The sequence below is a fragment of the Nicotiana attenuata genome, unplaced genomic scaffold (assembly GCF_001879085.1).
Source record: "Nicotiana attenuata strain UT unplaced genomic scaffold, NIATTr2, whole genome shotgun sequence".
NCBI classification, from domain to species: domain Eukaryota; kingdom Viridiplantae; phylum Streptophyta; class Magnoliopsida; order Solanales; family Solanaceae; genus Nicotiana; species Nicotiana attenuata.
The window spans coordinates 275,431-347,519 of NW_017670926.1; the positions used below are offsets into that span (position 1 = coordinate 275,431).

The window sequence follows — 72,089 nt, forward strand, 5'->3', positions numbered from 1 at the left end:
AGGCATGCCGTACCTCCCTCCCCCACTCTATCCCGAGGCACATGCAACAAATCATATCGAACCATGTGTTTTCAATGCGGAACATAAAAGTATATATCTAAAAAATCATTAAAGTTTCAAATATTTCTTGGAAAATGGGCTTATAATAATTAAAATATTTTATTTAGATTTTAATTATTTCAGACCGTAGAATAGTCCATAAACATGAGCCCAATTATAAATGTGATAATTAGATAGGTTGTGCACATTATGTGCTTGCTACATTTAGTGAGACATTGAGTGGAAGCTTAGCCCAATGAGCTCTATAATGTAAAAATGGCGTGTGGTAGCCACTAAATAAGGTGGTGTTTATTTTTTATCCACCAATTCTAATGGTGAGCAAAAATAGCTACTACTCTATTAAAATTATTTTGAAAAGATATTTTTACCCTTTCTTCCATTTCTTTTCTTCCTAAACCCTCGCTTCTCTCTGTACAGAAGTGGTTGGCTATGTGTGTTTCTCTCTCAATCTCTTCTGTGCATTTTTTCTCTCAATAACCATCGCTCCTAATTTCTCTTCTCTCAAACACCAATTTTACTACAGATTCAGTTAAGCATTCACTCAAACATATAATCTGCATACCAGTTTCGTCTTCTCCATTGTAAACACAGAATTAGTTTCTCAAAACAAAAGTTATTCTCTATTTCCAAAAACCAAAACACTGAAACAAGTATCAGGAATTTGTTCAATTTCCTTTCCATGAGAGAGAAGGAATCTTAAAGGAAACTTACAACTTCGATTTCACTGGAGAAGAGTACGCATACAAGTTTGATGGCGGAGGGGGAGAAGTGGCATCCTGAACTTGGAGTTCCAAGTTCAAAAGTTAAGGACATGTAGTCCTGAAGTCCTGAAGTTAATTTCAAAAGTTAAGGACAATAGGTCCTGAAGTCCTGAACTTCGAATAACAAGCTCAAAAGTTAAGGACAATAGGTCCTGAACTTAGGCTAAGAAGCCCAAAAGTTAAGGACAATAGGTCCTAAACTTACAGTTACAAGTTCAAAAGTTAAGGACAATAGGTCCCGAAGTCCTGAACTTAGACTAACAAGCTCAAAAGTTAAGGACAATAGGTCCTGAACTTAGGCTAAGAAGCCCAAAAGTTAAGGACAATAGGTTCTGAACTTAGACTAACAAGCTCAAAAGTTAAGGACACTTGGTCCTGAACTTACAGTTACAAGTTCAAAAGTTAAGGACATGTAGTTCTGAAGTTAAGTTCAAAAGTTAAGGACATGTAGTCCTGAAGTCCTGAAGTTAAATTCAAAAGCTAAGGGCATGAGCAGAAAGGTATTTTCGTCCGGGCAGTTAAAGTTTATTAAAGCAGTGGCTAAAGACTAAAGACATTTTAAACAGTGGCTTAAAAGTAAATACATGTGTTATTAGTGGCTAACCGTGCACTTCCCCCTCTATAACGGGAGACTCGTTAGGGTTTCAATATTTGCAGCTAGGTCCTCCTCTAATCTTTATATAGGGCATGTATGTGGCTGATTTGGATTATCTATCAAGAGAGTGACTAATGGAAAGGAAAACCTAGTCTGTTTGGAGTCTGATATGGCTCAAACAGATACCCCGTTCAATTCTACTAATCTTATTTTGTATCTTATTATCATGTGCAGTCTAGGAATTTTATTATTATGTTAACTATCTAACAGTACTAAGTTCTAAACCCATATTTTTTATAGTACATTGTTTAGTGCCAAGAACGTTAAATCTGCAGCCAAAAAGGTTTAAATCAGGAATCCGCATATGCTTCCTTCGATTCTTTTCTTTCATTACACGCATCTTTCTTAATCATTTCATGTATTTTAAGCACATAATGGAGTAGCATTATTGTGCTTTTTTTATTTATAAGTCTGACCATAGAATTCTTCAGGGAAATAGATCGTTATTGTTTCAAATATCATGGTAGCAGTGAAGTCAATCTTAAAATTTTGTCTCTCTCGCTTTCGCTGGTTTAAAATACTGCCATAACTAAAGCTGACGATATTTTTTTTTAATTTGGCATATATGATTTTGTTAGTCAACAAGAAAAAACGCAAGAGTTGATATTAGCACGATAGAAATTAAGAGTTGGAATTAAATTTATTGCATAGGACAGCAGCAAAAAGTAAGCAAGAGGACGATCTGAGGCAGAGTTAGCCCATGAGGTGTGGGTTTGGCCGAACATTGTATTTATATTATGAAATTCATTAAATATGTATAAATATTTAATTGCTAAAGTAACTAAGATGAGCTATGAGTTTTCATATTTAGAACTCATAAACTTTAAATCCTGATTTCGCTCTCACAGAGGAGGACGATATCACGAAGGAAAAAGTATAACAACTAAGTACCAAGCATTCTTTTTAATTTCATTTTATATGACATTAATCTTTTCGTTTTAGTTTTTTTTTTTTAAGGAATGATATCATATTTGAGAATAACTTTTTTAACACTTCTTATTTTACTGAGGAAATGTAATTAAGTAATCAAAAGTGTACTTTTTAGCAACTTAAACTTTTAAATAAGTTAATCACAACTTAAATAAGATATCACGGGCATAAGTTTTGTCCGTCAAAACCGGCTTGTGCGGCAGTCAAGCCCAACACTTGACTTTAGCCTTCTCACAACACTCAGCCACAATTACAGCAACTTTGGACTTAGAATATTTTTTGGCAGCTTTCAACGTAGTAAGTTTAGGAACGATTTAGGCAACGAAATTTTGTAAAGGCAACAGAAAATTAACAAGAACACAAAGCACAATATACAGGAAACTCTTTTCCCAACTTTTTATTTAACTCGAGCATAGAAAGAAACTCAAACTCGAAGTACAGCCGAGGTACAAAAGAAGATCACTCTTGACCCTCAGATTTTCTCAAAAGACTACTCTTCACCTTAGATGTTTTCACTCTTGAAAACAGACTTAGGAACTCTTTCCTAACTCAAACATGCACTCATACACGTTTTTCTCTTCTTATGTGCTCCCACACGTTTTACAAGCATAAGGGTACTGCCCATTTATAACACATAAGATAGCCCTTTGTCTTTACACTTGTCACTCTTAGGCTTAGACATTTGTGCCACACACCCTACAATTTTAGCCTAGTGTAGTTGACATCCCTCAACTATTAGAATCAAGTAGATCATGCTAATAATAATGAAAACATGGACCCAAAAGCGTGCTAACATAATCTGCCAGCTTTGAGCAAAAGCCAACTGCTGCCCATGTGCACAGCATGTGCCGTGTAACTGCCTTTGACTTGGTCAATCTAAAGCTTGCTGCCCTTGTGCATGCCTTGACTTGAATCAGGTGCCAATGCCTTGTTATCAGGTGCATTGCAGTCACATTTAGCCCATGCCATCGCCCACGCACATGGCCCTTTGTCGCGCCCTAATGTCATGACAAGTTTGCCTCGCGCTCATGTCTTCGTTGCACTTAGTCTGCCTTTGCCCACTTCGTTTTTGCCTTGCCTTGGCATCACTGCCTCATGCCTTGATGCCTTTGCCATGATCAAGTGTCACCCTCAGCCCGCATCTCATTGTCAAGTCTTTGCTAAGCTGCCTTGTTTCCCTCAAAGCCTTGGCCATCACTTGCCCGTTTCCCTTTTATTCTTGGCGCTACTCATACACCTTAGCTTGGCAACACTCATACTGCCCTATGACGACACTCTCGTTGTCAAGTCAAGATCAAAGAGGCGGAGCCCTAATAAACCACTCGCACCCTTTAAAACTCGACGTCCTTGTCGTTTGCCTAATTTATGAGTCCTAAGGAGTTGACAAGCAACACCTCTTGGCCTCGTCTCTCATCAGCCACAATTGCATTGACACCAGCCGTTTGTTTGTCACCGGTCATTGCTTCCAATACAGCCCTCTTGTTCGCGGCAGTTATTACATTCAACACCGCCTTCTTTGGGCAGTCTCTTGCTCGATATGGCCCATCATAAATGAAACGGCCACTGAATTTGATGCCCTTCTCCTTGCTCTTTGAAGTTCCAACCTCTTGCTTTCCCTTCCCCATGTCTTCACTAGCATTGTTATTTTCACATTTCTTCTACTCATTTGCCTTGTCCTTTTTTCCATTGTTGGACTTTGAAGTAGAAGTGTCTTCACCCAAGTGAAAATCACCCAATGCATTAGCCGCAGCCATAACACTTGCGAGGTTTTGAATATTCTGCCTACGCAACTCCAATTATGCCCACTATTGCAGCCCGCTCATGAAGTTGTGCAATTTGTCTTCTTCTAACAAATTTCTTATGCTCATCATCAAAGAAGTGAATTCTTTGACGTATTCTCTCACTGATCCGGTGTGTTTCAACTTTTTCAGTTTGTCCCCTAGCAATCCAAGACGTATTGCTAGGAAAGAACAGATCCTTCAATTCCTTTTTAAGCCGCTCCCACGACTCAATATTTGTCCTGCCCAGACTTTCATCTTCAGCCACACGAGTGCGCAACCACAACTTAGCATCTTCACTCAAATGCATTCTAGTCAATGTTACTTTCTCTTTCTCGTCTTGCACACGAATAGCATGAAAGTACTGCTCCATATTCCAAATAAAATTCTCCAATTCACGGGCACTCCTTGCACCACCAAATGCCTTAGGTTCAGGAATTTTTACCTTGAGACGACCAGCACCACGTTGAGGAGCGTCCTTGCCCACAGTACATCGTAGCACCACTGTCTCGCCTTTCAGATCCACATTTTCTTGACTTAGCGTTGCCAATTTTGCCTCAAGGTAGGCAAGCCTTGTCATAAGAGTCTGAAATTTGTCTCCTTCAGGGATATTTCTGACCAATGCCTCCAGTTTCGTTGGCCTTTCCCACAGTTTATTGTAACCATCGGCCATGTTCTCGGACAAAAGCACGAATTCTGCCACTGTCCGTCGTGTCTCCGTCACGAACCTGCTCCACTGTGATACCAGTTGTCGCGGGCGTAATTTTTGTCCGTCAAAACTAGCCTGTGCAGCAGCCAAGACCAACACTTGACTTCAGCCTTCTCACAACACTCAGCCAAAATTGCACAAACTTTGGACTTAGAATATTTTTAGGCGGCTTTAAACGTAGTAAGTTTAGGAACGATTTAAGCAACGGAATTTTGTAAAGGCAATAGAAAATTAACAAAAACGCAAGGCACAATATACATAAAACACTTTTCCCAACTTTTTATTTAACTCGAGCATATAAAAAACTCAAACTCGAAGTACAGTCGAGGTACAAAAGAAGATCACTCTTGACCCTCAGATTTTCTCACAAGACTACTCTTAACCTTAGATGTTTTCACTCTTGAAAACAGACTTAAGAACTCTTTCCTAACTCAAACATGCAGTCATATACGTTTTTCTCTTCTTATGTGCTCCCACAAGTTTTACAATCATAAGGGTACTGCCCGTTTATAACACATAAGATAGCCCTTTGCCTTTACACTTGTCACTCTTAGGCTTAGACACTTGTCACACACAACCCACTATTTTAGCCTAGTGTAGTTGACATCTCGCAACTACTAGGATCATGTAGATCATGCTAGTAATAATGGAAACATGGCCCCAAAAATGTGCTAACATAATCTTCCAGCTTTGAGCAAAAGCCACCTACTGCCCATGTACACAACATATGCCGTGTTACCGCCTTTGACTTGGTCAATATGAAGCTTGCTACCCTTGTGCATGCCTTGACTTGAATCAGGCGCCAATGCCTTGTTATCAGGTGCATTGCAGTCACAGTTGATCCATGCCATTGCCCACGCACATGGCCCTTTGTCGCGCCCCAATGTCATGACAAGTCTGCCTCGCGCTCATGTCTTCGTTGCACTTAGCCTTCCTTTGTGCACTTCATTTTTGACTTGCCTTGGCATCACTGCCTCATGCCTTGATGCCTTTGCCATGATCAAGTATCACCCTAATCCTGCATCTCATTGTCAAGTCTTTACCAAGTTGCCTTGCTTCCCTCAAAGCCTTGGCCATCACTTGCCCGTTCCCCTTTTTTTTTGGTGCCACTCGTATACCTTAGCTAGGGAACACTCATGCTGCCCCATGACAACACTCTCATTGTCAAGTCAAGCTCAAAGAGGCGGAGCCCTAACACTAAGAGCTCGTTTGGCCATGAATTTTTTATCACTTTTTACGGAAAAAATTCACTTGTTTTCGAAATAAGTGTTTGGCCATAAAATTTTTAATTTTCACTTGAAGATAAATTTTGAAAATTTTCAGAAACAAACTCCAAAAAGTTGATTTTCAAAATTTTCACTCAGATCACTCAAAAAAATTCAAAAACAACAAAATTATATTCATGTTCAAACACAACTCTAATTTTCTGTCACGACCCAAATTCCACTAAGGGTCGTGATGGCGCCGGACACCTCTGTCAGGCAAGCCAGCCAAAATACTTAATTAAATTCTCGTTTTAATAATTTTTGGAAGCTATGATTTTCCTTCAATTCTACTAGTAAACGATAATCTGTACCAGGTAAATAAAAGAATGTTTAGAAATAAATATGAGATACCCAATAATCATCCGAGAACCCGGTGTCACAAGTGCATGAGCATTTACTAGGAATGAAAAAAATACAGTAACTGTCCGGAATACAAAGTGGACAGAATTAAATACAGTAATCTGAAAGAGACTCTGCTGGCTGCGGGTCATCTCGAGAAGTGCATCTCACCTCAAGTATAGTATGAGTACGAAAACAATGTGTACCCAGTGAGTATCCCGTCTAATCTCGAAGAAATAAAGACGAGAGGTCGACTTCGACACTTACTAGTGGTCCAATAATAATATTTGTAAAAATGGGAGGAGATCATGGATTTTATAAAGCAACTATAAACTCATAAAGTCGGATAGTAGGTAAACAACTTCTCAAATAATAATGGATTCCAAAGATTTACTTTTCATCATCTTTTATCAATTTATCTCCGGCCAGGAGAGGCAAATATCAACATTTATAAATCTCAGGCAAACAATACAAGCATGTGCATATCATGCCGAGGTCGTACGGCCCGATCCAACATAAATGTAAAATGTGCATTGCCGAGGGTCGAACAGCACGAACCGTAGATGCATCTATTACCCCGCTCGCGAATCATACATGCGACGCGGTCAACATAAATAAACGAACACCCCGCTCGCGAATCATACCTGCAACGCGGGCACACCTAGATGCACACATTCAAACAGCCGATTAAGAATTTATCGGGGAACGTTTATCCAAATAAAAGTCAATTCTCGTTTTAATGATTTAAGAAAAAAATGAAGTTTAATCCTTTTAGAAATTCATTTACCAATTCAATAGGATTTAAGCAATTCAACTGTCAATAAGATTACAAATATTCCAAGTATAGCATGCTTTTGGGTCCTTGGCTACCCGAACTTAAACATAATAGTAGCTACGCACGGACTCTCATCACCTCGTGCGTACGTAGCCCCCACAAATAGGAGCACATAACCAATTAATTCACCTATGGGGACAATTCCCTCTTACAAGGTTAGAAAGGAGACTCACCTCGCTCCGAAGATCCATAACCGGCATTCCACGCCCTTCCGAAGACTCGAGTCGATGCAAAGTGCTCCAAAACTAGCCAATAATTATGCAAATCCATTAATATGTGTTCAATTACTCATTACAATCCAATTTAAAATAATTCCTAACCCCGATCAAAAAGTTGACAAAATTGTCCTCGGGCCCACGTGCCCGGATTTCGAATTTTTTTGAAGATAACGTTTACCCATAACCTCACGAACTCAAATATATAATTTACTCTCAATTTCATGCCCAAAATCGTGGTCAAAATTCAAGAATATCAAATTTCTAGGTCTTCCTCAAAACCCCAAATTTCTACAAATTTCCTTGACCAAATCCACATACAAACCTTGGATTTAGCTTGTAATGAGTAGGAACAACTTACCTTGACATAGATGACGAAAATCCCCACTTGAAGCTCTCCAAAAATTGAGCCCCATGAAAGATTTGAGATAAAAATGAGCCAAAACCCGTTTTAAAATACTTCACTGCCCAGGCGACCCTTCTATGCGATCGCATTCCTCTGACCGCGATCGCATAAGCCAAATCCCAGCGGCCTCCAAAATGCACTATGCGATCGCACACTCTTCCCCGCGATCACATATGCCAAAAATCTAGCAGCCCCTAAAAATGCACTATGCGATCGCACTTCTCTCCATGCGTTCGCATAAGCCAAAACAGCAGCCTCCAAGTTTTGCACTATGCGATCGCACTCCTCTCCATGCGATCGCATAGAGTAAAAATCTGCTGCACTAACACCAGGAAACCAGCAATCACCCACAAGGCTAAAAATGCCCGTTGAGCATCCGAAACACACCCGAGGCCCCCGGGACCTCAACCAAACCTACCAACCAGTCCCATAACACAACACGGACCTGCTCGAGGCCTCAAATCACATCAAAAAATATCAAAATCATGAATCACCCTCCAATTCAAGATTAATGAACTTTAAAATTTCAAACTTCTACAATCGATGTCGAAACCTATCAAATCACGTCCGATTGACCTCAAATTTTGCGCACAAGTCATATTTAACATTATGGACCTACCCCAACTTCCGGAATCGGATTTCGACCCCGATATCAAAAAGTCCACTTCCGGTCAAACTTCTAAAAAACCTTCAAATTTCTATCTTTAGCCAAATGACTCCAAAATGACCCATAGACCTCCGAATTTACTTCCGATCGCGCTCCCAACACCAGAATTACCATACGGAGCTATTCACAGACTCAGAATCCCAAACAGACATTGATAACACTGAAATGCACTTCAACCCAAATTTCTGAAATTCTTTCAAAAATGCTAACTTCCATATTAGGCGCGGAAACGCTCCCGGGTCTTCCAAAACCAGATCCGGACGTACGCCTAAGTCCGAAATCATCATACGAACCTGCTGGAACCTTTGAATCCCGAATTTGAGGTCGTTTACTCAAAAATTCAATCTTAGTCAATTCTTCCAACTTAAAGCTTCCGAAATGAGAATTCTCTTTTCAAATCAACTCCAAACTTCCCGGAATTCAGTTCCTACCATGCGTACAAGTCATACTACCTGAAGTGAAGCTGCTCATGGCCTCAAACTGCTGAATGGTGCGCTAGAGCTCAAAATGATCGGTCGGGTTGTTACATTCTCTCCCACTTAAACATACGTTCATCCTCAAACGTGCTGAGAACTGCACTGAAGTAGTCTGAAATCACTTTTTAACACCTCGTGCACCTACCCGTGCTATCACAATTAAGTTGGGAACATTAGCTCGATCAAATCTAAAGATAACCTCTTCCATTTAGGCAGATAAGCCTTAGAGCCTAGTTTTAACATCCGAAATTCTCTACCAAACCTGCTTTCAACATATGAACACCGTATAAATCACCACACGATGCACCGATACAAGATTTCATACCTTTCCTGAGTTCACACTATGCACCACGTCAGTCACAGGACCATAACAACATTCTCTGATCATAGTAGCTGAAATTCCACGAATCTGATGCTCCCAATGCACTTCATGATGTATATAAGTCTTGTTCCAACTCTCGTAACACCACAACGACGGAAGGGAAGTGAATAATTCATAACCAACTGCCGAGCCAACAAACCATTGGGTCTATACTCCTGACAAACATCATTACCTTATTCTGAACCAAATAATGGTATTTGCTCTTTAATATACATCATATAATCTGATCGCACTGATCCTAGATCCAATAACCTTGTCTCACCCAGTACAAACTGCTCAGGCAACAAGCCACCCCAGTCATGACCAAAAGTCTCATATGCTACCACAATGTGCCAATAGGCTACCAATTCGAACATGATACATAAAGGAAACGAACTCTGGAAGGGACTATGCAACTCACACAGCTAAAACGAGCTTTCCTCAGAAAAATGGGAAACAAAACACATAAAACAGACATAGGGAACTGTACTCAATATCACACTGTTACGGCGTGCAACCCGATCCAAATAACATACCCATGGCGGTGTGCCACCCAATCCACACATAGAATTCACATAAGAAGATATACATCGAGCTAAATTTCTCATTACAACAAAATACCGAATATCGGTCACAAGCACGCTAAGTGCATAATACCATCCCTGGGGAGACATATAGCGCCATAAGCTACAAAACTCAAGCATAACTGAGGTGCGATATACGATCCGAATCTCAAGAGCCATCCTGCTCATATAACATCATCTCTACGCGGAACCTCGACACATAAAAAATTCACCAAGCCGTCTCACAACTCACACGGCGTAATATATCATTACATGAAATAGCTGACGACAAAATAACATCCCGACTACTCTTCCATAAGAGCGCATTGCTGAAATGAACACATCTGGCCAGATATAGAGCCCATATTCACATTTAAATCCATCCACAGACCTCAACCTGATTCTGATCACACTGAACTAGGCTAATAACCTTTCAAAGGTCCATAATAACCCCCTTTTTTCTCATAAGAACAACCATCATAATCGGAGTAATCCTCCACAGTCCACAACCCAATAAATCGAGTGCCCTCCAGGCATCAATTCTCAAATTAACGACGTCACCAAAATCTTCATACTTGGTTTAACTTTTCTATCAATCAATTGACTACATGCCACACTTATACAACCTTCCCGTAGGGCACGCTCCCACGACCTTCCGTAACAGATAACAGGTCTGTACATCCAAACCACCGGCCGCACTAATGCTGAAAAGCGATCAAAAATCCTTAACCAAGATGCAAAGCCTTTTTCACAAAACACCGATCTCAGGTGACGCTGAGGAAAATACCAACTTTCTTTAAACATCCAAACTCCTTTCCTGCTCATCCGAGCTCGTGACATCCTTGTCAACACCGAATCGCAACCTTGATCCTCACTTCGAATTCCATACCCCTCACTGCACCTAACATGCCAATATACGATAGAATACGATTTCCATCATAACCCCGGAACCACTAATAGCATAACACTTCATCATATAAAAACTTTTCACTTAACTCACTTTAGGAGAACCATAGCAACACAAGTGAATTCTCATAACCGTAGAATATGCAAATCTCTAAGTAGTGATCTAAGCCACCATAGCCCTTCCGGGATCCGCCTACACATAACAGGCCATAACAGTGGAATGCTTCTGAATAACATCGATTACGACGGCCGGCAAGCCTCACACGTACCGTCACAAATCACTTGCATAACTTGATCACGCTGAAGGAACTGATCAGTACCACCAATATGCCAATGCAACTATGGCCAACCAATCTATCTTCTTCCAATTTATCCTTGATTGCCTTAGAAATAATAATAACTCCATTCAACACATAACACACTCCATCCGCACTCATCCCGAGTGACCTTGAATCACGAGACCATGCTGTCTCAAATCCCACGAACCATTTCATACCTCCCTTGTGCGCACATTCGCATCCTCAACTGGTATGCCCATTCTGATAATCCTTCTATGAATCCGAAGTCTTTTCTCATTTTTCTCCCAAATGCTACACTGCAAGTCGAAAATATCATAGAACACTCCGAGCCTCTTATCATAATCTCCTACAAAAGCTCGATTCTTAACCATACTTATAGGCTCGAAATCATTATGCATCACACTTTAACTTTTGAATTTACTAGGACCGTGATTGAGAGCCACCCGCTCTGACTTGGACCCGAATATAATCAACTCCCTGAACCTTCTAGTACATGAATACCCTCTCGACGAGGCACCCGGCCGAATCACTTTCCTTGAAACCCGCATCTATACAAGGCATAAATCCTGAATCCTTCCCCAAGTCTGAACATGAACCAATAAGGCCAACCATAGCACACCTTTAACAATTCCTTCGCTCAAATCACCTCTTATGTTCTTTTCCCTTAGCCGACATAACCCATCAATATGCTAACAATCGGAAATCTCATAATTGGCGACCATGCAGTCAACCGTAGGCGGTGGGACTTTCCCACTTAGCTTGAAGCCACTATCACACACTCTGAAACCCACCAAGATTCTTTTTTTCTTATTGACATGACCTTGCGCAATTAAACTGCCAGATTCCTCGAAAACCTTCAATTAGTATTTCATGAACACTCTGAGTCTCTAGCAACATCCACATATTCGACCTCTTACCGAATAGACAGTAAAATGCTTTGCAGAAGCTTCGCCAACCACACGACCGCAAACCTGCTCACAGGGAATAACCCACCTGTGGAAATCACTTTCCGACATCTTCCAACGTCGCTACTCGGGGTACAATCACTACGACATCGATAACCCCTCCTGAGCCCGTGCTCCTTCACCAGCTGCACAAGTCCATTCACTCCTCATGGACATCAATTAAATGTGTGACCATATCCTTCCATCCCAAGTCATGTTGTATCCTTCTTCATACCAAGCAACTCCCTTCCGTTATATCCAATCTCCCGCCGCATAATAGCCAATACTTCAAATTAAATCCGTAGACCCCAATCATCAATCACTAAAATTACCAAATCATTCCAAACTCTCCTTAAGGTGCGTAGTCATCCTACCACAAAACCCATATGCAACTCCGCCACTCTCCCACTTTGGCGAAACTCACTCCTTTAATCAACTACTCGACCTTCGCTTCTTATACCTGGCCTTCTAGAAATTTTAACTACCACCTGACACTCCGCACATGTCCTTCATCATCCTTTGCTGCTCAATTGTTGCCCTAAATAAAATCTCTCTTCGTAGCACTTGAACCCACAAATCGCTACTAACTTTAAACCTTTTCGGAGATAATATTTCTCGAGCCGTCAACATTAGAAACACCGATTCAATCCTGAACCACCGCACCCCGCAATCTCGGACAGCCGTTTCTCCAATATTATTTCACAATGTCTTGCCCCAAAGGCGAATCGTAGAAAACCATAACACCGGTGAACTTAACACATTCAACTGAGAATGACGACACCACATCGCAGATGAAAATTCCACCACGCTCAAAAATACCAAATCTCGTTACATCCTCCACCCAAATCTGGACATTCATAGGCCAATTGCTTTTCCTCCGCCGGAAATAAGATACTGAATACCGGAAACACGCACTGAGTAAACCTCCTTTCAAGTCATTCATTGCCCCGACACATGGGCATGCATCCTACCATTACGTCACTACTGTGCAATAATCATTCAGAGCATCCAAGCAACCTGTGCATAGCCTCAAAGCTCTCAGAGGTACAGCTACTGATCTGAAATGACAAGATAACCTTCCGCAAGGCGACGACAATAGCCCAGTCAACTATGCAGGGGGAAAACATCCCGCACCACATCCCTAGTACCATTAAAATTCTTCAATTCTCGATTTGTAATAAGAACTTCGCGTCGCATAAGATCGAATAGGAAGGAAATAAAGGCATAAGCCTCAAAGGAATCAAATCGCACGATGAGGAATCAAGAAGGGAAGTGCTCCTAATCACCCTGTAGCCTCTCGAAGATAAGTACAGACGTCTCCGTACCGATCCGCAAGACTCTACTAGGCTCGCCCATGACTCGTGAGACCTAAGGGAACCTAGTGCTCTAATACCATGTTGTCACGACCCAAATTCCACTAAGGGTCGTGATGGTGCCAGACACCGCTGTCAGGCAAGCCAACCAAAATATTAATTAAATTCTGGTTTTAATAATTTTTGGAAGCTATGATTTTCATTCAATTGTACCTGTAAAAGATAATCTGTACCAGGTGAATAAAAAAATGCTTAGAAATAAATATGAGATACCCAATAATCACCTCAGAACCCGGTGTCACAAGTGCATGAGCATTTACTAGGAATGAAAAAAATATAGTAACTGTCCGCAATACAAAGTGGACAGAATTAAATACAGTAATCTGAAAGAGACTCTGCTGGCTGCGGGTCGTCTCGAGAAGTGCAGCTCACCTAAGTCTCTGTATCAACCATGCTGCTACGCCCACTAGGCCACTAGAGATCCATGTTCCTGTGCAACAAAAATGCACAGAAAGTGTAGTATGAGTACGAAAACAACGTGTACCCAGTGATTATCCCGTCTAATCTCGAAGAAGTAGAGACGAGAGGTCGACCCCGACACTTACTAGTGGTGCAATAATAATAATTGTAAAAATGGGAGGAGATCATGGATTTTATAAAGCAACTATAAACTCATAAAGCCGGATAGCAGGTAAACAACTTCTCGAATAATAATGGATTCCAAAGATTTACTTTCATCATCTTTTATCAATTTATCTCCGGCCAGGAGAGGCAAATATCAACATTTATAAATCTCAGGCAAACAATACAAGCATGCGCATATCATGCTGAGGTCGTACGACCCGATCCAACATAAATGTAAAATGTGCACTGCCGAGGGTCGAACGGCGCGAACCATAGATGCATCTATTACCCCGCTCGCGAATCATACATGCGACGCGGTCAACATAAATAAACAAACACCCCGCTCGCGAATCATACCTGCGACGCGAGCACACCTAGATGCACACATTCAAACAGCCGATTAAGAATTTATCGGGGAATGTTTATCCTAATAAAAGTCAATTCTCTTTTTAATGATTTAAGAAAAAAAATGAAGTTTAATCCTTTTAGAAATTCATTTACCAATTCGATAGGATTTAAGCAATTCAACTGTCAATAAGATTACAAATATTCCAAGTATAGCATGTTTTTGGGTCCTAGACTACCCGGACTAAAACATAATAGTAGCTACGCACGGACTCTCGTCACCTCGTGCGTACGTAGACCCCACAAATAGGAGCACATAACCAATTAATTCACCTATGGGGACAATTCTTTCTTAAGAGGTTAGAAAGGAGACTCACCTTGCTCCGAAGATCCATAACCGGCATTTCACGCCCTTCCGAAGACTCGAATCGATGCACAATGCTCCAAAACTAGCCAATAATTATGCAAATCCATTAATATGTGTTCAATTACTCATTACAATCCAATTTATAATAATTTCTAACCCCGATCGAAAAGTTGACAAAATTGCCCTCGGGCCCACGTGCCCGGATTCCGAATTTTTTTTGAAGATAACGTTTACCCATAACCTCACGAACTCAAATATATAATTTACTCTCAATTTCATACCCGAAATCGTGGTCAAAATTCAAGAATATCAAATTTCTAGGTCTTTCTCAAAACTCCAAATTTCTACAAATTTCCTTGACCAAATCCACATACAAACCTTGTATTTAGCTTGTAATGAGTAGGAACAACTTACCTTGACATCGATGACGAAAATCCCCACTTGAAGCTCTCCAAAAATCGACCCCCATGAAAGATTTGAGATAAAAATGAGCCAAAACCCGTTTTAAAACACTTCACTGCCCAGGCGACCCTTCTATGCGATCGCATTCCTCCGACCGCGATCGCATAAGCCAAATCCCTGCGGCCTCCAAAATGCACTATACGATTGCACACTCCTAAAATGCACTATGCGATCGCACTTCTCTCCATGCGTTCGCATAAGCCAAAATAGCAGCCTCCAAATTTTGCACTATGCGATCGCACTCCTCCCCATGCGATCGCATAGAGTAAAAATATGCTGCACTAACACCAGAAAACCAGCAATCACCCACAAGGCTAAAAATGCTTGTTGAGCATCCGAAACACACCTGAGATCCCCGGGACCTTAACCAAACCTACCAACCAGTCCCATAACATAACACGGACCTGCTCGAGGCCTCAAATCACATCAAGCAACATCGAAATCATGAATCACCCTCCAATTCAAGCTTAATGAACTTTAGAATTTCAAACTTCTACATTCGATGTCGAAACCTATCAAATCACGTCCGATTGACCTCAAATTTTGCGCACAAGTCATATTTGGCATTACGGACCTACCCCAACTTCCGAAATCGGATTCCGACCCCGATATCAAAAAGTCCACTTCAGGTCAAACTTCTAAAAAACCTTCAAATTTCTATCTTTAGCCAAATGACTCCAAAACGACCCACGGACCTCCGAATTCACTTTCGATCCTGCTCCCAACACCAGAATCACCATACAGAGCTATTCTCAGACTCGGAATCCCAAACAGACATTGATAACACTGAAATGCACTTCAACCCAAATTTATGAAATTCTTCCATAAATGCTAACTTCCATATTAGGTGCCGAAATGCTCCCGGTTCTTTCAAGACCCGATCCGGACTTATGCCTAAGTCCAAAATCATCATACGAACCTGTTGGAACCTTCGAATCCCTAATCCGAGGTCGTTTACTCAAAAATTCAATCTTAGTCAATTCTTCCAACTTAAAGCTTCCGAAATGAGAATTCTCTTTCCAAATCAGCTCTGAACTTCCCGGAATTCTGCTCCGACCATGCGTACAAGTCAAAATACCTGAAGTGAAGCTGCTCATGGCCTCAAACTGCTGAACGGCGCGCTAGAGCTCAAAACGACCGGTCGGGTCGTTACATTTTCAAATACCATTTTCACTTGAAATTTTATTTTATTTTTTTTTCGGAATTTCACCATTCTTATGTCCAAACGCTCACTAAAAATTAATAGAACCATGTGGAACGATTTGGGTGAGGATAGGGGTACTTTTGAAGAAGAAGAAAAGGAATAGGGATACCGACAAAGTGCCCTTACTTCATCAGAAATAACGAATTCATTTTCAATTAATCCTCTGATCAAAGTGTCGGTAGTTAACCCATGATCAAATAGTTTATCAAAATAACAATGTTTGGCTTAATTTAGCACATAGTCAAATGGAAAAGAAATTAAGATAAATTAATAAATACAAAAGCTTAATATAGCAGCAAGCCAAATACAACCCAAACTCAAAGTTTGTGATTGGTACTTATCGAGTATCTACCACACTAAACGAACCGGCTTCATTGTCAATATAATTTATTATATGCAAATCACATATGAATACGCAACACATATTCATACATACAAGCGAAAATAAACTAATAGCGCAAGTCAGAGGTAGAATTAGGATTTCAACCTTATGGGTTGCAGATTTTAAAACAGATGCTAATGATTGGGTTCTAAATGTAATATTTGTATATATTTAATAAAAACATTAACAAAATATATTGTTTGAGAAAAAACTACTGAGTGGCCGAACCCCTAGCTCAACTTCTACCTCTGCCCCTGAGTGTAAGATGGAATTGCACTCAACAACAACAACAACCCGGTGACATCCCATAAGTTCAGTTTAAAATTGCAGTCCAAAAATATAAACAAAAATAAGTTTGTTTACCTTTAAAAATAAGTAACAATAAAATTTGTACACAGTTTAAAAGATATGTGATCTAATTTAAAACAAATGATCTAAGAACAACAAATAATTGAATTAAATAGAGAATGAACGATCAAACCAATCGTGATGGAATAATCAAGCCTGATTTTAGGTTGAACACTGAAAACTGGCCCTGATCAAGCTCTCGATGTGAGCTCAGTAGCAATTAAAGAAGAGAATGACTGAAGAACATTTCTGATAATAGCTAGAATACAAAAATAAACTTTTATTGCTTTAATATGCTTGTGAATAGTGGTCTCTAATGAATAAGGTAAAAATCTTCTTTTTTCGGTAAATGCCGATCCACAGTTGATATCAGATGTAATTTGTGCCGAAACATCCGCTTGAGGGCGGGTATTTGTTACACCCCATATTTTTATACATGAAAATACGCCATAAATAAATTAATGAGAGCCCGGAAGTGAGATGTCACGTCCCGCAATACTATATTACGACGATGTTGCACCCTGTATGTTGTACGTTGAATTTGTCATAAGGTAACTGACATCAGTCCAAGGAAAAGATTATTTGGAAATTATAAGGATTATGCTATTTCAAACAAGTAATAAATAAATTTGTAAAGGTGAAAGGGGAAGCAAGTCAAAGAAAATGAATTTTCGTCTAAGTTTGGCAATTTGGGATAAAATACGGTCCAAGCTATAATACCCCGTATTTATGGACTAGTGTCACAGAAGGTACCATATGACCGTGATAGTAAGGTGTATAAGGTGTGTTAAAAGTGAATAGTATTTTAAGTAATTTGAGATAATTTTTAATTATGTGGATAATTAGTTAATTATCTAATTAATGAGGGATTAAAAACATAATTAAGGAAATGGATTGGATAGCCTTGATAAGCTCAACCTAGCAGCACATTATACCCAATATATTGACTCTTAAAATTACATTGCTAGGTGGTAAAAGTTAGTGAAATTCTTTGGCTTAGTCATTCTTAGTGGGGCCCACACCTAAGAGATTAAAAAGACCTATCTAAAGTCATTATGAAGTTCTTGTTACTAAAAGGGGTTAGATCATATGTAGGAACGTTTTTTCCAATGAAGAGTCTTTCCGGGAGCTTAATAATGAGCAATCCACATTACCATGTCATCTCTTTGTCTATTTTCATTTGTTACTGGAAATTCAGGCATCAAAATTTACACACAATGAAAGTAGGCTTCAGTAAAAATTCTTCCCAAGATTATACTACGAGACTTCTTAGAATAATAACAGCGAGATTTTGCAATTCGAAGAGAGCACGAGGGATTGTCAAGAGAATCGACTTAGGTATGTTAAGGCTATCCCCTTTTTCTTTTGGCATGATCCATACGATACGAACGAAACGTGCAAATGCACAAATTCCATAAATGACTCTATTAATAGAAGTATTAGAGATATCTATGTTCTTGAATTTCCATGTGTCATAATATTTTATCACCTGTTCATAGGTCTCAGAAAAATATGAAAGTTGAAAAGAGTTTACTTTATGATATTACTCAAAGGCAAAATGGTCTTATGAAGCTCCAAAAGATTTTATTGACGTGCTTTTCATGCATTACATTCATGTGCATTGACCCATGACCAGATGACGTTATATGCGTGTATATATATATATATATATATATATATATATATATATATATATATATATGGGAAAGGTTATGGCGTTGTATACTCACCACCATCTGATCAGCTGGTATATGATGATGATGTTGACCCATGACCAGATGGCGTCATAATATTTTATCATCTGTTCATGGGTCTCAGAAAAATACGAAAGTTGAAAAGAGTTTACTTTATGATATTACTCAAAGGCAAAATGGTCTTATGACATTCCGAAAGATTTTATTAACGTACTTTTCATGCATTGCATTCATGTACATTGATCCGTGACCAGATGGCGTTATATACGCATATATATGTATGTATATATATATATATGGGATATGGGAAAGGCTATAGCGCTATATACGCACCACCACCTGATTAGCTGGTATACGTTGATGATTTTGCCCATAGTGACCGATATGATACGATGGGATGCCCTCAGAGGCTGATGATGTTATGAAACATATACCTATGCACGACATGACATTCATACGTATATGCATGATGCTAAAAGTATTTCATGATTTACAGAGTTATTCAGACTTACAGGTTGAGTCAAGTACTATATATTTCTTCCATGTCTGTTATGTACTTATTTATGTGCCTTACATACTCGGTATATTTTTTGTACTGACGTCCCTTTTTGCCTGGGGACGCTGTGTTTCATGCCCGCAGGTCCCGATAGACAGGTCGAGAGCCCTCCAAGTAGGCTATCAGCTCAGAGGAAGATGTTGGTGCGCTCCATTTGCTTCGGAGTTGCTTGTTTGGCTAGTATGATTTAGACGTGTATTGTTTGGTATGGCGGGACTCTGTCCTGACCTTTATGACATTTATGTACTCTTAGAGGCTTGTAGACATATGTCGTGTACGTGAAAGATTGTACGGCCTTGTCGGCCTATGTTTTGAGTTTATAAATGATCATGTTGTCCTATTAGGTCGGTATGTCACTTGTATATGATGATGTAATAAGAAAGATACGTTACGTTGGTACTCGATTGAGTAAGGTACCGAGTGTCTGTCACGGCCCATCGGTTTGGGTCGTGACAAAAGTGGTATCAGAGCAGTTCTGTCCTAGGGAGTCTACAAGCCGTGTCTAGTAGAGTCTTGTTTATGGGTGTATCGTGCACCACACTTATAGCAGGAGGCTACAGGACATTTAGGATTGCCGCTCTTTCTTCTTACTCTAGATCGTGTGGTAGAGCTCAGTTGTAAGAATTCAAATTCCTAAACTCTATCTTATTCGTAATACAACGATACCTACATCCGGAAAGACGGTTGCAAAGAGAGATAGCTGTGGAAGAGCTGAGTCAGAGGAATTCGATTTTTGTATGATGCCTATGATAAGTAAATGTGAGGTCTTTAGCAGATCATGTGTGTACTAAGACGTGTAAGCCTCTTGATAAGGAGCCTTAAGGCAAGAATATCTATCCATCTTTATGGTGAAAGACAACGAGAGATTCAGAAGATAAATACAAGTTTCAACAAGTAAAAGAAGCAAGGTGAAAGAGGGTACGAGGTACCCAGTTAATGAAGATTATCCTCACTTACCATTCAGGAAGGGAGATATAAGCATTTTGAGTTACCTTCAACAGTGACAGATATACGTACCATCGGCCACAATGATCTCAGTTATGCCCTATGGGCGCTAACAAATATGGTTTAAGAGAAGGACGAGATATCAGGATCCGGCTGGGGTTAGGGTAACTCAAAATGGTGAATGGATTATTTGCTTTAGTTGATATTTTCGAAGGATATTGCAAATATGCTAATAGATCTCCTTGTAAGACACCTAGATAGTGCACTCTAAAATAGTACATCTAGATATGAGTACTACAAAGATAGGCACTGGAAGCCTTGAAGGGATAAATATTATCTTAGTATGGCTCTCGTCCCTAGTAGAGGAAAAAATGTTAGGCAATTCGAAAAGCCAATCGATGAAGCAAGGGGAGGTAAAAGCAAAGGAAGGTCTTGTTTGAATTTTTCGAATACAGTGACAGACATAGATGTTAACAGGAAATAAGAAAAGAGTTAGTGAAGCATTATAAGTAAGATGCGATACCTGGATGACAATGGTAGAAAAAAATAAAGATCAAAATGATGACAGCATTATAGAGTCTATAATCAAGTAAAGGAAAAGACAAAAGGTGACAGGCCTTGAGACAACAAAAGAGTATAGGCCATAGAGTCATATCCTCATTTCAAGAAATAAGTTCGCGACTCTAACATGATTATCAGAAGGAAAAGTTAGACCCCAAAGTAATAAGAAACCAGTATGGGCTAGTGAACAAGGTAAACTAAACATGAATTGGGGACTGAGTGATTTGATAATAGTCGGCATCATGAGAATTTCAGATTGCGTTCTGGCAATAAAAGAATGGACGACAGAAGAATAACCCTTAAATGTCATTCAAGAAGACGCTTTCCTAAAGCAAGCAATGTAAGTAAAGTTAAGCTTAAAGGACTAAGTGTGCCAGTTACACTAAGTGTCACCCTCGTGAGTAAGGAATTTTGTTATCCTTAGTGCAGAAGGATTACCGCAAGGCGGGTATGAGTCATCAATGATGTGAAAAGATGCCAAAGAGATAAAAAAATCTATATGTAGGTCATCATAGAGCTAAATCTTAAGTACTTCCCTAAAGGGGGGAATATGGAGTGATGTGGCATTAAGTCGGAATTCAGTGGTTGTAGTAACTATGGAATAATAAAGGAAAAATGCGATAAGACTGAGAAAGGGATAAGATTGCACTTATCCAAATCCTACAGGTATGCTGCAATTCCAGAACATTATGCAAACACGACGTCAAGGAAAGGAAGTAAGGGTTCCTGCTCGAGATGTTATTAATAAATAAGGAGCCAGTTCGAGACGTAAGTTAAGGCAAGGGAAATAACCCCAAGAAAGATAACGCGAAATATTGATATGAGAATGGACGAACGAGTAGTTAGCAGTTGATTTAGGAAAAGCCTAGTTATGGATAGACAAGAAGGTACAGACAAATAAACAGATTGTGCAAGATAAACATAGTGAACCCCAACATAGTGAATCCAGTCTCGCAGATAATGATATCGTGATCCTTGAGAAATATTCAGATAGGAGTTGGGGTAGTTAAAGGTACCGTATGAGTGTTATGGAAATAAGAGAGAATGCCACTGGGAAATAGTCAAAATTTAAGTTCAGAAGCAACCCGACGAGCACAAGGGCATGGGGGTAAGTAAGTAAGGATAATTACAAGTGAGCACGAACATCAAAAATTCTATCGGGAATACGATGTAATAAGCTCGCAGCTTTACAAGAGTCAGATAATCTTCCCTAAGTACTACACTGAAAGACTAGCCGAGGAAATAAGGAAGAAGGCTTCAACCTAAACACAGTGACCTAAAGAGGAAATGGTCTTGTAACAACAGTCTCACAACAACATTGTAAGTACTCCGAAGGAAAGTGGTACCTACCGTGGTTAATGAACGGGAAGTAAAAATGAAAAGTAATATTCGAGATCATATGAGTTGCACGAAAACTCTGGCATGTATGGGCACTAAGATGAGCTAAGTATGGACGCAACAAGGGGCAGAAGGACAAGGAAAATTAATAGCTTACGTTGAAAGAAAGATAAAATGGAACGAAAGAAATTATTCGATCAATGATCCAGAGTTGATTACATTATGAACGCACTTAAGGTTTCAGAGTTTTATACATGCAGCATATACAACCGTAGAAGATGCTGGTATATGTTAAAAGAAAGAATTGAGCCCAGGTCATAAATAAAATATTAAATTATTAAAAGATTGTATAATGCATGTTCCTCAGCGCCCATGAAAGGCTAAACAAGATAACTAATACCATGAACCACAGATCGGAAGATAGCTTAAGCCTATATAAAGGTTGATTAGAGGGAAGAGGAAACTGAAGAGTTACATCAACCAAGTAATCAGGATTCTGATTATTGGACCTATAAAATATAAGCATCTTGATCGAGAACATTGCAGGATCTCCCTTAAAATCAGAGTACAAGAGAGATAGTACAACAACCATAGTCTATAACGGCTCTACGATAAAGCCAGTTAAAAAAGTAACAACCTCATAAAAAGCTGCCACCGGATTGTAGGATTATAATAGAGTTTCAAGTTGTGGTGTGAATCATACCTATGTGGAAGGGAGGTTATGAAAGAGAAAGAAGATATAATGCGAGATTTTAAGTAAGTAAGGTAAAGGTGAACAACGTACGAGATACTCAAATGCCGAAGGTTGTGAATAGTCCAAACTTCAGATAGAAGGCTAGAAGCGCGGGGATTCAATAACCGGGAATGATAGCGGCATCATCAGCTGCATGTCTTCCAGCCTATGGTTTCTAAGTACCGAGAAGTCTAGTAAGAGAGTAGAGAAGAGTTATATACTATGTGATGTCTCGCTTGACATTCCAGAATAACATAAGGAAATCTATGGTGCAAGCAAGTTGAAGGAAGATTGCGAGTAGTATAAATGGATATGTATAGGTCGCAAGCTAAAGTATGGTAGAGCGACAAAGTTTTAAGAAGACATGAGTAAGGATAAGGAAAGGGGAGTGAGAAGGTGACGAGAATGGATAAGCCCTCGGGATTAAGCCCACGAAAACAAGAGAGCTGGCGGTTTCTCTAAGTTATATAAAGTTCAGTATAGCCTGAATAAACTCAAAGGAGTCTAAGACTAATAGCATTTAGAAGAGATGGAATGCTGCACTAGTAGTAGAATGAGGGTGTAATTGTGAAATATAAAGGACGGTGTTTGGGTTGGTGTTTGGGCCTTTGTTTGAATAATGATTTGAAAAAGAAAAAAAAAAGAAGGAGAAAAGATTTCACTGATGGCACGAGAATAGGATACCCCCCATAAGGTGAATCACATTGAGACAATATGAAATACCATTATGGAAATTACTTCAAATATTTCTCGATGCAACATAAGCCCTAGTGGCAAGGTATTACGTAAGAAGTTTCAAGTTATCAGTGGTATACTGTAGATCAATATTGAGGTGAATCATAATGGATGGACAAAAGTCACAAAGTACGAGCTGAGATTAGGTCGTCATTCTTAAGATGAACAGTAATGAGGAAGCATTAAAGGACTTAGCCTTATGCATATAGGATAAGCAACGAAGGTAACCTGGAGTTTGGTCGCAGACCTAAATAACGATAAATCGAAGTAAGAACTATGGTATAGTTCTGCAAAGTACCGAGCGAAGAACTTCAGTACACCTATAGATGCCCCGAGAGGCATCCTATTAAGCCTTGTATATGTTTACAAAATAAGGCCTAGAGATTGGCTAAAAGCTGGAGGAAAAGGGAGAGAAGAGTTGCATAGGCACACTGACAAGGTCAGTATCGTAGAGGCTGCATGGTAGGAGGTAGCAACAGTTACGAGATTGGAAGGAATTCGATCACAAGTCATAGCGTGGTAAAGAGGCCTAAAGGGTGGAATGCCCTGGCCTTTGGATTTATTCACAGAACAGTTGCCTAGATGGCAAAAGGACTACTAAAGTATTCGCAAGAGCTATGGGATATGAGAACGATATGCGCATCAGTCAACATTCGAGAACGAATGTTCCAAAGGGGGGAATGATGTTACACCCCATATTTTCGTACATGAAAATACGCCATAAATAAATTAATGAGAGCCCGAAAGTGAGATGTCACATCCCGCAGTACTACATTACGACGATGTTGCACCCTATAATGTTGTACGTTGAATTTGTCATAAGGTAACTGGAGTCAGTCCAAGGAAAAGATTATTTGGAGATTATAAGAATTATGCTATTTCAAACAAGTAATAAGTAAATTCGTAAAGGTGAAAGGGGAAGCAAATCAAAGAAAATGAATTTTCGTTCAAGTTTTGTAATTTGGGATAAAATACGGTCCAAGCTATAATACCCCGTATTTATGGACTAGTGTCATACAAGGTACCACATGACCATGATAGTAAGGTGTATAAGGTGTGTTAAAAGTGAGTAGTATTTTAAGTAATTTGAGATAATTTTTAATTATGTGGGTAATTGGTTAATTATTGAATTAATGAGGGATTAATAACTTAATTAAGAAAATGGGAGAATTATTGGATAGCCTTGATATGCTCAACGTGGCAGCACATAATACCAATATAATGACTCTTAAAATCACATTGCTAGGTGGCAAAAGTTAGTGAAATTCTTTGGCTTAGTCATTCTTAGTGGGGCCCACACCCAAGAGATTAAAGAGACCTATCTAAAGTCATTATGAAGTTCTTGTTATTAAAAGGGGTTAGATCATATGTAGGAACGTTTTTCCAATGAAGAGTCTTTCCAGGAGCTTAATAATGAGAAATCCACATTACCATGTCATCTCTTTGTCTAATTTCATTTGTTACTGGAAATTCGGGCATCAAAATTTACACACAATGAAAGTAGACTTAAGCAAAAATTCATCCAAAGATTATACTACGAGACTTGTTAGAATAATAACAACGAGATTTTGCAATTCTAAGAGAGCACGAGGGATTGTCAAGAGAATCGGCTCAGGTATGTTAAGGATATCCCTTCTTTCTTTTGGCATGATCCGTACGATACGAACGAAACGTGCAAATGCACAAATTCCATAAATGACTCTATTCGTAGAAGTATTAGAGATATCTATGTTCTTGAATTTTCATGTGTCATAATATTTTATCATCTGTTCATGGGTCTCAAAAAAATACGAAAGTTGAAAAGAGTTTAATTTATGATATTACTCAAAGGCAAAATGGTCTTATGACATTCCGAATGATTTTATTAACGTACTTTTCATGCATTGCATTCATGTACATTGACCCGTGACCAGATGGCGTTATATACGCGTATATATGTATGTATATATATGTATATGGGATATGGGAAAGGCTATGGCGTTATATATGCACCACCACCTGATCTGCTGGTATACGTTGATGATTTTGCCTACAGTGGCCGATATGATACGATGGGATGCCCTCAGAGGCTGATGATGTTATGAAACATGTACCTATGCACGGCATGACATTCATACGCATATACATGAGGCTAAAAGTATTTCATGATTTACAGAGTTATTCAAACTTACAGGTTGAGTCAAGTACTCTATATTTCTTCCATGTCTGTTATGTACTTATTTATGTGCCTTACATACTCGGTACATTTTTCGTAATGACGTCCCTTTTTGCCTGGGGACGCTGCGTTTCATGCCCGCAGGTCCAGATAGACAGGTCGAGAGCCCTCCAAGTAGGCTATCAGCTCAGCGGAAGATGTTGGTGCGCTCCATTTGCTTCGGAGTTGCTTGTTTGGCTAGTATGATTTAGACATGTATTGTTTGGTATTGCAGGACTCTGTCCTGATCTTTATGACATTTATGTACTCTTAGAGGCTTGTAGATATATGTCGTGTACGTGAAAGATTGCACGGCCTTGTCGGCCTATGTTTTGAGTTTATAAATGATCATGTTAGCCTATTAGGCCCGTATGTCACGTGTATTTGATGATGTAATAAGAAAGATACGTTACGTTGGTACTCAGTTGGGTAAGGTACCGGGTATCCGTCGCGGCCCATCGATTTGGGTCATGACAGTATTACAGCTCCCTGATCGTCGTGCCCAACCGTTTCTCTTTTTCCTTGTCTCGAAACTTCACTTGGTCCGGATCTGATGTTTAGCCGTGCCCGATCCCAGATGCACTGTTTGCCCCCCCCCCCCCCAAAAGCTCCAGAACGAGAGAGGTTGCACCAGATCATGCTTCCCTCTCGTTCCTCTAGGAATCAAGGATAACATGATCCCCGATTTTACCCATACACAGATAGTCCCCTCACTTTTCGGAGAGCAAATTTATCAAAGCGACGAGAAGTGATTAATTGACCCCGGTTCCTTCATCCATACGCTACAATCGGGTCAACGGATTAGTAAAACGTCCCATCAGTCGCGTCATTCTCACATGTTACCACCGATTGACCGCCCTTGAATATGAAACATCACCCATTAATTACTTTTTCTCTATAAAAGCTTCAGTCCTTTTTTCACTATTTTACTTGCTTTAACCCCCTTCAGATCTTCATACATTGTTCTTCATATCACTGTACCTTGATTCTCCCATCTTCAAATCTTTATGCCTGCCTTTATACATCCATATTTCCTAGAACTCGACAAATACTTCGAAATTCGTGCCCCAGCAGACCATCCCTTCAACTTTTAACTCGGCCACGGATGCTGAGATGCCATACCGAAAGTGGCCCTGGAGCCTCCTCTAAAAAATTTCATCCCCAGAGTCTGCTCCATAGGAAACGACTTCAAGGTCCAAAAGGCTTCAAGACAAGCGGATCGAGGTGAGGAGGTACATATGCTCCATTACCGAGGACACGCTCCCAACGGTTCGGGAGGAGTGCAAGTGGAAGGGCAAAGAAGTGGTCATCCTTGGTCCTAATGAGGACATCATAGCACACGTGGAGGGGTATCTAAGTGTTTACACATACCCCTTCACATGTGGCCTAGTGGATACCATAATCCTCGACTTCTACAAAAGGTACGAGGTCTGCCTCGGGCAGATCCACCCGTCTTTTAGGAGGATCGTGATAATCCTCCACCATTTTGTCAATAACACTGAGACACCCCTATTTACCATGGTCCATCTACTTCATCTCTACAATCCCCGAATCTTCCGAGGGGGATTAATCAAGCATGCTCGTTGGGCAAAGAAATCTCCCTTCTCGAGCATTGACGAAGATAGGGATCGAGGCTGGCAGGGGAGATTAATTCAGGTGAAGACCAAAGATCTCATTACCCCAGAGTTCCTGCCGTTCCTTGAAAGTGGAACCTAGCCCGTAAGTTTCTCTCCTCTTTTAGTATTTAGAATTTTTTTTGAACTTTAGTTCTTCTATCTTATTGCCCAGTTATACCATTATGCAGCAATTTCCTGAGTCCCCAACATAGTCCCCCGTTTCAAAGAGTGGGTCGAAGGAATTTGCAAAGAACTATCGTACTTTGAGTGCGAATGGTGAAAACTCTCGAAGGGCAAGTGGGAGGCATGTTCCCATGGTGAGTTCTCTCTCCCCGATCAAATTTTCCTTTATATTCGACTGCTATTTTTGCTAAGTCCCTCTTTTTCATTCATAGGTTTGCCCAATACCACTAAGCTTCGGGCAATGGACGAGGACGAGGCTTCGTCCTCACACGATAAACCCTTCACTTCAGGACAGCCTAAGGCCGCTGGGAAGAAGGAGGAGAAAGAAGAAGTCTTTGGGTTCCCCGAACGCGGACGCCGAGGCTAAAAAGAAAAGGGTAGCGGTCTGAGTCTGAAAGAGTAAAAGAAGAGCACTCGGGTTAGGGTATCCCTTCACCAGCTCAGGGACTACCCTGAGGATGACGACTTGGAATTCGTCGCCCATGGGCCGACCATTAATAAAGAAGAGCATGCAGCATCGGGGGGAAGTGACCGAGAGGTCGAACCCTCTCTGGATCGGGAGCCCAAAGGAAGGCCAATGGCCACGGTCTCCCGAGAGAAGCCACCGGAGTCATTGACATCACGGAGTCACCGTCTCACACAGAGTCTCTATTTGACGAGGCTCAAGCCGTCAAAGAGAAACCAAATGAGACTTCTTGAGCTGAAGACAAGGCCCTCAACTGTTCTTTGAGGGCGTGAATATCAGTGCATTGGGGACTACTCCGGTTTTGGTCATCTGGAGATCCCGAAAAAAGATGCGACATCGAAGTCAGGTGGGTCAGCTCGAGCCCGAAGTTGGTGAAGTAGTAGTTCCCTGCTCCAAGCGTGGATCCTGACCGTAAATGAACGGTCGTGGTTATGATCCCGACGGATACTGGGGTGTTGTCCGGACCTGTTGGCGTGGCCAGATATCTCCGTTGCTTAGTGACCGAAGAGGATCAGGCAAAGATGAACGAGGTCAGTGCACCGAGCCTCTTCAACGAGGCACAACAGGCACTGAACCGGGTATGTTTCTCTTTCTTGGTATCCTACGTGTAGCTCATTTAACCTTATTGCAACTTCATGATCAATTTGTTTTTTAGGCCTCGGTGCTTCATCATGAAAGCTAGTAGAAGGACATGTACAAGGCTCTCAGCGAGCAAAGAGACGAGGCTCTCACGGACCTCCCCATTCTTCAAGCTGAGCTGGAAAAAGCTCAAAGGGAGGCCTCGTCAGTGAAACGGGAACATGTCATACTGGTCAAGAGGGCAATGATATTTGAGATTAAAAATGATAGGTTAAGTGTAGTAGCTAACGTCGCCACCTTGCAGGTCCAAGAGAAGATAGACCTAATCTACCAGCTCCAAGCCGAGATAAATGAGCTCAAAGCTTCGGCCGAGACGTTGAGGAGCAGGATGGAACTTCTGGCCTCGGAAAAGGAGGGTACCAAAGAGTAGTTGGCATCGGTTAAGGACCAGCTCAAGGTGATAAAGGATAAGGCTGACAAGTGGTCTCGGCTGAATGATGAGGTCCGAGCACAACTAGGTTCGGCCGTTTCGAAACGGGACGACCTCGGCCGGGAGTATATTGCTTTGAAGTCCAAGTTAGAGGTAGCTTCGACCGATTCCTCCGAGGTCCAGGAGATGGTGGCCCAATACAAAAACAACGTGGAAATAGTCGAGGCCCACTTAATAACAATGGTCGAGTATATAAAGTGGCTATCCCGGAGGGAGACCCTCGAGGAGATTCACGCCCGGGGTTTTGATCTATCGGCCGAGATTAAAGAGGCCAATAGGCTCGAGGCTGAGGCTAAAGATATATACGAGCCCGAGGGTTCCGGCAATGAATTGGACTCTGGTGAAGATTAGGCGGAGATGCCTCAGTTTATTTTTCGTTTCCTTCAAACACATTTTTTTGTTTATTTTGAGGCCATTTTACCGTGCCATTGTAAATATTTTTTGGAATATATATATAAAATTTTCCCTTCGGCTATGTTGTGTCTTTTGCTTTTTAGTATCCGTTTGCAACTCTTAATTTGAAAAATGTCATTAATGTCGTAGCATAAAATTGGACATAATCTAGAGTGCTCGTCCTCCGATACCCGAATGAGGCCTGGTCTCAATAACAACTATGAGTTGCTTAGGCTTCGAAATACCCGATAAAAAACAAAGACTTTAAGATACTTAAATGTTTCAATCATACACGATGGTGTTTTGTCGATGGTGACCTTTTTAAATAGGTTTTAATCATGTGTAAAGACCTTACTTTCTGAGTACGAACTTGGACGTCTCCGAGCCGTTTTGAGTTGGTCGTAGCCTTACATGTTCGGGCCCTGCCTAACACGCTTTGTGCCCTTCGAGATTCGATATCTCGAGCTATCCGGTATTATTATCAGACAATAGTCCCTGACTCGGGGAGGCCCATAGGCTCTAGGATTTAGGATCCGATATTTGTTCTAAATGGCTCAACGAATATATCGATGATGCAAATGTGAAGTGATAATTTATACAGGGAAAATATCTTCCATTACTTTGCATGTAGAGTACATAATCAGAGGCGCATAAGCTTTCTGCCATAGCAAGAGTAAGCTACACGGGTACGGTTCGCTTGACCGCTTGACCCTTACAATGAATTCTAATACTAGAGCCTTGGTAATATCAAATAAAAATGCCTTCTAAGGATCCTAACTTAGGGTGTAATGGCTCCCCCAGTATTTGAGACTGAGCGCGTGAGGGCTCAAATACTACCGGTCCAGTACGGGAGGTCAGCAGTTTCAGCCTCGGGCCGGTCTTCAAAACTAAGGTAGCACGTTTTACTATTTCCTCGTTAAAAATCTTGCCGTAAAACCCACTTCGGGAAAAATCGATCCAAGGGAAAAAGGGTACAACACGTGCTTTGAGACCTAATTGTCATATTTATCCTCGACCGAATACCTGTACAATTTAGTCCAAAGTATAACAAATTTCAAAGGAAATTGTGTTCGTATCTTAGCAGTAGTACCGCTTTAAGTGTGCTACATTCCGGTTGTTTGGTAGCTGTACACTGTTCCCTGACTCGAGCTTATATGAACCTTTCTTGGTTATTCCGGCAACTCTATACGGACCTTCCCAGTTCAGGCCTAGTTTCCCGTCATTTGGGCTCTTGGTGTGTAGCATAACTTTTCTTAATACGAAGTCCCCGACTTGGAAATGTCGAAGGTTAGCCCTTCGTTTTTAGTACCTCCTCATTCGATGTTTTTGGGAAACTAACCGGACCAGGGCGACTTCTCGCCGTACGATAAGTCCAAACTCGTGGACATGGCCTTGCTGTTTGATGTCTCAGTATCATACTAGAACCTTAGGCTTTGTTCCCCCACCTCGACAGGGGTTAGAGCTGCCGTGCCGTAGACTAAAGAGAATGGGGTTGCACTGGTACTTGACTTCGAAGTCGTTCGGTATGTCCACAAGACTTCTTGCAAGATCTCTTTCCACTTTCCCTTCGAATCGGTCAATCTCTTCTTCAAGTTTTGGAGTATAGTTTTGTTTGTTGACTCCACTTGTCTGTTCCCACAAGGGTGGTAAGGTGTTGACAATATCTTTTTAATTCTGTGGTCTTCGAGAAACTTACCTACCTTGTTGCCGACGAACTGCTTTCCGTTGTAGCAAGCGATCTCGGCCGGTATCCGGAATCGGCATATTATATGATCCTAAATGAAGTCGATGACCTCTTTCTCTGGAACCTTCTCGAATGCCTGAGCTTTGGCCCATATGGAGAAATAATCGGTCATGCGTAGTATATATTAGGCTTTACCGGGCGCCCATGGCAGGGGACCGACGATGTCCATCCCCTATTTCATAAACGGCCACGTTGATAGGACCGAGTGAAGAATTTCCCCGGTTGATAAATCATCGGGGCGTGTCTTTTGCACTCATTACATTTTTGTAAGAAATCTTTCGCATCCTTCTCCATCTCATTCAACTAATATTCAGCTGTGATCAATTTCTGAACCAGGGATTCTGCTCCTGAGTGGTTTCCACAAGTGCCCTCGTGTACTTCTCTAATGGCGTAGTCGGTCTCCCCCAGACCCACACACCTAGCTAGTGGCCCAAAAAAGGATCTTCTGAACAATTTTCCCTCAACCAAGCTCAACCTGGCAGCTTTAGTACGTAGGGCTCTTGACTCCTTAGGATCCGATGGCAATTTTCCTTTCTCCAGGTAGTCTATGTATTTGTTTCTCCAGTCCCAAGTCAAGCTTGTAGAGTTCACCTCGGCGTGACCTTCTTTTACCACCGAGTTCATCAACTGTACCACTGCTTCAGAGTCGAACGAGGACTCCAAATTGGCCAGTGCATCAGCCTTGTTATTTTGATCCCGAGGTACATATATTAGAGTCCATTCCTTGAATTAGTGTAAGGTCACCTGCAACTTATCCAAGTATCTCCGCATCCGCTCCTCTTTTACTTCAAACGTCCCGTTGACTTGGTTCACAACAAGGAGGGAGACACATTTGGCCTCGATCACTTTGGCCCCTAGGCTCTTAGCGAGTTCTAGACCTGCAATCATAGCCTTATATTCGGCTTCGTTGTTAGTCAATTTTACAGTTCTAATAGACTGCCTTATCATGTTACACCTAGGTGGTTTTAATACGATGCCAAGCCCGAACCCCTTCTCGTTGGAAGCATCGTCTTGAATAGTATATAGGTCTCCGAGCTAATCCCCGAAATGAGCAGTAATTCCTTCTCAACCTTCAGGATCAAGGCCAGTCGAAAGTCGGCCACAAAGTCCGCCAAAATCTGAGATTTATGGTGGTTCGGGGTTTGTACTCGATATTATACCTGCTAATTTCTACGGCCCATTTGTCCAACCAGCCCGAGAGCTCGAGCTTACGCATGACATTCCTCAGCGGATACGAGGTCATGACACATATAGGGTGGCATTGAAAGTACGGTTTTAATTTCCTAGAAGCGCTTAATAAGGCAAGCGCTAATTTTTCTAAGTGTGAACACCTTGTTTCGGCATCGCCTAAGGTCCTACTAACATAATAAATAGGAAATTGCATACCTTCTTCTTCCCGGACCAGGACACCACTTACCGCCACCTCGAAAATTGCCAAGTAGAGGTATAGCTATTAGCCCAACGCGGCTATCCGCCCGATCAGTCTTTGCACTGCCTTAACGTTGTTAACTACGATAATATCTTCTATAGCTTTTATTTTATCCGGTTTGATCTCTATTCCCCCGTTAGATACCATGAACCCGAGGAACTTGCCCAAGCTGACCCCGAATGCACACTTTTCCTGGTTTAGCTTCATGTTGTACTTCCTCAATATGTCGACGGTTTCCTGCAAATATTTCAAATGGTCCTCTACTCGCAGGGACTTAACCAACATATTGCCAATCTAGACCTCCACTGATTTTTCTATTTGTTCTTCGAACATCCTATTAACAAGGTGTAGTACGTGGCACCGACATTCTTTAGCCCAAACGGCATCACGTAATAACAGTAGGTGCCGAATTTGGTTATAAAGAAATCTTTTCTTGATCGCCCGGGTCCATCTGAATTTGGTCTACCTGAAATAAGCGTCGAGAAAACTTAGTTTCTCGTGTTCGGCTGTCGCGTCGATCATTTTATCGATGTTAGGAAAAGGAAATGAATCTTTCATACACGTCTTGTTTAGATCCTTATAATCTATGCACATTCTAAGTTTGTTTCCTATTTTAGGTATGACTACTACGTTAGCTAACCAATCGGGGTACTTAACTTGCAGGATGGGACCTATTTTCAAAAGTTCAGATACCTCGTCTTTGATGAACGTGTGTTTGATCTCGAACTTGGGCCTTCTCTTTTGTTTGACCAAATAGAACTTTGGGTCTAGGCTCAATTTGTGAGTTGTTACCTCCGGAGGGATCCTTGACATATATGGGACCAGGCGAAACAATCGGCATTAGCTTTAAGAAAGTCAATAAGTTTTTTCCTGAGCTCGAGAGTTAGTCTCGTGCCCAGGTATACCTTTCGATCCAGTATATGCTCGATCAATATAACCTGCTCCAATTCCTCTATTTCAATTTAGTGGCATCGATGTCATCGAGTGCTATGAAAGATCTCGGGACGCTGTAATCATCCTCTTCGCCCGCTACGTGCTCCTCTTGTTTTTTCGACCCGGTTGAGGTCAGGATCGTTGATTGCTATTTGGTTTCCTTTTCTTCGGTCTGTTTCCTGCTTTTTGGTGCCAAAACCGTGGGCACTGGGATTACTTCATCAACAACGAACATTTCCTTTGTGGCTGGCTGTTCCCCGTAGACTGTTTTGACTCATCCCGCAGTGGGAAATTTCAACACCTAATGTAAGATTGAAGGCATCACTCTCATGCTGTGAACCCATGACCTTCCGAACAAGGCATTGTACCTCAAACCCCCCTCGATCACGTAGAACTTTGTTTCATGGGTGGTCCCGTTAGTGTTTACCGGTAAAGTTATCTCACCCTTCGTTGTCTCGCAAGCCATGTTGAATCTGTTCAACACCCGAACTATAGGTATGATTTGGTACAACAATCCCAGTTGTTCTACGACCATCCAGCGGATGATGTTGGCCGAGATACCCGGATCGATCAATACATGTTTAACTCGAGATTTATTGATAAGTACAGATATTACCAGTGCATCATTGTGAGGATGGACGATTCCCTTGGCGTCTTCGTCGCTGAACGAGATGGCCCCTTTCGGGACATAGTACCGGGTGTATTTTTCCCTTGTGAAAGAAAATTTGGTGCGTTTTATCATTTGCCCTTGGGGGAAATCCACTCCCCCAATGATCATGTTGATCACGTGCTGGGGCTTCTCTTGTTCGACCTGTTTGTTGGCATCCTTGTTTCTGAAATGATTTTTGGCCCGTTCGCTTAGGAATTCTTGAAGGTGCCCATTATTGAATAATGAGCTACTTCTTCTCTTACCTGTCGACAATCTTCGGTCATGTGGCTGTGAGTACCATGGTACTTACACACCAAGCTCTAATCCCTCTGGGCGGGATCGGACTTCAGTGGACTAGGCCACTTGGTCTCTTTGATGCCCCTATAGCCGACACTATACTTGTAGCATCCACGTTGAAATCGTATTCCGATAATGTCGGCGCTTCCCTACCTCCTAACAACCTATCAAAGTCGTTTTTGCTCTTCAGGCCTGGGTTTCTCGGTCCTTGATCATTTCTCTTATCGTTCCTAGTATGGTGGTGCCCGGATCTATTTCCCCTTCATCCGAGCCGTACGGTTGTTATCGATCTCGGACCAGCCTTGGCTCCTGGTCGATGATTCCTCATGGACCAGTCATTCATTCTATTGGGGTAAATAAAACCCGAGGGGGCCCCTAGTTAGTCGTCCTCGACTCTGATCTTCGATGGATACCTGTTATGGACATCGGCCCAGGTGACCACCCGGTACTTTTTATTCAATTGTTGAGAAGCCACAGAACTTTGGGGGTTGAGCCCTTGAGTAAATGCCTGAACAGCCCAATCATCCGCGATCGGGAGAGGTCTATTCGTTCCATCTGGAACCTCGATACGAACTCCCTAAGCATCTCGTTATCCCTTTGCTTGACTTTGAAAAGGTCCGGCTTCCTCGTCTCGACCTTGATGACACCGGCATGGGCCTTTATGAAAGCATCTGCGAGCATAGCAAACGAATCAATGGAATTCAGAGGCAAGTTGTGATACCATATCATCGCTCCTTTAGACAAGGTTTCCCCAAATTTCTTCAACAACACCGACTCGATATCGTCGTCTTCCAGGTCATTCCTCTTGATTGCGCATGTATAAGAGGTTACATACTCGTTTGGATCTGTGGTCCCATTATACTTGGGAATGTCGGCCATTCGAAATCTCTTCAGGATCGGCTTCGATTCCGCGCTTGGGGGGAAAGGCTTCTGAATGAACTTTTTGGAATCCGGCCCCTTCAATATTGGAGGTGCTCCCGGGATCTGATCGACCCTGGAATTATAAGTTTACACCTTCTTGTCGTTGGCCTCTATCTTTTTCTCGCCAGACTCCACCTGCTTTGTAAATGCTTCGAGCATCTTCATCACCTCGTAAGTTTTCCGGGACCGAATTCATCCGGTTCCACGGGAACTTGGTCATCCCTTCGAGTATTTTCCCTGATCCACTCGGGATCAATCCTGTTAGGGGCGTGGCTTTGGGTCTGCAACTGCGCTATTGCCACTTGCTGAGCTTGCAACATTTCGAAAATCAACCGCAAGCTAACCCCATCATCTTCACTTTCGAGCGCTTATCGAGCTGATGGCCGAGGTGTCCCGAGAATGATGTTTTCGGCATCAGTTGGCAGATTGATGTTTATGGCAAACTTTGAGTTAGCATCGAAGGGGTCGGCGACTGGGACACTATTGGGATCAGTAGGAGGCACGTCATTGCTAGGTACTACGTTATTGTTTTCGCCGTGGTGGCCTGACTCGGCGTCAACGTTCAAGTGAGCATCCTTAGGTTAACCTGAAATCGAACTTCAAAGAACAAATGTAAAATAGGGTGTGTTATGGAGATTCGTATCAAATTACCACTATTATCCTTGGCCCTACTATGGATGCCAAACTGTCTACTCTTAAAAATGAGTAACAATTAAATTTGTACGCGGTTTAAATGATACGTGATCTAATTTAATACGAATGATCTAAGAACATCAAATAATTAAATTAAATATAGAATGAACGATCACACCAAACGTGATGGAATAATCAAGCCTGGTTTTAAGTTGAACACTAAAAAGTGGCCTCGATCAAGCCCTCAATGTGAGCTCTGTAGCAATTAAAGAACAGAATAACTGAAGAACACTTCTAATAATATCTAGAATACAAAAATAAACTTTTATTGCTTTGATATGCGTGTCAACAGTGGTCTCTAATGAATAAATTCTCCCATTTAAATAATAGAGGAATTTCAATCCTAGTACAAGTCTAAATAAGGTAAAAATCTTCTTTTTCAATAATTGCCGATCCGCAGTTGATATTGGACGGAATTTGCACCGTAGTATCCTGTTAAGGGCGGGTATTATGGCTCCCCGCTCGTCGTTCCCAACAGTTTCTCTTTTTCTTTGGTCTCGAAACTTCACTTGGTCCGAATCTATTGTTTAGCCGTGCCCTATCCCCGATGCATCGTTCATCCCCCCGAGCTCAGGAACGAGGGACCCTTCGACTTCGCTTGAGGTTGCGCCAGATCATGCTTCCCGCTTGTTCCTCTATTGGGGAATCAGGGGTAACATGATCCCCCGTTTTACCTATATACAAAGTTAAATGTGCTTCCTCCAAGGATTAAATTAAACATAGTTCCTTCAAGGATAGAGTGGACGACTAACCTTGTACAGAACGAGATGAATCAATAAGTTCAGGAGTACGCGGTGGTGCTAGTTGTACTATCTGTATAGAGTAGTAAGTGATAAGCCATAAGGACTCAAGCAAGTATTATCGGCCCATCCCCCTCGACTGTATGCTACGAAATGCAAATGCATGTAAATGTCGAACATACATTAAACATGAATATATACACATGTCTCATATCAGTACCCAATGTATGCAAATTTTTATTTTGTGTCTCATATAACTGACGCTAGTTGTATGAGGCATCTTTTTTATCTCACAGTTTTGTAGACCCAGATTTTGTGGACCCAGAAATGTAAGATTGGGGTCCACAAATCTGTGAGAGAAAAAGGAGCCTTACACAACTAATGTCAGTTGTGTGAGGCACACAATAAAACTTCTCCCAATGTATATATAAGCACATGTAGTGCTCAATCAATCTCATTGCAAGTGTAATGAACATTCATAACCATGATGTCTAACAAGCATTATGTAAAGACTCGAACCACATGTCTTACTATCGCAAGGTGTTAGATACTCTCTCACGTCATCATCATATCAATCATAATGCGATCATCTGAAATCCGGTTATCATACATCATCAATCACATTGCACAGGGCACAATCTTGGACCCTTGTCATCGCCACGTGATGCATCATGTAATGCAGCTAATATGCTCATGCTATGTGCCTAAAATACACGTATGTCCAAGATTATGAACATAACATCATAAATTCATAATTATGCGATCATAGTTGTTAAGCAACTCAAACTACCACCCCGTCTTAGATTCATAACATTTTCCTAAAAATATAAAGTAAACTTATGTGGTTGTAAGCTGAACTATCTTACAGTTACCAGGCCAGATATATCTTTTCCTGTGAGTGTTATAAGTCAGTTTCTAGATTCACCAATTGAGACTGAATGGAACGCAGTGATTCGGATTGTAAAATATCTTAAAGGAGCTCCTGGGAGGGGGTTACTATATCAAGATAGATACCATAAAGAAGTAGTTGGATATACTGATGCTGATTGGGCTGGTTCGATATCAGATAGAAGATCCACTACACGGTACTGTGTGTTGTTAGGGGGAAATGTGATTTCTTGAAAAAGTAAGAAACAAAATGTTGTTGCTCGATCAAGTGCGGAAGTGGAGTATAGGGCCATGGCCTTGGCCACTTGTGAATTGTTGTGGTTGAAACAATTACTTGAGGAGTTAGGAGTATCACAGTCTCTTACTATGAAGCTATATTGTGATAATCAGGTAGCTCTACGTATTGCGTCAAATCCAGTTTTTCATGAAAGAACTAAGCATATTAAGGTAGACTGTCACTTTGTTCGAAAAAAGCTGTAGACTCAAGATATCGTGACAGCATTTGTTAGCTCAAACGATCAACTAGCAGGTATTTTCACTAAAGCTCTTCGAAGTCCTCAGTAGATCATATTTGTAGCAAGCTGAGTATACACGACATATATTCTCCAGCTTGATGAGGAGTGTTAAATATAGAGAATATAAATATATATTAGGGGTCTAATTGTACATAATATTTTCTTTTATTACCTTGTGTAAATACTCTCTTATATATATACACAAAGATGGGTAAACGAGACTACAGGCTTGTTCCCCAATGTCTCTTGTTTCACATAATCTTTAGTAGGTTGTAGTTCAATTCATCTTTGAAAATGTTTGGCTTTGTGTAGGAGGCGATAAATATCCTCAAGATACTATCTTAGTCGCCCTAAATACGTTCCTCATGGATTCATCCCCGACTTGCGTTGGGTAAATCATATTGCAATGATCGTTTCATATCTCATTTAAAGGTATATTTAGACGTCATCAATGATCAACCTTGATTCCGTCACTAAGAACACCATGTCTCAAGAATATTACAGTATCTAGCCAAAACTCACATGAAGAACTTGAAATATATATAAAACTTTTGTTCTCTCAGTATTTGCAACACTGTCTCCAAATGATGCTCATGTTGCGCTATATTCTTTATATAATCAAGTATTTGTTTGGCTCAAAAGGTTTTAACTCTTTTTAAGCAAATCAATCAAAGATGAAGGGGTAAATCGTAGTCGAAAATAATAAACTCTAGGATGACTATAGCAAAGAAGTACCAAAGAAATATTGGGAGATAGAGAGAGAGAGACAGAGAGATCATAAAGTAGAGAGAGAGTAATATCATATATCTCGAATCCCCCTTTACAAGGCTTCAAACCCCTCTTATATACTGAGAGTTTTTTCTTAAATAAGGGGACGACAAATTAAGAGATATCTGCCCTAACGGATCGGATGTTGACACGGCGGCATCTTTCCTACTTCCCCTAGGTCGTACCTTCATGTCGACTCGTGGGCTTTTGGCCGCATAATACTTACTATAGACCGTGGCTACGTCAAATTTGGACCCATACAGTTAGTCCCTCCGCTTGCCGAGGTCGTAACGGGATGCGTCCTTGGTGAGCGGATCTGATGCCTTCCTTAGGAGTAATTTGACTCGTCGAGAAAAGTCGATGTGATCTGCGAGATGTGGTGGTCATGTTTGGCGGGATGCCTGAGAGTATATGCCACACTGGGTGATGTCAGCTTTCATATGCGTCATCTTGCGCGTATTTTCGAGGTGAGAGACTGACGGTTTGGCGCTTGGTTTCCCGCGCTAATTTGAAACCTGCCGCCTCGATTCTGGCGCTACCCAACCTTATAAATAGATAGAGGGTTCAATTTCACCAAAAACTTTAGCCATTCTTGAGAGTTCTCTAATCTTCTTCTTCCGTTTTCACATTTTCTCATTCTCATACCTGACTGGAAGTCTTCTTCTTCTTTCGTTTTCACATTTGAGTGGCTTGCTTTCTTTTAACAAAATCATGCCGATGTCCCGTCGTGCTAACGAAGAGGCTACTGAGATCGCTCCGGTGAGTACAGCACCTTTCTCCGATAGTGGAGAGGTGGAGATGGAAGATGGTGACAGTCCTCTCACGGTGGAGGCGTTATTACCGAGGCATCCACTGTCTCGGAATGACTTCCCCAAGGATCCGCCCATTACTCCGACCCCCGTACTTTCGGAGACGGATCAGACTCACCTTGATGCTTTCCGCATAAAATACAGCATCCCCGCTCATGTAGAGATGGCTCTAGCGGAGGGGGATTATGTTGACGTTCATAGACCCGGGTATTGTGCCTTCTATGAATACCCTTTTACGATCGGCTACACCCTTCCTCTCTTTCCTATAGCAGTCGAGTTCTGTAGGTTCTACCATATTTGCCCGGTTTAGCTCACGCCGTACACACTAAATGTGCTTCTGCTGTTGGCGAAGTACGCGGAATTGGCTGAGTGTAACGTCTCCGTGCACCATCTCTTGCACTTATTTTCACCCGGTTTCCTTAGGGGAACCATGGTGCACCTGAGACTTCGCGGTACAAAAGGGTTGGTGGTCGGGACGGACGACCGGGCGAGCCATAAATTTTGGCACAAGTATTTCTTCATCAAGACCGAGCACGTGGTCTCTAGCCCCGCCGGGTTTCCAAAGAGGTGGAACAAAACTCGTAAGTATCGTAGTTCATTAGATTCTCCGTTTTCCACAAAGTATTGCTTTTGATCGCTTGTTTTACAGCTATGGCTCGTCCGCCCCAGCCCGTTATCGGTCTCAAGAACTGGGTCGCTGGCCTGCTGCCCCATGCGGAGGAGACTCGGACTTGGCCTGCCTTCGTGCAACGCTATGGCCCTAAGGTTTCCTCAGGTATATTTCTGATTTACTGCGTCGGTGGTCGTGCGACCCTGCCTAATCGTGCAATTCTTTGTGACGACAGGTCGGGGAGCTTCTAGGAGAAAGGCGCCAGTCCCCTGCTTTCAGGCGACCCGCTGCAACCACGGACGCTCGAGACATTTTATGTGCGTCTGTCTGGGAGGGTCGTCCTCTACTCCTTCAACAGGGGACCACGTCCGTTACGGCAGCTATGAGAGATTTGGCCTCATTGGTGCCGGCCCCACATCCAGTCGACGGGTCTTCTAATAGCGATAAGCCGTTGGAGAGGAAGAGAAGAAGATTGGAACTAGGAAAGGGGGTGGCCACTGACGTTGATGGGAGTGGAGCGTCTCGGACGGCCCCAGTGCCCGTATTTATGGCTGATGCCATTTTGTCGGGGAGATCAACTCGCGAGGAGAGAGCTGGCCTTGGGGCAAGTTCAGCACATTCCACTGATGGGGGTGCATCGTCCAACGTTGGAGGGCCTCGTGTAGAGGAGGACGGGTCGGGTTCTGACATCACCCCGGAGGACGTTAATGAATTTTTGGGTTGCCACACCCATGTAGAGGTGCGGACGGATGGGTCTGACCGTCACATAATAATTCCGGGGGGTTACAACTTGCTGATAAACAGTGAGCAGGTTGCATCGGGGAAAGGGAAGCCTCTGGTCGTTAGATTGCGGAATTCGAAAGGTGTATCGGGGAGCTAGGGGCGGAGCTGGCCGCGTTGCGAAGACAAGTGGCTCCGTCGAGGGTAGAGGAAACAGGTTGCCATTTTAGGCCCTCCACATCCCGTCCTCCAATTGGTCAGGGCGTGCCTCATCGCTTATATGAGATGTGGGTCTATGCGGAGGCTCAGCTTGATGTATATAGAGCTTTTCATACCGAGGGCCGAGTGACGGAGGCAGAGGTTCAGGCGATGCATGCTGAAGTACGTTCAGCTTGCGAGTCATGTGGGTACGACCCTAATACTCCTGATAGGGAGGGTGTTACCTCTGATAACGTGAACCGCCTTGACTCGGATTCGTGGTACGAAGACGCCTATCCTACTAAAGACGACGAGTAGTTCTAGTTTGTATATTTTGTTTGAGAATCTTTGGACGTGGGTTGTACAGGGGCCCGTCCGTAGGGACGGATGTAAATAATATTTTTGTTGTAATATATAAACTTTACTTTTGTCGCTTTATCTGTTCGTCGTTTTCCCTTTTTGGTTTATTGCATGACACTTAGATGGCCTTGGCCATTAGGATGTTGCTTCGATTGTCGTCGAAGTAATATCCGTCATGGTTCGAACGAGGTCGAACTAATATCGATGGCCTTGGCCATTAGGATGTTGCTTCGACTGTCGTCGAAGTAGTATCCGTCATGATTCGAGCGAGGTCGAACTGGTGTCGATGGCTGTAGCCATTAGGATGTTGCTTCGACTGTCGTCGAAGTAGTATCCGTCGTGGTTCGAGCGAGGTCGAACTGGTGTTGATGGCCTTAGCCATTAGGATGTTACTTCGACTGTCGTCGAAATAGTATCTGTCGTGGTTCGAGCGGGGTCGAACTGATGTCGATGGCCTTAGCCATTAGGATGTTGCTTCGACTGTCGTCGAAGTAGTATCCGTCGTGGTTCGAGCGAGGTCGAACTGGTGTCGATGGCCTTAGCCATTAGGATGTTGCTTCGACTGTCGTCGAAGTAGTATCCGTCGTGGTTCGAGCGAGGTCGAACTGATGTCGATGGCCTTAGCAATTAGGATGTTTCTTCGACTGTCATCGAAGTAGTATCCGTCGTGGTTCGAGCGAGGTCGAACTGATTACGTTTCATATAATAGAGGTTTCTGTTCATACAATGGAGAATTCTGTTCATACAATGGAGATTTCTGTTTGTACAATGGCGATTTCTGTTTGTACAATGGAGATTGACGGGTGTAGTCCCTTCATTACTTTGGCCTAGAGGTTGTGTCGATGGGCCGAGGTGATGAACAGTGCTCCGATCCACAGGGTGTCCCCTTCACCGCCTCGTTAAAAACCTCCCCGAGAAAACCCGACTGGGACAAAACTCGGGTGAGGGAAAAAGAGTACGACTTAGGTGATGCCTTTCAGAAGTGGAAGTACTTGAGATGGGCGACGTTCTAGTTGTTTTGGAGCAGTTTTCCTTCCATTGTTTCTAGTTGGAATGCTCCTTTGTTTGCTGCTGCTATGATTTTATACGGTCCGTCCCAGTTGGTTCCCAACTTTCCCTCATTTGGGTCTTTTGATGCCAATGTTTTGGCCTTGAGGACGTAGTCGCCAACTTTGAGTGATCTTACCTTGGCTTTTTTGTTGTAATATCTCTATACTTGCTGCTTCTGGGCTATCATTCTTATGTGGGCCATGTCTCTCCGTTCTTCGACCTCATCTAGGTCTTGCAACCTACTCTCGTCGTTATCTGCTCCGCTTATATGGGAGTATCTCAGACTGGGTTCCCCAACCTCGACGGGTATGACTGCGTCGGTCCTGTTGAATAGTGAGTATGGCGTTTCTCCCGTGCTGGACTTTGGCGTAGTTCGGTATGCCCATAATACTTCAGGTAGTAATTCGGGCCATAGCCCTTTGGCTTCTTCGAGCTTCTTTTTTAATATGTTCAATATCACTTTGTTGGAGGACTCAGCTTGGCCGTTGGAAGCGGGATGATATGGTGTGGAGAGTATCCGCTTGATATGCCATTTTTTGAAAAATTCAGTCGTTTTCTTTCCGACGAACTGGGGTCCGTTATCGCAGCTGATTTCTTTGGGGATGCCGAAGCGGCATATAATATTTTTCCATATAAAGGCGATGACCTCCTGTTTGCGTATTTGGGCGTACGCACCTGCTTCCACCCACTTAGAGAAATAGTCAGTTAAAACCAAAAGAAAATGTACCTTTCCTCGTCCTGCTGGAAGGGGGCCGACTATGTCCATCCCCCACTTTATGAAAGGCCACGACGAAGTGACGGAATGGAGGAATTCTCCCGCTTGATGTATCATAGGGGCGTATTTTTGGCACTGCTCGCATCTCCGGACATAGTCTGCTGCTTGTTTTTTCATAGTTGGCCAATAGTAGCTGGTGCGGATGAGGCATCGAACGAGGGCGCGGTTCCCTGTGTGGGCTCCGTAGTGACCCCCGTGCACTTCCTCTAGTACTTGCCTTTTTGGTGCGGTCCAAGACATTTTGCTAGGGGGGCCGCCAAATGTCCTCTTGTAGAGGTCATGACTTACCAAGCTGTATCGAGTAGCCTGCACTCGGAGTTTCTTGGCTTCTTTTTTGTCTTGCGGGAGTGTTCCATCCTGTAAATAGGACACAAGGCGGTTACGCCAGTCCCAGGTTAAATTCAGAGAGAATGCCTCGACGTGGTCTATGGCTGAATGAAGGAGGGTGACCACATTTTCCTTGTTGATATTCTTGGTGGCCGCAGCTAATTTGGCGAGGCCATCTGCTTCAATATTTTGGGCCCTGGGGATCTGATCGAAGCGGCATTCATCGAACTCTGGCAGTAATTTGTGGATCTCTGACTGATACTTATGCAGTCTCTGCTCTTTGATTTGGAAAGTCCCGGTGACTTGATTTACGACGAGTTGAGAATCGCAATGGAGGACGAGTCGTCGCGCGCCATATTTGAGGTCTAACTTCAGACCTGCAATCACATCCTCATACTCGGCCTCGTTGTTAGTCATCTCGGGGCATCGTATGGACTGGCGAATTACTTCGCCCGTAGGGACTTCAAGGACAAGTCCCGATCCCGAGGCATTCGAAGCACCGTCGGTGTAGAGAGTCCAGAGGTTGGTACATGCGGAGGCACGAAGCGCTTCTTGCTCTGCCTCTAGCAATATTTCTGCGCTGAAGTCGACGAATAAATCAGCGAGCACCTGCGACTTAATGGCAGTTCGCGGGTGGTAAGTTATCTCGTGCTCGCTGAGCTCTATTGCCCATTTGGCGAGTCTTCCTGAGAGCTCGGGTTTATGTAGAATGCCTCTTAGGGGGAAGGTTGTTATTACTTTTATGGGGTGACATTGAAAATACGGTCTAAGCTTGCGCGAGGCTATGACTAGTGCCAGAGCTAGTTTTTCAAGGTGAGGGTACCTCATCTCGGTATCTATTAAGGTTTTGCTGATATAGTAAATAGGAGATTGCGTACCTTTGTTTTCGCGGACCAGGACCGCACTGACAGCGACTTCGGATACGGCCAAATATACGAGCAGACATTCACCTGGATCAGCTTTGACGAGTAGTGGTGGCGAGGACAGGTATGCTTTTAGTTTCCTCAGGGCATCGATGCATTCCTCGTTCCATTGCAGTCCATGATCTTTCCTTAGTACGTTGAAGAATTTGTGACATCTGTCCGAGGACCGTGAAATGAACCTCGACAAGGCGGCTATCTGCCCCGTTAACTTCTGTACCCGTTTCTTGCTGGTCAGTACCTCAGGTATTGTGTCGATGGCTTTGATTTGATCCGGGTTGACTTCGATTCTTCGTTGTGAAACGAGGAAACCTAGGAATTTTCCTGAGGCCATGCCGAAAGCGCATTTTTTCGGATTCAATTTCATCCCGTACTTCCTCAGTATCTCGAAGGCTTCTTTCAAATGACTGATGTTGGTCCTCTTTCTTTGCTGACTTTACCAGCATATCATCAATATAGACCTCCATCGTCTTGCCGAGCTGCTCCTTGAACATCTTGGTGACCAACCTCTGGTAAGTGGCCCCCGCGTTCTTGAGTCCGAACGGCATCACCTTATAGCAGTAAGCCCCTTGATGAGTGATGAAAGTCGTCTTTTCCTGATACTCTTCGGCCATCAGAATTTGGTTGTAGCCAGAGTAGGCATCCAAAAAGCTCAGCAGTTCGTGCCCCGCTGTCGCATCGATCGGCTGGTCGATATGGGGTAACGGGAAGGAATCTTTTGGGCATGCCTTATTTGGATCGGTGAAGTCCACACACATTCGCCATTTCCCGTTCTTCTTTTTAACCATGATAACATTGGCGACCCATTGGGGATATTTCGATTCTCTGATGGAACCGTTAGCGAGCAATTTGTCCACTTCTTCGCTGACCGCTTCATTGATCGCGACATTGAATTTTCTCCTCATCTGCCGTACCGGCGGATAGAGATAGTCGACATTTAACCTAGGAGTGGCGATGTCCTTTGGGATCCCCGGCATATCTGAATGGGAAAAGGCAAACAGGTCGGCGTTGTTAGTTAGAAATTCATGATACTTACCTGGCTCTGAAAGGTTGTGCCCGATATAAGACTTTTTTGTGTTGTCTGCGTTGTCCAACTGAACTGGGTCGAGGTTCTCAATAGTTGCCTGGCAGGCTTCTATGATATCTGGGTCTCTGATGACCTCTGCAGGTGGGTCGGGTTTAGTTCCCGACATGGCTGATTGCTATGCCTTCGCACTTGCTCCTAGCTGTTTGGTATGCGTGCAATCTTGGGCGATTCGATAGCATTCCTGGGCGGTGCGTGGTTTGCTTCGGATGCTGAATATCCCCCATGGGGTAGGAAATTTGATCACTTGGTAGAAGCTTGAGGGGACGGCTCACATGGCGTGTATCCATGGGCGTCCTATGATGGCATTATAGGCTGTTTCCTGGTCCATGACGTGGAATGTGGTTTCCAGCGTGACTCCCCCTGCTAGGACTGGCAGTGCTATTTCCCTGGATGTCCGCTCTACTGCATTGTTAAAACCCGTTAGTGTTATGCAACGCGGTATTATTTCATCCTCGAGCCTCATTTGCATGAGAACTCTCGAGTGGATAATACACGCTCCGCTTCCATCGTCTACCATTATTCTTTTTACATCTGTATCAGCGATGCGTAACGTTATAACCAAAGCATCATAATAAGGGAAAGACAAATCGTCGGTATCAGACTTTTCGAAGGTGATACTGTCTTCGAAGTCATCATACCGTTCGTGGGCGACCGTCCATTTGAGCTTATGCGTGGTGGTGAACTTCACCTGGTTAATTACTGAGTCGTCGCCTCCACCGATAATCATCTGTATGGTACGTGCCGGTGACGGTGGCTTTGGAGGTCCTTGAGATGAGTCATGTCCTATTGCAAAATTGGCCCTTCCTTTATCGCTGAGCAGTTCTTTCAGGTACCCCTGATTCAACATCCTGACCACCTCCTGCCGCAGGCTATGCAATCTTCGGTCTTGTGTCCTCTTTCCTGATGGAATTCGCAAAGGACATTTGGCCTTCTCGCACTTGGGTCCGATTTCATTTTTTGCGGCCATTGCACCTTCGTGCCCAGCTTCTCTAGTGCGTACACTATCTCTAAAGGGGAAACACAAAAGTTATGAGCAGATAACAATGGAGGCATACCTCTTTCGTTTTGGAGGGGTACGGTGTGTCGTAGCACGACATTTGGATGCCTTGGAGGAGGCGGGTTAGATGCTCTGACATAGGGCTGATGTCTTTCTCGATTGAAACGCGGGGGTTGATCCCTTCGCCCATCATTACGTCGATCCCTTCTTGCCTCGGTCTGAACTGACGTTAGCCGCTGTGTTGGGATGTTAAGATTGTCTTCGTCCGCTCTTACCTCGGCGCAGTAGGCGTTGTGAATCTCCTCCCACGTGGTGGGGGGATACTTCATGAGTCTGTTGAGCAATTTCTTGGTTGCCTTTGATCCGTTCCTATTTAACCCATTTTGGAAGGCTGCGACCGCCATTCCTTCCGACACATTTGGCAGTCCCATCCTTACTCTGTTGAATCGGGCCAGGAAGTCTCGAAGTCCCTCGCCCGCCGTCTGCTTGATGGGAAGATATCGTTGACCCTAGCTTTAGCCTTTTTCGCTCCTGCATGAGCGGTAGCGAATTTGTCCGCCATTTCCTCAAATGTTGATATCGATCGTGCTGGTAGCTGGGAATACCATGTTAACGCTCCTCCTATCAAAGTCTCACCGAACTTTTTTAGCAACACGGATGGCACTTGTTCTTTGGACAAGTCGTTGCCCTTCACCGCGGTGACGTAATGGATCAGATGATCCTCTGGATCCGTGGTTCCGTCGTATATTCTCAAATATGGCGGCATTTTGAAGGTTTTCGGGATGGGGTGAGGAGCATCTCCCTCGCTGTATGGTTGTTCAACAAATCGACCGACATTGCGTTTTGGTAGTAGTTTAGGAGCGCCAGGTATTTTATCGACCCTTTCCTGGTGCTCTTTCATCTGATCACGAAGTACTTTGTTCTCGTTTTCCATTTCTTCCATATTCTTTAGGATGGTAGAGAGTGCATCGTCACTTGCATCGATGACAGCGCGGGTGTTGCCCGTTCGTGCAGCGCCTGACTCGTCGATGGTGGCTGCGATTTCTGCAGTCGGTAAATCTTCGACATTTCCTTGAGGGGATTTTTCGAGCATGTTGTTCAGAGCACTCGTCAACCATTCCTCTAGCAACTTTTTGATTGCTGGCGGCGTTTCCCTTGCCGTGGACGTGGAAGCTCCTCTTTCACGCAAGACCGTCAGATCCTCGTGTGGAGAGGGTGAGATTTCCCGCTCCGGTGTAGCTCTTGGTGTTGTATTCTCGGTGTCTTCCCTACTGGCTTCGTTAGGAGGCTTCAGAGGTTGTTTGAGATATCTGCTATCATCTTCAACCTCGCTTCTTTCTCCGCCATTATTGGTTTCTATGAGGTATGAAGAACAATGATCGTTGATTTCGATGTCCTAGATGAGAACTATGATTTCGGCTAACAAAATTCCCACAGATGGCGCCAAATTATTTGGCTCAAAATATTTTAACTCTTTTTAAATAAATCAATCAAAGATGGTGGGGTAAATCGTAGTCGAAAATAATAAACTCTAGGATGACTATAGCAAAGAAGTACCAACGAAATATTGGGAGAGAGAGAAAGAGAGACAGAGAGATCATAAAGTAGAGAGAGAGTAATATCATATATCTCGAATCCCCCTTTACAAGGCTTCAAACCCCTCTTATATACTGAGAGGTTTTTCTTAAATAAGGGGACGACAAATCAAGAGATATCTGCCCTAACGGATCAGATGTTGACGCGGCAGCATCTTTCCTTCTGCCCTTGGGTCGTACCCTCATGTCGACTCGTGGGCTTTTGGCCGCATAATACTTACTATAGATCGTGGCTACGTCAAATTTGGACCCATACAGTATTTAACTCAAGATGCATCTAGGAGCCTTCTCATCCAAATTGCCCCAAATCCCGTGAGTTCTTTCCATTAAGGATTGAAATTCTAAGACACTGTTCATTATATAAATGGTTATAACAATGGCTCGGGACTTTCCCCACACTGATGTGAAATTCACTCAAAGTGTCACATAATTAAACCCCTCTTTAGAAGCTAATCAACTTAAAAGCTTGTCAACTCATGACTCCTGCGTCCTTATTACTAATTATTAGCCCGCCCTTTGTTAATTATCTCCAAGATCAAGTGGACATCATTTGACATGGGCAGCAGTCAAATAATCTGAAGTCCATATGGCAAAATGGTTAAAAGAAAACAGCTATACACCCATATATTTATTTAAAAACTGGTTGAATAATGAATTTTTTAAAACGGGTCAAATATGGATAAGAACCATATTATCCACATAGAAAATGGGTAACCAATGAATAATCAATGAGTTTAACTTTTACATTTGTAAAGCCTCAAATTGGGGGTTCCCCAAGTTTAGAATACTAGGAATTCTCCTAAAAGTGATCATATTCAAGAAGTCATGGATAATATGGATACTCATATTATCCGCTGGTTAACCCGTTTTTTATCCATATTAAGTATGTATGAGCCGAATAATTTATCTATTTTGCATTATCGATTTTGTACCCGTCCATATCCGACCGGACCCGTCCGTTTGCCACCCCTAGTGTGAAGGGGAGCTTAGGGGACATCCAGTTAAAAATATAAGTCTTAAAGGGTGCATTAATTTCTCACCACATGATTCCACGTGAATTCAACGACTCTGCCCTAATCTTTGATTAAAGAATTCGGAACTACTCTTCGATACATGAATTCATGTGTGTTTAAAGTTACGCCTTAGTACGAGGATTTCACTTTCTAATTTTTTATGCAGAATTCTACGTTTTCCTTACTACTTGCTCAACTTTTCAAAGTTTAATTGTTTTAAGTATACTTAAAAATTTTCTCTTGGTACGAGGACTTCGCTATTCTATTTCCTAATATATATAATTGTACTGCTTTTTCTGGATTTCTCAATTTTTCAAAGTTTAATTAAATAAACTACAAGTTTCGCGTCCGTACGAGGATTTTGCTATTCTATTATTTTAATAATATAATATAAGTCTATATGGCTTTTCGACTTTTCAAAGTTTAATTGGTACTCTTTAATTCAATATCATGTGAGATACTTTCTTTTATTTGTTCTGATATATTTTTTGTCTTTTTGATTGATATTATTTAATCTTAGCATCCTCATTTCATTTGATCCTTAATCGCATGGCTTGTTATGACCAACTTGATATTAAAGTTCAACCATTTTATCTCTCTTTGTCTCCCTCCGCCGTACTATAAATGCAGATGATTTTTTTTTTTTTGGCTACAAGGTGGCTCCGCCACTGTTCACAAGTAGAGATCATGAAAAGAAGGATGAGAATATCACAAAAGTTCCAATCTAAACCTTCCAAATTATGCAAACTTGATCCAAAGCAGACACTATTAATCGTGTTAAAAAAACTTTTGGGCTAGGTTAGCTCAACAAACTCGTAGCATAGTTGTGGACAAAAGAAGTATGAACATAGTGGAGAGTAACCCTCTAGTTGCAGTGATGGTTTAGAACTAGTTTTATTATTGTCTTTCCCTGCAGTTGAGAGTAACCCTCTAGTTGCAGAAGCCTGGACTTTATTGACCACGGTCCATGATTACTTTAGTAATATGGGTGGCATAAAAAATTTCTCCAAATAAGCCTATGAATTAATCTTAGTGATGCGTCATGGGTTACTTGATTCCAAGGGGAAATTATTGGGTGGCGAACAAAATATCATATTGGAAACTAATAAGATAAAATATTACACAAAATCTTTTCTAACCAAAAGAATTTATGGTGTAGTTTTGTTGTTATCTATATTACCCACTATGATAAAGAAGAAATTGAAGTGTGCAATGAGCATTACAAGAACAGAGAAGCCATAGAAGACTTTTTATTTTTTTTGGGGGGGGGGGGGTGGGGGGGGGGCGGGGAGGTGGGGGAGAGAGAAGAAAGAGGGTGGTGGTAGTTTTAATAAATAAATAAATACTGTTTTTTTATTAAGAGAGTTGCTAGTATATATATTTCTTTTAAAAAAAAAAATCACGTGTCATTTAGTGATTGATATGTTTGACACGTCATCCGTGACTGTAATTCACGCATGAGGTTTGTTGGAGGATGTTTATAATTGAACTTCTTTTGTGAATGAATGAGGTCTCTAACTGAAAATGGGTTTAGTTGAGGTGTCCATTAATCGTTGGGGACAATTTAAAGGGGCCGTTTATATATTCGTCATTCAGAAAATATTACTTATCAATATTAGCTAATTAGGTATTTGTAGCTAAAAAAAGGTCAAATTTTTGCTTTCTTTTGAGTGGTGTTATTGGAATAGATGGGATACATCTTAAGGAGTTTAAATCTCAGTCTTGTGATGATATGGTTTAAGGTGGTTTGAATTGAAATTTGAAAATTCGAAGCAGAAGATGAACATGGAAAAAGATGATATGTATATTACACTGTGTATTATTTGTGTGTCATATATATATATATATATATATATATATATATATATATATATATATATATATATATATATATATATCACATGTATATCCATTTATACACGTGTGATACATGTGTCATAGAAAAAAATTTGAACTCGATTTTAATTACGAATTTTGATATCAAATCAGCCCAAAACACCTCCAATCTTCCTCAAATTTCGTATATTGACTCATCTATATGTTTTCAATGAGTTTCAACCATACTCATTGAAAAAGGTCCATATACATATATATATATATATATATATATATATATATATATATATATATATATATATATATATATATCATCACCATATACGGTTTGCTACCTCATGCATGAAATTTTCTTTCAATCTTGTATCAAATGTTGCTGATCACGCTTAAAAACATGGGAGAAGATCTTTGCGTGTGATATTTGAAGAGAAAGAATCCTTATTTGTTTGGGTTTCAATTTTTGTATGTGCTTGACTAGTTTGGTAGGTTTACGATTAATGGCTAGAGGTTTGTAAGTTAGGACTTATTTGGGACATTTCCGTATGATTCCCCTTATCATATCCAGGTCCTGATAAATGAAGTCGGAACTACCTCAATTTACTTGATATAGCACAATCCGACAAGGTGATGTTGGTTTCACAAAGGAAAGAATTGCTTAATCCTATGACTAAAGCCGCCTGTAAATATCAAATTACGTACAGGGAAAGACTTGACATACAAGGACTCGATGAGAATATAGAAACTTGAATAGGGTAACAGAAAACTGACAAAAGAAATGGAGGAAATACTCTTAAGACATCTCAAGATTGCAAGTTTAAAGTTAAATTGCTTTCAAATATAAAAATGTGTCTTTATTGTTTAATGGAGTGATGAGAAAAGTGTATCACATAAATTGAAACGGTGGGGATATTGTATTGGGAAAAAATTGAATTCATATTGAAGGTGACGTGGCATGACACGTGGATCGGTCAAATAGTCAAAGCAGGATGGTCAGTTAAGAGGCACGGGCGATATCAGATACGAGGAGAAGAAAGTTAAATAGGCACGAGAAGCTATTCAAAAGATACGATCTCGTATCTATTTAACTTAATTAAAGTCAGGAGGTCAGAAGGAATTGAAGATATGAATCTGAGGGCATAAAGGAGTCTAAATTCAATATTAAATGACAAATACGTTAGAGAATCAATATTGATTCTGAATGATTGTGTAACGTTTCATTTAATGTCATTTAATGCTCATAATTGCCTCTTTAAGGCTAAGGTGTTATACCTTTTCCTAGGAAAGACAACTCTTAAAGGAGGAGGTCTCATCATTTGTAAGGACACGAAATATCATTGTGATTACATTGGAATACAAACTTATTTACTGCATTTATTATCCACAAAAAATTTCTTATTCTTTTCGTCTCCTGATTATCAGTAACCCGATTTTTTCTCTTAAATTCTAGTTTTAACCGAAATTCTATTTTTTGGTTAAACAGATATATACATTGTGACAGAAAGAATATCTCCATACTGTACAAACTCAGGAAAATAATAGGAATAAAAAAGAAGCAAACCTATACATGCATCTTATCATAACTATTCAGCCTGAAATATAAAGGAGAATTTTTCCCTCTTTTTTAAATAACCTAACGGCAAATTAATGCAGATTGTGGCAAACATTTCTGGTGGTACTGGTGGTGTACTCAGCATGGTCATCTCCCTTTGAACTGGCATTCAACAAGGCAGCAACTGGAGGTCTTTTGCCAGTTGATTTAGTGGTGGACGCCTTCTTTGCTATTGACATTATTCTCACTTTCTTCGTTGCATACTTGGACAAATCTACTTACTTGCTCGTCGAACAACATAAGAAAATATCTTTCAGGTACCCCCTATATACGTTCATTTTGTTTCAGTTTCTGAGTGGTTACTTGTTGTCAAAGGGTTAAATGGAAATATTTTTTGGCACAAGCTACTAAAGCCTTGTGATATCACGTGAAATAAAAACTAGGTATCAATGCATAGAAAGCTTTAAGAGAAGGCACTTATTGTTAGTGCAGCAAAAGTTTGATGGGACTTGAGTGGACAAGTGTAGTTGTATTGGAAGAAAGTAAGAAACTTATATTGATGCAAAAAAAGAAAAGAAAGAGAGAACACTTATATTTGTACTAATCATGATACAAGAGAAGGTGTGCAAGCAAATCCCACGTCGGAATGTGATAGCCAGATAGGTAAGTGATAGATCTTTATAAGGCATAATACAAATTTATATGGTACGACACACGCTTTTGGGCTTGATGATGGTGTAGCCATTACAAATCCATGAGACATGTTGGGCCAAACGGAAAATATGTGTCATGGGCATGGCCTATGATATATATGGCATTAGAGTTGTACACTTATTCCTCAATACGGTGGTGGGGCAGAGCTCAGCGATGACAGAGTCCCTTAGGAGAAGTGTATGACTTCCATGATGGAGGACGAGCCGATAAGGACGTTTAAAATAGAAGGACCGGCAAACTTCTAGGTTGACAAAGAAGGGTGCACATGACACCTTAGGCGAATCCCACATCAGAGTGGGTGAAAAAAGTGAAAGAGCATTATACACTATAAGGCATAGCACAAGTTCTCATTATACGCGCATTTTTGGACTCTATGATGGCGTAGCCCAAGGGACAAATTCGTGAGGCATGTTAGGCCAAAAGGGACAATACGTGCCATGGACTTGGGCTAGAGAAAAGTGAAAGAGCATTATATACTATAAACCGTAGCACAAGTTCTCATTGTACGCGCGTTTTTGGACTCTATGATGATGTAGCCCAAGGGACAAATTCGTGAGGCATGTTAGGCTAAAGGGGACAATACGTGCCATGGACTTGGACTATGGACAAATCTTTTAATTTCTTTTAATTATTTTTTTCTTATGAAGATTACAATTTAAGTATTTTCTTGTGTTTGAAAAGGTACGTCACACATCTATGGTTTCCAATGGATGTAGCTTCAACTCTACCATTTCAAACCATATACCGGATCATCACTGGAAAAATGCGTCGAGGACAAGTCTTTGGCTTCCTCAACCTGCTAAGACTCTGGCGACTGCGGCGCGTTAGTGAATTCTTCTCAAGGTATACTTATAATTCTTAAACATGGATCAATTCTCTGTAGCATAAATATAATCACTTCCTTTAAAGTTAACATTGTATCAATTACTAATCTCTTCCCCTTCCTTCTAGGCTAGAGAAGGACACTCGATTCAGCTACTTCTGGACAAGATACTGCAAACTAATTTGTGTAAATACTTGCCATTTTAGCTATACATAACATAAGTTTTACATCATCATATATATAATATAGGCATGAATATATATATATATATATATATATATATATATATATATATATATATATATATATATATCTTCTTGAAATGGCTATGATCTTCTTATGGCTGAATTACATGACAGATGACATTATTTTCAGTACATTCAGCGGGGTGTTTCTATTTCTGGCTGGCAACACGTTATCATAATTCAGAGGATACCTGGATTGGGAAAAATATTCCTGATTTCAAAACAAAAAGTATCTGGCAAGGATACACCTACTCCATGTATTGGTCTATTACAACCCTCACAACAGTCGGATATGGCGATCTTTATGCTGTGAATACTGAAGAGAAGATTTTCACCATCTTTTACATGCTTCTCAACATTGGACTTACTGCCTACTTCATTGGCAACATGACTAACCTTATTGTCCATCATGCTGTTCGAACATTTGCCATGGTGGACCGATCATTTTCCTGCATTAATTTTCTCGAGTTTTATCAAGATCATTCATAGTTCCATAAACCAAATTACTTGTGAATGTATGCAGAGGGATACCATCAATCAGACTTTGAGATATGCGAGCAAGAATAAACTTCCAGAAGGACTAAAAGAGCAAATGCTAGCACATTTGACACTGAAATTCAAGACAACAGAACTACAGCTAGAACAAGTTTTAGAAAACTTGCCAAAGGCTATAAGATCTAGCATTTCACAGCAGCTCTTTCGTACAACCTTACAAAATACCTACCTTTTTCTTCAATAAGCAAGCTACCTTCAGCCTCAAATCAATATTTTTTCAATAAGCTAGCTACCTTCCGGAGATCATGTTGTTCTTGTTTTAAACTTTAACTGTGCGCTTTAGCAATCCACACATCTAAGCTATATATGTCGTTTCACTTTTAATACTACAGGTCTCAGAGATAAAAGGCAGAATATTTCCCACCAAATGTGGATATCATTATCCAAAATGAGATTCCAACAACTCAACTACTCAAGTTTTAATTTGCTCTCTTGGTATACCCAGACAGTTACCAATTTACTGATTAACTGACCGCTGCAGGATGTTGTAACATACAAGAACGGAACGGAATAGGTCTTAACATATTTCACTTTTCTCTTATGAAGATTTATTAACAGCATAGAGATACAACGATTCGACATAAAATTCTCTATGCAAACAACTTTTTATTGGGATATAGACATGACTATTAATTCTTCTGATAAAAAGTTCAAATGTTGCTGCTGACATTTTCTTTCGAAGTTGGGGTCTCAAGAAATGTTTGGGGAAATAGGTGTGATGTTTAATATCCCTCAACCTTTCACAGTGAGAAGTAAGAGGCTATCTCAAGTTGTCCGGATTAGTCATCATCATTTCAAGCAACTGGTCCAGCCCCTTAAAGAAGACGGACAGATAATTCTCTCCAATTTTCTTCAGGTGCATGCTCTGGTACCTTCTATTTAGTTGCTACTAATATTCTTGAATATCATAATATTCCCAGTAAAAAGTGAGTTATACATTTTCCCTGTACCTCACTCTATCCTTGTTAGACTATCAGACATCAGAAAATACTACGTTCCCATTAGATCAACATTCAGCTCTTCCCTGGGTTATATATATATATATATATATATATATATATANATCCGATTATTGTATACAAATGCAACTTTTGTCGAACAGGGGGATTGTGGTAATCAAGATAGGATAAGATAGGGTCGTCACAGAATCATCCAAATTAGAGTGTTGATCGTTTTTTCCTGGGGGGATTCCAATTTGATGAGATTCGGAAACGAGGGTTCATTTAAATAACTAAATTACAGAATTAAGTTCTATCTTTTCTTTTGCTGGAGGAGTTTTGATAGAGATACGGCTCGTCAAAACCACTAACCCTTATTGCTGATCTTAATTTGCGGCACTATATTATCAGCATCTGAAGGGATTGAAAAAGGAGGAGCTAGCAGAGATGCCGGCCGTATCAGAATTTCTAGATGACTTAAACAGTGAGGTAATTCTTTGTCATTAACTTGCAAAACCTAATGCATTAAATTGAATACGAACTCAAGTCTGACTTGTTTTTCATTACTGTTGAACATTACCGACAAATTTAATACACCTGCTTTCTTTTGCAAACTTACCGGAGTTATGGACCTAATAATGATGAGCATGGAAAAATATTTACAAGAAACTATCTCATGCTAAGTAGCAAACTCAAACAATAGCCCCAACTTCCCCAAGAAATCGAAAAGAACAAAAAAAAGGTGCAATAGGTAAGTTTCAGTATCCATTGACAGAAACAAAATGTACTCCAAAAATGTGAGAATTCCAATGAATCCCTAATTGTCTTTTTTTGTTAGCCTATCGATAATTCCCTAAATCCGGAATTGAATTCATTATAAGATCTATTTAATGACAACTGCAATGATCTCTTAGTTAACATGCAGAATGAGCAAACTTTGAATGCAACAAATGCTGAAGTAAAGTAAGAAGCAGAGTCCGACATATGGAAAACTTCCAAACCTTTTCACTAAGAATAAATTTTATGTTGTTTCATTGATCTCTTGCAGGAAGCCACAGTGATTGAGGCTGGAACAGAAGATCATGCAGGACAAGTTCAACAAGAAAACAGTAAGCTTTCCCTTCACTTTGAATCAATGCTGATGATAGAAAAGTATGCAGTTCATATCAAAATTTACCAAAGATAAAATATATATATATATATATATATATATATATATATATATATATATATATATATATATAACTTATTTCTTGGACAAGGAAACTCAGCCCAATAAGAGACAGTACGAATGTAGCTCATTCTCAGAGAGTTTAGTCGAACCCATTTTGTCTCAGGCCTTCAATACTCGTGTGAAAATAATAAAATGTGGAAACAGAATGAGTTATTTTATGCTAGCTGCATCTTTATCATGAAACAGCGGCTAGGTTTGGAGATCAAGTGCTCTTATACTATCCTTTGTACTTTTGGAGATACAAGTCATAGAGAGGTGGAATGTGCATACCGGTTCTATCTGGTTAAGATACTATTATCAGTTCTGCAGAACTTGATGTAATCTTGATACTTATAACCATTTAACTGAAAGCCAAGTTATGTTCTTTTATCTGTTGTTGATTAAGGTTAATGTGAACATTAGTAGAACTCTGAACCCACTGACTCAAAATTCTGGATCATAGAGAATAATCAGAAGTGATGGACATAAATGAGAGAAGGGCTGATTCTGAACAGGCTAAATCATCAATAGATAAATTACATGTTGATTATTATCTGCTATACCCTTTCTCAATGTTCCTTTCTTTCTGTTCCATTTCAACCATGAATGGGTGTGACTACTATTTTTAACTTTATTTTTCTGTATCCATGCATATGACAAAAATTTGCTTCAGATGTTCCTATGGTATTCTCATTGATTCAATTGACTTGACGGATTCTAAGCCCTCATTTTGGATGCAGTAATACCCACAGCTCCTGCCCTGTCAAAGACGCTTCCTACAAGGGTGATAATTCACGGATATCATCCGGATGGTACATCAAATGAAAGAGGAAAACTAATCCATCTACCTGATTCAGTTGAACATCTTCTAAGTATTGCAGGTGAGCAAATTTTGAAAGATCGTAGTTCTTCTCGTACATTTTGAATTCAGCAAGTCCCTTCAACAAATTCATTTCCACTCATCCGCTCATATGAGATTTACGATCCTTTTGGATCAACAAAGGATTACCAGAAAGGAATTATGACGATATTCAGAATCCTGTCTAACTATATTATTTGGTGGATGCAGAAAGAAAGTTTGGGAAAAGAGGAACCACTATTGTCCTGGCAGATGGTTCTCAAATAAAGGATTTGGCTGCTCTGCGAGAGAGTGATCGCTTGTATATCTTTTGAGAATGAACTCTTATACTATATAGAGGAAACAATGAAACAAATGTAGAGAAGATAATGTGTTGATAAGCCAAATCACTAGATGCATAAAAGTTGAAGCTGGCAGAAAATATCTTAAGAAACTCTCTGGAAATATCTTAAGCAACTTCTGTATCTCAACAGCATATATTGTATTTGCACTTTTCTGTGTCTTATTTAATTCAGCAGAGCTCTTGTCAATTTTGATCTGTGTGTGAGAGAGAGAGATTCCTCATGACATCATAAACTCAAAAAGTATATCCATACTTCCCATCTAATCATGGGATGCTTACATATATCAACACCGCAGAATACAAACTGTTAGTGTTTCAGATAAAACAAGAATGAATGTGAATATGCAGAAAAGTAAAGAGATAGAAACCTTTATTCTGGTTTGGATCATGTGCCTAGTCCAGTCCCCTTCGTTTACATATATTGCGAGCACTTTGATGATTTTTTTTTAGTACATCTGGGATGATTTTTCCCTGTTCATCACAAACATAACTAGGTTGGTTTTCACTTTATCACCAATAACGAATGTCACAAGTTGGTTTTCACTCTGATCACCAACAATGAACATTCCTTTTGGTTTTTGATTCGATCATCAAAGATACGTATCCATATAACTCTCCCTTTTCTCACTAATTTACTTCACTACACTGAGATACTGTTATAATGCTTTCTGTAAATACGAGAAAGCAATTTAGAGTACGATGTGTAGTTTTAGTTGTTGCCAAGCTTTCTTCTTATACCTTTTGTCTGAATCTTTCCTAAGTAAATTATGACCATTAGTTAGTCTGAATTTTTAGCAAGACATATAAAATAAAAAATTCTGCATCTCATTAAAAAGTGAACACAAATTAAAACTCAACCTACATGTAAGATTGAAAAGGTGAGGATTTCTCAATTTCATGTCAGCGTCAGCTTCAAACGTTGCTTCTTCACTGGAGTGATTATGCCGTAGTACTGATTCAACCGAAGCTATCTCCTTGGAATGATGTTTCCTTACTTGTTGGTGCACTATAGTCATTCCTGTCTACCTTCCACACAGGATTTCTATATGCATTGCCTTGCTTTTAGTCTTGAATAAGTAAATTGGACCTTCTTCACTGTGTCCTATACTAGGTTTGATCCCAAAAGCTTGTCATTACCGGGCTCGACCACCCTGACGAATATAAATATTCATGTATTTTCCTAATTCAAAAAATAAGATTTTAATAAATTTTCAAGAATATTACTTTCAATTCTCACATATTTTTAACATTTCCTGCAAGAAAGGAAAATTCAATGCCTATGGAGTTCGAACTTTTTAACAAAGAGAAGAAAGTATGTGCATAAGATGTCATTTTATCGTAATCACCAAATAGCAATACATGCTGCACTTGAGCAGATTTTAAAAGTTGTAACACTACAAAATCATGTAAAAGTACCTAAAATTCAGTGACCTAAAAAGATAAGACGATTCCAAAGTTTTCGTTGCAAGTGGAGACAAGACTGAATAAGTTTCAAGCATAAGCTACTGGAGAGAGTGTTAAATGCTAAACAGTTAGGAGGGGTAATATAGACATTTCACACTAAAGCAGTTATACGGTTAGGGGGGTCAGGGGTGGTTAGTCTGTTAGAATCTGTTAGTGAAGCTCAACAGTAGAAGAAGAGCTATAAATACGTACATGCTGTAAAGGGCTGGATATGTGGAATCAATAAACTTCTCTCTCTTCTTCTTAGTCTCAAATATCCACAAATATTGAAGTGTATTGTTCAGAGATTATTCTTCTTCCTGATCTCTTAGATTCACTTCCAATTTCAATCTCCATTGTTAAAATACGCAACACTGGTATCAGAGCTTGCAAACCTTGGCCATAAACCATGCCGGAGACAACCAGAAACGCTGAATTACGACAGGATGTGGACGAAATTAGGGAGCAGGTCTAGCTACTGGGTGAACGCCATGACGATGTAATCAATGAAATTCGACAGTTGGTGGCAGCAATGACGACTAATTTAGCTCCGGCGACCTCAACAACGCCAGTCGCACCAGCTCCAGTCGATGGTGGTGGATTACATACAACAGGCAACGTGTTTAATGGAGGTAATAGGTATGCTCGTATCGAATTCCCAAAATTCAATGGGGAGGATTTAAATGGGTGAGTGTATAGATGTGAACAATTCTTTGAGTATGACAATACCTCTGAAGAACAGAAGGTTAGTCTTGCTTCTATCAATTTAGAAGGAAGGGCTTTACAGTGGCATCGATTAATGATGAAATCTAGAGTAGGAAGGGGGCTACCTAATTGGGGAGATTATGTGAGGTCTTTGTATCTGAGATTTGGGCATAATTTGTACGAGGATCCCCTGTCTGAATTACTGGAATTAAAGCAAACTGGTGGGGTTCAAGAATTTTTAGATCAATTTGATGGACTGCTTAAGCAAGTAGAGTTGTCGGAAGAGTATTCCATCAGTTATTTCTTGAAAGGATTAAAACCGGAAATTGAAGTTCAGGTGAGGATGTTATCCCTAAGAACATTGATGAAGGCTTATAGTTTGGCTAAACTAGCTCAACATTTTTTGCAACTACAAAGAAACCAATATCATATGATCATGAGACCTTCTAAGCCTATACTCCCAAATCCTAACACTTCTTGGAACCCAGGTTCAAGAAGCTATTCTCAAGGCCAATACTCTGGTAGTGGGAAAGGGACATAGTTAAGCAAACCTTCTAATGCTTATGGACGACCAGCATTAAAGTCATCAAGGAGGCTTACAAGTGCAGAAATGGATGAGAAAAGGGCAAAGGGGTTATGCTTTTGGTGTGATGAAAAATACACACCTGGCCATGTGTGCAAGAAACAAAAGCAATTGTTTATTATAGAGGTAGAGGAAGGTGGGGAAGAAGGGGAGGTGGATAAGTATGTGGTGGAAGAGGAAGCTTGTGAGGATTCAAATCTTAGTCCTCAAATGTCAGTTCATGCTCTTGATGGAACTGTAGACTACAGAACTATGAGAGTGAAAGGGGGGATAAGAGGAAAAATGGTCCATGTATTGATAGATTCTGGTTCAACACATAACTTTATGGACATTGACATTGTAAAGGAACTCGGATGCAAACTGGACACTATTCCTACCTTCTCAGTGTCAGTAGCCAATGGAAGTAAGGTGCACAGCTCTTTCATGAGTAAACGAGTAGCATGGAGGATGCAAAGGGTATTATTCAAGGCTGATATGTTAGTCATGCCACTAGGGGGTGCTGATGTGGTATTGGGAATTTAATGGCTCATTACACTAGGGGATATTAAGTGGAATTTTAGACAACTGAAGATGGAATTCCAAATAGGAGGCAAAAAGGTTTCATTAAGAGGCATTCAACCAGGCACATCCAAAGTAATTGGAGATCAACAAATGGAGAAGCTACTGGATAAGACTGGAAGCTTGAGTATGATGCTAGTAGCAGATGTACAACCAATTGATAGAGGAGTAGCATGCTTCAGCTCTCACCAAGTGGAAGTACCTGAGGAATTACAAAGATTGCTGGACCAATATTCAGGGTTGTTTGCAACCCCTAAGAGCTTACCTCCTAATAGAGATCGTGACCATAAGATCATCTTGAAGGAAGGAACACTACCAGTAAATATGAGACCATACAGATATCCAGCAAATCAAAAAGATGAGATTGAAAGGATGATTCAAGAAATGCTAGATGCAGGGGTTGTTCGACCGAGTGTAAGTCCCTATTCTTCCCCTATAGTGATGGTCAAAAAGAAAGATGGTACTTAGAGGCTATGCATAAATTATAGACAATTAAACAATCATACAGTAAAAGATAAATTTCCGATACCTGTGATTGAAGAGCTCCTAGATGAACTGGGAGGAGCTAAATACTTTTCAAAACTTGACCTAAGATCTGGTTACCATCAAATTAGGATGCATGAAAAAGATATAGAAAAGACTGCATTTAGATCCCATCATGGTCCCTATGAATTTGTGGTCATGCCATTTGGGCTGACTAATGCTCCATCCATATTTCAGAGTTTAATGAACAAAGTCTTTCAACCATACTTAAGAAAGTTTATTTTGGCATTCTTTGATGATATACTAGTATACAGCTCCTCGTGGTCTGATCACTTGGTACACTTACAAAAAGCTTTTGATGTGTTGAAAGAAAACTCTCTGTTTGTAAAGATGAGCAAATGCCAATTTGGTCAATCTCAGGTAGAATACTTAGGTCATATCATAACAAAAGATGGGGTAACAGCTGAACCAGGGAAGATTAAAGTCATGGTAGAGTGTCCAGCACCAAAATAGTGAAAGAATTAAGGGGATTCTTGGGATTGACAGGGTACTATAGAAGATTTATTAAAAGTTATGGAGTGTTGGCAAGGACCTTGACTGAATTGTTAAGGAAGGATAAATTTGAATGGAATGATAAGGCTAATACAACTTTGGAACAACTCAAAATAGCAATGAGTACAGCTCCTGTTCTTGCACTCCCTGATTTTCCTTGGAATTTGTTATTGAAACTGATGCTTGTGGGGTGGGTATTGGAGCTGTTCTGATGCAGGGAGGCCACCCCTTAGCATATATGAGTAAGGCTCTGAGTGACATACATCAGCAACTATCCACATATGAGAGGTAAATGATGGCCATTGTAGCAGCTGTGCAGAAATGGAGGCCTTACCTCATTGGTAGACATTTTACAATCAAGACAGACCACCAAAGCTTGAAATACCTAATGAAGTAGAGGATCTGTACTCCCAATCAGCAGAAATGGCCGGCCAAACTGATGGGATATGACTATACAATCACCTACAAAAAGGGTCAAGACAACTTAGTAGTTGATGCTCTATCTAGAGTACCCAAGGCTGATGACAAGTTTGATGCACAACTACTGACACTCTCTTGTGTATCCTCAAACTTCATAGCAGATCAAAGGTTCTTATACAACTGATCCTCATCTACAGCAGCTCCTTCAGCAGCTACAGCAGGACCCTTAGATGTTTGTGCACTGTCACACCTCCTTTTTTACCACCCGAGGGCGGATTATTTTATTTATTTTCAGAGTCACCACTTGGAATAATTTATGGTGTCCCAAGTCACCGATTTATTTTAAATCCCAAATCGAGGAGAATCGACTTTATTTAAAAGTCTGCAAAACCCGAAAAACTAGGTAAGGAATTGTGTTAACCCGGGAGAAGGTGTTAGGCATTCCCGGGTTCTGTGGTTCTAGCACGGTCGCTTAACTATTAATAATTGTCCAAATTATCTAATTTATTACATGTTTTAAACCAATTTTGCATTTTTAACTTTATAACCGCTTTTAATTATTTTAAAACCGCTTTTAGGATTTATGGAGTTATTTCTTGAACAAGTTACGATTTTCGTACACTTGCCGTTTTGGAACACACCGCAAACCATGCTACATGAAATGCACCCGCGATTCGCGATATGTTTATTTTATTATTATTCGAAGTTGTTATGATCGGGTCACATGAAATGCAAACCCGAATTTGAGAATTATGTATCGTGATCATGCCACGGGAACCGTACCCATAGTCGCGATGATTTATTAATCGCGGCTAAAGCATGCTACGATGTTCATGAATTGTTTTCCTATGCTAATTTTAGGACTGTTCTAAAGGCCATGGTTTATGGAAATTGTTTGAACACGTCGCGATGTCACGCACTCGTTTGTTTTTGCATACATTGCGAAGGTTTATAAATAACACGGATCATCTATGCAACACCCGGTAACCAATTATACGTGTGGTGTTATCGCGTGATCATCATATCCATGTCTACCCTTCCCACCCCATTAAGGTATTAAAGCGCGAAATAGTATCGTTACTTATTGCATGCTATTACCCGTCCCGATCCGATCAGTCCCGGAGGCATTGAGACTACTAATCCTACAGGGCAGGGAGTTGGGGCTTTTCAGAAGTTTTAAAAGGATAAAAGCCTAGGAGACAAACAAAACACATAATCAAATAGGGGAGAAGCAAACAACAGTTAAGGCTCAAGCAAGCCTCCTCACTTAAAGGCAAATATATAGCATGACTTCATATACTGGTTATGGTCTGAATTAAATTTAAAAGCATTAGGACAGGTTGATTTATCACATATTTCTCAGATGAGGAGTCCGAATTAGCCTTGTCTGGTTGTAGTTATCAGAGCTGACACAGTTAATTAAAACCTAATGGTTTGCCTAAGTGAGACCTATAGGCATGATATCTAGCGGAGCGTACTGATTTTAAAGAAAGGATCACTGGTTTTATAGACAAAAGATCTGCAGATTTTAAACGAACTTATGACTGGTTTTAAACGTATAGACAAAATAGGCGAGGCTGATTCGATTGATTATTCCTATAGGCAAGTTATCTAAGCGTTATTGGTTTTAAATGATTACATAGATGCAAGAGTCCCATAGGCATGGTATCTAGAATGAAGTTGATAATTATTAGACCTATGATTGTTTGCCTAATGACAGATATATGCAGAAGTGTGGAAAAGAAACCTATGATCATGATTTATATGTGCAGAAATGCAGGGACATAGAGACAGGATTTCTATATGCAGAGATGCATAAATAAATGACCTATAGGCATGTTGTCTATGTGAATGCAAGAATTAAAAATCCTATAGGCAAGTTATCTACCCTTTGCATACAATCATTCCTATCCCTTTCCACTAGCCGTCCCCAATAGTTATTACAAATTATTACAGTCCAAAATGAATCGGAAAAGTAAGGAAATAAAATTACATCAGAAGTTCCAGCTACAACAAAAACAGCCTAATTCAGACTCAAAGTCCAACAATATGAGATAAAACAACTTCCAAGATCAAAACTTCCAAAAGCCTTTCTCATTCTTTGGGTGTGTCAAAGTCCAAAGAGCCTTATGAACTCCAGGCAGTGCTTACACCCAATTATATTGCAGAATTATGATTATGGTCCAGTGTGGAATAGTCAGCCCTCGAATGTCCAAGTTCAGAGGGAGCTCCAGGTCTCAAAGCAAGGCTCATAAGAGGGGGGCAGAACTTAAGAGTCTAAGAATAAGTGTAAGTGCATAGGGGGGGGGGAATTGGGAAAGCCATGGCAGGCTGGTGGTCATGCCCAGCAATTGGGAATGCTGGCACACCCCTGACCAGCCTGTCAGCCAAAACTTAGGAGTTAGGATCCACTGAGGATCAGGTTCTGACCTGGGCAATAATTTGGGTACTGCCAGGCCAAGAACCTTAACTCAAACACACAGAAGGGAATGGGGGGTAGGGATTTACAATAGAAATAGATGCAAGGAAGGAACATATTAGCATAAATCATTGAATCATGCGCAGTAAAGTAAACAGGATTGCAGAAACTGTAAGTAAGCACATAGGGGTGAGGCAGGAATGTTAACTCAGAACATACCAGTTTCAGAAGAAATAAGTAAAAATAGTAGTCTTGAAAAAGCCAAGTTGCAAGCAGAGCGGTTCCAAAAGATCCCAAGCAAAGCAGAATATCGAATTCAAAACAGTATTGCAAGTGTGCAAGTATTTTAAAGACTAGTGGTGTGAAGATTGTGTGAAGAATGAAGTCGTGTGTAAAAGTGCAGAGGGGCAGTCCTTTTATAGTGCAGAGAAACAAGTAAGAAAGGCAAGGAATATATAATTGAAATCAGTCTCCCTTTGGTTAAGGGATTCTGATTTCGACGGGTAAAAGCCAGTTAAGGAAAAAAATTTTAATTAAAACTTTTTAAAGTAGCACAATAGGGGTAAATACATAGAAGTTATTTGAGGAAAACAATCAATGGTACACGGTTTGTGACAACTATGGAAAGGGAATCAATCAAACAGCCAGTGAATCCAAAATTACAAGTTCAATTTGAATGAACCAAGTCAGGAAAAGGTAAAGGAGATTCAATCAAAGAAAACCAGTCAGACCTTATTAAGAGGATTTCGGAATCAATCAATTAGTTGGAAAAACCTTTTGAAAGCAGAGTCCTTATACATAAAGCATACAAAACAAGAAGGGATTGTCAAATTATTTAGAAGAGGGTTTAATCAAAGAGGGGTTCAGAATCATAAGCAAAAGTGCTACAAGTCCAATTTGTAGACTCACGAGGAGTCTGAGAGTCCAGGATCCCAAAGAGGAACCTAACTCGCACACAAGAATCAAAATTGCCAAGAAACCCCCAAATCTTAGGGTTTCGAATTGAGTCAGACAATAGAGATGAGAAGGCAAGCCGCTTGATAGAGGCTCAGGAGTCCTTTCCAAAGACTCATCAGAGACAAACAAACAAGATACACAGTTAAGATCATGGAGAACACGTTTGGAAAACTCAGAATTTAACAAGTTCAAAAGAAAAAGATACAAACTTAGGCAAAACAAGATGAATCATGCTTAGTAAGAATACAAACGTACAGTAACGCCAACAAAATCAAAGAACTCAATCATAAACGCATATAGCAAAGATTAACATGCGAGCATAGGAGAACAGAAAGTAGAAGAACATTATATGCATAGTAAAAGAAATCGGAGAAACACACATAAAGAAAGAACAAAAAGAATCGATAGGGTATTTTGAAGATACTTTTCGGAAACCCTAAATCGAAATTAAACGATTTTGAAAAAAGAGAATTTGGGGAAAACCTTTAAAAAGTTCAATAGAACACAGACATGTTCCAAATCTAAGAGAATAAGCAAGTAAAGAACCTCGAACAGCATAGGGTCGTAGAGAAAACCCTAGAAATGAGAAAGGTCTTGAGGAAAGTCACATCCTGAGTCGAAAAGGCTCATATTGCTTGAATACGACGGAGTAGTGGCCGGAGAAGCCATAGATCTACAAATCTGAGAAGATCTTGAAGAGAACCATCGAAGTCAGGCTTCACAGCCTTGAATGGCTTAGGTCTAATGGTGAGAAAGGGTGAGTACAGACCGTCCATGGCCTGAGACGCCATGGATTCTGGTGGAATCACGGGGGAAAAAGGGTCGGAGACGATTAAGGTTCCAGGAGGGTTCGAGAGAGTTTGAGAGATGAGGGGGTTCAAAGGCGGTTGATATGTGGAAGTGATTAGGGTTTGGGGGGGTTTGGAAATTAAAAAGCAAAGGGGGAATTATGGCCGTTGATCAAAATGATCAACGGCCTGGATTAAATATGAGCCGGGCGGGTTTTTTAGTTGGGTCCGGGGTCGGGTAATTTAGGGATTGGGCTGGTCCGATTTGGGGACTGAAATTGGGCCAATTTGAGGTTAAAATTAAAAGGTAAAAAGGCTGTAATTGAAATAGAAATGGGCTAAATGTTAAATAGCCAATTTTCCCCTTTTATTTTATAAAAATAGCAATAATGATTTTAAAAGTAAATTTAAAACACTGAGCCAATAAATACTATATAAATATTAATCTAAAAATACTGGAACTAATTTTACAATTATAAAATGCTATTAATCTTAAAGTAGGCTATAATTGCAGTTATATGCAATTTAGTCTTTTAAATACCAAATAAATTTGTAAAAATATGCAAAAATCAACTTAATTATATTTTGGTGCAAATATGAGAATAAAAAATAAATTATTCACCAAAATGATAATCTTGGGAGTAATTATTGGATTTTGTACTGATAAAATAGACAATAAATTGGTTTTAAAATCTTTAAAAATTAGGAAAAAATACCAAAACTCTTGGGCATGCTTATATATGCATGTACATGCTATTTTGAAAGTATTTGGTATATAAAATACATAGAGAAAATTTGGGTATCAACACTTATGCTACCAGCCTGGCTTTGAACCTTTCCACTTCACCATTAGCTTTGTGTTTGATTTTATACACCCACTTTGAGCCAATAGTTTGCTTTCCTGGAGGAAGATCCACTATCTCCCATGTTTTGTTTTCTTCTAGTGCCAAAATTTCTTGCTTCGTTGCCTCTATCCACCTATCATCTTGTGTTGCTTCCTGGAAACTTTTTGGTTCTACTTGGGCTGAGAATGAACTTACATAACATTGGTAGTGCTTTGAAAGATGATCATAGCTTACATAGTGTGAAACTGAATTGGGATAGTCTCCTTCTGGTTTACAAGTAGTCACATAATCCTTGAGCCACACTGTTGGTCTTGTTGTTCTTATAGATTTTCTGATCTTTGTAGGCTGTTGCACAATTGATGGCACTTGTCCAAGTATCTCCTCTTTATGTTCCTACTGTTGCACTTGCTCATGTTCCAGTTGTTGTGAGGCACTTTGTTCATTCTTCTCATCTGAATTAGATATCTCCATATCATTTGTTGTCTCATTCAGTGACATATCTGGTGCCACATAAGGGGTGGAAGTGTCTGTCTCAGCTTCAATTGCTATTCCCAAATCATCATCTTCTATAGGTGTTGAAACAGACTGATCCTTTGTGATTGTTGAAAGATCAGTATCAGGAACGAATAAGTTCTCAGGTTGACAGGGTAAGGTCTTAAAAGGGAATATGTCCTCTCTGAAACTTACATCCCTGCTCACAATAAACTTATAGGACTCCAGGTCATACATCGTATATCCTTTCTGTACTTCAAAATAACCAATGAATACTGATTTCAAGGCCCTTGCTGCAAATTTATCCCTTCTTGGCAGTGTGCTAGCATAACACAGACATCCAAACACTCTAAGATGATCTATCTTTGGTGTTTTTCCATAAAGTTTTTCATATAGAGATTTTCCATTCAACACTGTTGTAGGTAACTTATTGATTAAGTAAACTGCAGTCTTGACACAGTCTCCCCAAAATCTAGCAGGTATGTTACTTTGAAATTTAAATGATCTTGCCACCTCCAAATGTGTCTATGTTTCCTCTCTACTACTCCATTTTGTTGTGGAGTATAGGGACAACATCTTTGGTGTAGGATTCCTAAAGATGCAAGTAACTCATTGCAGTTTTTATTGAAAAACTCTCTAACATTATCAGACCTCAACACTTTTACAGAAGCATTAAACTGATTCTTCAAAAGGGAAAAGAAATACTTCAGCATTTCTATTACTTCACATTTAGATTGTAACAAACAGATCCAAGTATATCTACTATAGTCATCTACTATGGTTACAAAATAATATTTCTTGTCATAAGTTGCAGTTTTGTATGGTCCCCAGACATCTACATGCACAAGCTGAAAAATATGATCAGATTGATGACTACTAGTATGAAATTTTAGTCTACTTTGCTTGGCCAATGGGCAAATCTCACAATATATCTGCACATCTTCATTCACTTTATTCTTCAAATCTGGCAAACATTGCAAGGAACCTATGGAGGCATGCCCCATCCTTTGATGCCACAATTCTGCACTTATTACTTCCTTCTTGACTGATCCAGCTACTATTTCATCTTCTTCATTCCTAATTATGTACAGCCCTTCATCTTCTCTACCAATCCCCAGTACCCTGCCATTGTAAAGCCCCTGAAATACACAAAAACCAGGGTAGAAGCAAGCTGAACAACATAAATCTCTAGTCAGCTTAGATATTAAAATGAGATTGAATTAGAAGTCAAGCACATGTAGAACATTCCTAATCTTCTGCCCTCCTAGTATTGTTGCATCACCTGTGTGTACTATTTCTTATCTGCCTCTTGTGGGTATTTGAACTCCTCTACTATTTCCTTTGCTGATTCTCTTTAATTTTTCTAAAACTTCTTTACAAAAGGTGATATGGTGTGATGCTCCTGAATCTACTATCCAATCATATAATCTTGCATTAGATAGCAATGACTTTATACCTGTCATATTTGCTGAGCTTGATGTGTTGTTGGAACTTCCTTCCAAAGATGACTTTGTCAACAGGCTCACCAAGTGCTTGTACTGATCCCAAGTCATGTAATTTCCTTGTGGTTGATTGTTCATTGCCACTTCTTTCTCTCCACTAACATTATTAGCATAGGTTTTTGTAGGAATTGGCTCTTTTTGTTACTTTTGAAATCTGCAGGATATCCAACTATTTTGTAGCAATTCTCTTTCAAATGCCCTTTGTATCCACAGTGTTCACAAATCAGACCTAGTTTCTTCCCTTTCATGAACTGATTTCCTTTCCCTGCTAACATAGTCATTGGCTCCCTATTTGTTTCAACTACTCCTAATTCCCTTTGACTTTCTTCTTGACTACAACAGCATAGGCTTGATTCACAGTAAGAACTGGCCTTTTTAGCAACACTGCACTCCTCACATGACTATAACTCTCATTCAACCCCATTAAAAACTGTAGAAGCCTTTGTCTCACTAGGTGATCTACATATGGACGTGATTCTTCACAGTCACATGAGGGTAAAGGTGCTAGGATATCCAATTCATTCCACAAGTCTTTCAACTTTGAGAAGTAAGAAGTCACAGAATCTGTACCTTGCTTCAGGGCAGCAATGTCATCAGAAATTTGGTAAATTCTAGTCAAATCATCTTTGTCAAACCTTTCCTTGAACTCGTCCCAGATTTTTCTCGCACTTGAAGCGTACATGATGCTCGGTACCAACTCTGCCGCTACAGTGCTACTAAGCCACGAGACGACCACTGCGTTATATCTCTCCCATTGCGCTGCCAATTCACCTCTGTATGAAGTTTTTTGACAGGTTCCATCCACAAAACCTAATTTGTTCTTCACTAGGAGAGCCACTCTCATAGATCTACTCCATAGGGTATAATTTTCTGGCACTGTGAGTTTGAGAGCTATCAAAGCTGTTCCCTGTGAGTTTGATCCTTTAGGTATAGTGGATGATTGTGAGGAAGCCGCCCAATTTCATCGTCCGCCATTGTTGCACCTTCGCGAGCTCTGAACTTAACTGACTTTTTAGATTTTTTCGGATAACAACTCTAGTTTATCGATTGAGGCTCTGATACCATGTTAATTTGCTCTAGATTGGTCAAATATCAGCTAGATTCACACATGCAAGAACAAATCAGAAACGAAGCTTTGATTTCATAGAGAAGAAGAAGAGAGAAGAATGAGCTGAAGCTCTATTTTTCTGTTAGCTACAGTAATAACCGACTTAGTCCTTTTATAGACTAAGTTGGTTATTATTCTTACTAACATCCCTAAGTCTTAGTCTTTGCACTTTAGTCCTAATAACTAATTAATCACTAACTTGTTAATTTCACACTTTTATTGAAAATGTTTGGTTTGTCGTACTAAAAATAAAATATATATGATATAAAACATGAGTTTAATCGTGTTTGTCCTACTAAAAATAAAATATATATGGTATAAAACATGTGTTTAATCTTGTTTCTCCTACTAAATAAAATATATATGGTATAAACCATGTGTTTGATTTAAACAAGATAAAGCAAGATAAACTTTTATTTTCAAT

General features: G+C 40.6%; 1 protein-coding gene and 1 pseudogene across 1 annotated transcript; one reads left to right on the forward strand and one right to left on the reverse strand.

The window, feature by feature from the left end:
- Positions 1–46,398: 46,398 nt before the first annotated feature.
- On the reverse strand, positions 46,399–47,558 carry LOC109244540. Its single transcript, XM_019411648.1, has 3 exons — positions 47,236–47,558; positions 46,623–47,131; positions 46,399–46,532 (listed from the first exon to the last, which is right to left on the reverse strand). The coding sequence occupies exons 1-3, from the start codon at positions 47,556–47,558 to the stop codon at positions 46,399–46,401; spliced, it is 966 nt and encodes a 321-aa protein (XP_019267193.1).
- A 660-nt stretch (positions 47,559–48,218) lies between these two features.
- LOC109244541 lies at positions 48,219–58,929 on the forward strand (annotated as a pseudogene).
- Positions 58,930–72,089: the final 13,160 nt, after the last annotated feature.

Excerpts from the sequence above, each read along its gene's own strand:
- LOC109244540 (XM_019411648.1), bottom strand. The coding sequence starts at position 47,558 with ATGGGACTGCCAAATGTGTCGGAAGGAATGGCGGTCGCAGCCTTCCAA. Across the intron at positions 47,132-47,235 it reads TCTAACCCGCCTCCTCCAAG|TGTACGCACTAGAGAAGCTG; the intron begins GCATCCAAATGT and ends CTTTAGAGATAG. Across the intron at positions 46,533-46,622 it reads AGACGATGGAAGCGGAGCGT|TAGAGCGGACATCCAGGGAA; the intron begins GTATTATCCACT and ends TTAACAATGCAG.